We start from the raw sequence: 66,277 nt of genomic DNA, 5'->3' as shown, positions 1-66,277 counted from the left end.
AGTGTTTAGAAGAAAACAGTGAGTCTGTGAAAAACAAAATTGTGCAGTTTTTTTTTTTTTTTTCGCCTTTCGATCTATTGTTCACGATATATTACAAATAATGTGTTAGATTTCTAGGGTTTTGAATCATTATAGTCTTGTTTATAATCAGATGTATTCAATTTGATCTGATTTATTCATGATGAGCTTCATTTTTTAGATTCAATGACTGTTGTCTATGAAAAACTGCGTTTTATTTTTTTTTTACTCAATTTAATCGATTTGATTTGATTTATTGATGATAATGTGTTCATAATTTAGGGTTTTGATTCCTTATAGCGTTGTTTATCAAAACATGTACTCAATTGGATATAATTTATTAGTTTGGAGGTGGATTTTTTAGTTGAAATGGCTGATGTAAGCTGGCTCTGTGAAGAACAGATTTTTTTATTATTATTATTTATTTTTTTCGTAATCCATGATCGAATGTTTTGAAAATTTGTGATTTTCCGAATAGATGTGAAAATCGGGACAACGTTTTGATTATCATGAGGTATTAAACCATATTTTTAATTTTTATTGTTTGAGTTGGCTGTACTTTTTTTTTTTTTTTTTTAATCCATGATCGAATTTTTTGGAAAATGACGATTTTCCTAAAGGATGTGACAATCGCGACCAGGTTTTGATTATCATGAGGTATTAAACCATATTTTTTTTTTTTTATTGTTAAAGTTTTTGTTGAAAAATTGTATGTTGATGGATTATTTATGCAAAAAAATACATGTTATTATATTTTTAATGCAAAACTGTATTTTTAAATTTTTTTGTTAATGCATTTTTGAGTTGGAATGACTGACGTTAGGTGGCTCTGTGAAGAATTGTTTTTATTTGTTTTTTTTTTAATACATGATCGATTTTTTTTTGAAAAATCGTGATTTTCCAAAAAGATGTGAAAGTAGTGACCAGGTTTTGATTATCATGAGGTATTAAACCATATTTTTAATTTTTATTGTTAAAGTTTTTGTTGAAAAAATTGTATGTTGATAGATTATTTATGCAAAAAAACGCATGTTATTATATTTTAATGCAAAACCGTATTTTTTAAATTTTTTGTTAATGCATTTTTGAGTTGAAATGACTGATGTTAGGTGGCTCTATGAAGAATTGTTTTTATTTTATTTTTTTTTTAGTACATGATCGATTTTTTTTGAAAAATCATGATTTTTCAAAAAGATGTGAAAATAGTGACCAGGTTTTGATTATCATGAGGTATTAAACCATATTTTTAATTTTTATTGTTAAATTTTTTGTTGAAAAAATTACATGTTGATAGAACTTATTCCATGATAATTCTATGTTTATCCTTTTGTGTGATATAAATTAAATGGTAAGTAGTAGTTCACGCAGGGAAAGAAACATATCAATATTTACATATTCATGCCAAGAAATGAAAATTCTTAATGGAGTACCCTTATTTCTTATTGAATCCCTAAAAGACAATATTTATGATGAATTTTTATAATTTTTTCGGATTTTTTTGAAGCTTTACTCTGACCGATTCAGCTGATTCTCGATCCAGATCGTCGATTCGCCGATCCGAATCGGTTTTTGAGGTGCCTGATCCGGGTCACCGATCCGCTTTCTAAACCATTGGATCTACTTGATTTTAACAAGTTTTGAAATTTAAAATTTTATAATTAGATACAAAAATAGATTTTGAGATAATCCTAAAAACATTTTACATCAAAATTATATACCATGATAAAATTTGAAGGTGAACCTTACCTACGGATGCCAATTGCACCCTTTATCAAAAAAAAAAAAAATGAGTGAGGGCATGGAAGCATAGAAGTCGTTTGAAGTTGTGTTCCACGAGTGCAAGTAATGTTTATTAGCTGAAATGAATAATGCCTGCAAGAGGATTCTTCTTTGATAAAAAAGCGAATCATAAGAGTTAAAACTCAACCATGACATTCACAAACAATATGCTAAAAAATAACCAATTAAGAAACATTTTCCTCATCCCGAAAGCACTCTCGGCAACAATCTCTATGATAACTCTAAAATCATTTTTCAGCAAGACTATGAAATTTGAAGCTAAAAAAATGTACAGATCTTGCAGATCTATGAACACTTATGTTTAGGGAAAAATAGACGGTCTAGATAATGTGTCAATTCACTATTTTTAGGGCTTGTAATTCGTTTTTTTTTAGTGAAAACTATAATGGACAAGGATGTTATTATTGATTTGAAGGTTTTATGATACCAGTTCTTCAATTTTTGGAGAGCTTTGAGGTGAGGCTTTGTTTACTTTGATAGGGTCCTATCCAATGGTCTAAAAAGCGGATCGGTGACCTTGATCGGGCACCTCAAAAACCAATCCGTATCGGCAAATCGACGATCCGGATCAGGAATCATCTGAATCGGTCAGAGTAAAGCTTCAAAAAAATCCGAAAAAATTATTAAAATTTATTATAAATATTGTTTTTTAGGAATTCAATAAGAAATGAGGGTACTCCATTAAGAATTTCATTTCTTTGCATGAATATGCGAATATTGAAATGTTCTTTCCCTGCATGAACTACTATATACCATCACACAAAAGGATAAACATAGAATTATCATGGAATAAGCTCTATCAACATGCAAGTTTTTCAACTAAAACTTTAACAATAAAAATTAAAATTATGGTTTAATACCTCATGATAGTCAAAACCTTATCACTATTTTCACATTTTTTTGGAAAATATCGATTTTTCGAAAACAAAATCGATCATGTACAAAAAAAAAAAACAAATAAAAACAATTCCTCATAGAGCTACCTAACATCAGTCATTCCAACTCAAAAATGCATTAACAACAAATTAAAAAAATATAGTTTTGCATTAAAAATATAATAACATGCATTTTTTGTATAAATAATCTATCAACATACAATTTTTTTCAACAATAAAAATTAAAAATATGGTTTAATACCTCATGATAATCAAAACTTGGTCACTATTTTCACATCTTTTCAGAAAATCACGATTTTTCAAAAAAAATCAATCGTGTATTAAAAAAAAAAACAAATAAAAACAATTCTTCACGGAGCCACCTAACGTCAGTCATTCCAACTCAAAAATGCATTACCAACAAATTTAAAAAATACAGTTTTGCATTAAAAATATAATAACATGCATTTTTTTGCATAAACAATCTATCAACATACAATTTTTTCAACAAAAAATTTAACAATAAAAATTAAAAATATGGTTTAATACCTCATGATAATCAAAACCTGGTCACGATTTTCACATCTTTTCGGAAAATCATCATTTTTCAAAAAATTCAATCATGGATAAAAAAAAAAAAAAAAAATGCACAACAAACTCAAATAATAAAAATTAAAAATATGGTTTAATACCTCATGATAATCAAAACCTTATCACGATTTTTACATCTTTTCAAAAAATCACAAATTTTCAAAAAATTCGATCATGGATTACAAAAAGAAAAAGTTTTGTTCTTCACAGTGCCACCTTACATCAACCATTTCAACTCAAAAATCCACCTCCAAACGAATAAATTACATCCAATTGAATACATGTTTTGATAAACAACACTATAAGGAATCAAAACCCTAAATTATGAATACATTATCATCAATAAATCAAATCAAATCGGTTAAATTGAGCAAAAAAAAAAAAAAGCGCAGTTCTTCACAGACAACGGTCATTGAATCTAAAAAATGATGCTCAAATTGAATAAATCAGATAAAATTGAATACATCTAATTATAAACAAGACTATAACAATTCAAAACCCTACAAATCTAACACATTATTTGTAATATATCGTGAACAATAGATCGAAAGGCAGAAAAAAAAAAAAAAAAAAAAGCAAAATTTTTTTTTTCACCGACATCACTGTGTTCTTCTAAAAACTCAGGCTGTAATTGAGTAAATTAAATAAAATTGAATATGGTAAATGATAAAAGACATGATAAAGATTTAAAACCCTACAAATTTAACTGATTATTTTCAAAATATGGACTGAAATTGATCAAATGGCGGAAAAAAAAAAATACGCCGAGTTCCTACCTGGTTTCTTGAACCCGTGGCTTCAATCTCCAAATTAATCTGTTTTTCTCAAAGAATCACAAATTCGTAACAGAAATTTCTAATGAACACATTTACAATCAATATGCCTCAAACTTTTCACATATTCATACCCTATTTAGCATGAAACAAAACGAAAAGCGGAAGCCCTAAAACCCGCAATTTTTATGATCCAAAATATTGAAATTTTTCCACCATTTAATGCATGAAAACGCTGAAAAAAGCTGCTTAAAGCCTGAATATTAGATCACATGGCAAAAAAAAGAAGAAAAATGATAAAAAAAAAAGACAAAATTTGAATAAACCCGTGAAGAACACTGTGCAGCCCCGTGTTCTTCACGAGACTCGCCGATTCGGTACAGTGAATCGGCGATTCACTATACAGAATCGCCCGGTTCTCTCTGGAATCGGGCAATTCCGTGTAAAATACTAGAACCGGCACGAACTGTGCCGATTCTCGAGTCGAACCGGGCGAGTCCGGTTCGACTCGGCGTATTTTAAAACACTGGTCCTATCAAAACATTTTCCATTAAGAAAGGAACACAAAGAAATAAGATCAAATACCTTGCTACTTATTTCAAGATACAATCTTTGACAAATAGCAAATTAGGGAAAAACATAACTGCCTAAGAAAACAAAAGCAAGGGAAAAATATAGGGTAGTGATCTAATGCAAAGGGTACTTTCTTGGAATGTGAGGGAATTTTACAATCCATTATTGGGTTCATTGGAAGCAGTGATGAGAGGGTGAGACTTAAACTCCGATTGGCCAAGGGCTAGGGCCTGAATCGTTCCAGTCCGACTCGGTCGAGTTTGAAGACCAAGGAGTTTCTAATAACAAAATTTAAAAAACTATGAAACCTTGGGACATTCAGTGATTTCAGAGTACTTCCATCATGTAATCACATGGCTCCTAGTCCCATCCAGCTCGAACGAGTCATGAGTCGCGCCGGTGATTTTTTAAATACTAATAAAAAAGCAATCATTTCCTTGACTTTCATTGGCTGCATTTTAGCGCACGGTTCATCAAGAAAGGAAAAACCTGACTAATTGTTGATTTTGATGGATTTGGTGATTGATGAAGATTACAAAGGATTTGGTTTTTCTTATAGCACTGAAGGAACCGGATTTGTGATCCCTTTCTCTTGAATCGGAATTTCAGTCGCATGTTGTGTCCTTACATTTTGATGGTCTCAATTTGTGTATAAATTGTTGCATTCCTATTTCTCAGTCTGTTGATTTTTTGGCCCTTGATGATTCCACACAAACATAGCTGAACTGAAATGCAAGCTCTTCTATCATCATTAGCTAGGATTTAGCTGCATACTGGTTACAGCGAGTCCGCCCTCTCGAAATCTCCATTTGCAGCCATGAACCTCGAGAAGATAAAACGGAGAATTGAGCCTTAGAAATAAAGCACAAGGAGCGTTTTTAAATTTAACAATAATAACAATAATAATAATGTTGTTGTTGTTGTCATCGTTGTTGTTTGTAGATAATTGTTGTTGTCACTATTATTAGGACCTGGTTTCCATGCAGCCAAGCCCACATATGCAGTAATGCAGGCCTTTTGGATTTTAAGATTTAATTTTTAAGGACACGTATTCTCTAACATTGAGATCATGAATATGAAAAAATAAATACATTTTAAAAACTAAAAATAATAATTCTAGTTAAAAACATTTGAACTGATAGTTTCCATTTTTTTTAAATGGAACACCTACTTCCATCCTTTTAAGATGGATGATTTACACTTTTTGGACCGCATAGGTAGTCATGCGATCCAGCCCACATGAAACAATTTTCCTAATAATAATGATGTTTGTTTTTTGTAGTAGTTGTTTGTAGATACTTGTCATTATTATCATTTTGCATTGGAGCCCAAATGCTAGTCGGGCTTGACCTTTGAACCCTCTGACTTTCAACGTCGCAATATGGAGTTGCTTCTACTTAAGCAACAAGGACTGAAACATTCGTGTTTTAAAACGCTCTCTACGGGGAGTGATGATTTGCAGCAGACGATCTATATTACCATCAAGTCTGCAAATATATTGCTTTACAAAAACCATCAATGTAAATTTCATACAAAATGAACAATAAAAAATAAATAAAACGAAGAATTAAATGAATAAATAACTACAACATGAGAGTTACAGAGGCGGAAATATCTCTCGAAAGTGAAATCCTAATATACTTCTAAGGCGTACATTCACATCTATCCTTGTATAAAAACGAGATAAAACTTCCATTACATCTGAACTATTTTGTTGTCGAATATGCACATATTCACCAGTTGAACCGACTGGTTTACCGGTTAGTCCGGTTGAACCACTTCTGAGCCCATGTCCGGTTAATCACATTCCGATTCTGAGCTCATGTCCGGTTAATCACATTCCGGTTTGATTTTTCGTGGTCCATCACATTAACACATGCAAAATCTATCCAGTTTTCCCATTCCCGACCTCTCCAAATACTCGACAATCTAAAGGATGCGGTTAGCATGCGGCCAGCCTGCATACTGTAGAAATGCGGGCTTGGCAATAAATATGTTTTTTAAATATAATTTGATCTTAATTTGTAGATAATATATAATCTTTAACAAGGAGGCTATGAATATGAAAAAATAAATAAATTTTAAAACCTAAAAATAATAATTATATTTTCAAAACATTTAGACCGTTAGTTACGATTGTTTCTAGATGAACCACCTATTTGCATCTACTCTGGACCACATATTTAGAAATGCGGTCCAGCCCGCATGAAACAATTGTTCCAACCCTCATAAAGAGACTGATATTCAAAACTTCTGCAAAATAACAAAACTTTCCCTGAGTGTTCAAGCCTTACATTTTCATTTGTCCAAAACATGCAATACAGGGCACATGGCACACTGAAACACGAGTGCTTTGATGAATATGGCTTATTCGCCAATATTCCACTTGTGCATTTCCTTTTTGCAGCTGGCAGCATTTCTATTTCACTGTAAATTTTAGAAGAAATAAATCTGAAAAACTTAGACATCAGAATACCCATAAAGTTTCACAAGGAGACAAACCCAGCTGCACAAATTAAAAGAATGTATATTGTCAAACTGGAAACTTGAAACTTGAAATTTCATTGGAAGGGGAATTGCAGATGACAAGAAGAATTAAATTTAAGGCAACCTCTCACCCATTATCATCATCCTTCAAAAGTCCAGTCAGTCAGAATTATCATGTAGAAGGAAAAAAAATCTAAAAACTAAAAAAGCAAGGCTCCACAGATGTATTGAAATAAAAGACATGACATAACTGAAATAAAAGACGATATTGCTCAAGTACTATTTGAGAAGTGATCTAGCCAAATGCTCCCTAGCTGTCGCAATTGCTTGGGATATGGTCTGTGCAAAGAGGAAGAAATTCAGTGTCCAATTGGGTGTAAAGTAGCAACCATTCCAAATGAAACAACAGAGACAGACAGAGGACATGGAAGACTTCACCTGCTCAGACAGAGGTGCCCCTCCATCAAGACCTTGGCTCGCCACTTTTTCAGCTATTACACTTGCTTCTGTTTCTAGAATAATCCTGTAAAACGTGAAAACAAAACATAAAATGCAGCACTCAATCGTCTGATCCATTTCAAACTCCTCATTTGCAAACAGTAACAAGTATGAATATCTATCATGCTATTCGCAAGAGGGGGGAAATAAACACATCCACATACGAAAATCAAACAAAATCCATATTAAAATGCATGTTTTAAGGGGGGAAATAAAAACAAGGAAGTGCATCTTATTTATACCCCCCATCCACAATCTCATCGAGGCAGAGAAGAATTAGATCCAAATTCTCTAGAGCAGACCTTTTATCAACATTGTTCCTGAAATAATGACAAGGAAATCAAACATGTGCTTGGGAGACAACGGATGCATGAAGATTATTATGCTTTAAATTGGATATCGAAATGGAACACTGGACAATCATTCATAATATATGGGCAGTGCAAGAAGAGTTTTGGAGAACCTTAATAGAATGCCAACTGCATCGAAGAATCCTTGAAGAACTGTTGCTAAAATGAGTTCATTCTCATCATCGCCAGCCGTGACGAAAAAGTGTAGGTCGGAGACAAACTTATATGAAACAATATAATTTTCAATCATGGCTATTTCCGCTGCAACAATGACAAAAATTGCTATTAGAAGGATCATGGAAAAACAATAGAATTTCCCATTAATGCTTCTTTACCACTAAATTTAATGATGAACCATGGCTTAACAACGAACAAAATGACTTCCCAAATTATCATATAAATAATAAGGATTGGAACAAGTTTTTTATGTTTTTCTCCAAACAGATTCTTAATTTAACCAGAAAAATTAACAGAAGAAATATTTAAGATGATGGCATCCACATGTCAAAAATAAATAAATGGCATGAACATATTTATTTTCAAATGGGATTGTATGCCATAAGACGGGTTTGGCCCAAGACAGTCACAATCACCCCTAGTTGTCAGATGTGAAATCCAACAGTTTGCTTTTCGACCCCAATGTCCGAGAAAAATTTTGTTGAACTTTGAACCCGATAAATGGAAGGGTGACTGTAAACTCCTTGTGCCAAACGTAAATGGTCTTTATTGTAGGCTTACCCTTTCAAATAGTTATCATTTGCAGATATCTTCAATCACAAATAAGAGTGGATATTAACAACTATCGAATCAATAACAGGGCTTGTCAGCTATTAATGATGAAGATGTGGGTGAAAACTTCAATGACAAGGTAAAGTATTTTCTCAAAAGAAAAATATCATTGGCAAGGCTTGTCAGCTACATAGTAAGGGGCAGCATAGAGCCTCTAGGCTCTAGCAAAAAGGACCATGTCAAAATGTACCTTTAATTGAGGTGAGGGGCATTGCTGGGGTGGGTCAAGCGTTACTCCAAAGTAGGACAAATCTCTCTAATTATTCCAGTTCATGTTGTTTCATTTCAAGGTGGTTTTACTGCTGAACTGATAGGAACAACAAGTTGTTTCACAAATCCTCCAAATTGGATACAAGTGCACCACCTACCCAAATTGCTCATCTTAGTGCAAAGAGTCTAACCTGCATCCAAATGCCTCTAATAGCCCAAAGCATGAAACCGACCAAATGCAACTCCCCAATGGAGTCTCAAGCAAAAAACACACTATGGTCTACAAAGTTATAGGAGGCAACTCAAGAAAATTAAAATACATATTCCACATGTAAATGACCTCACTGCATGATAAGAGTATCCCCTTCAACATTTAACTATTACATAAAGATAAAAATTAACAATTACAAACAAATTAATAAATACATAAGAGGATCACCTTCAGCACGAGCATTAGTTTTTTGGGTTTTTGAGAACACAGATTTCTCAAAATTTTGCTTGGCAGTAAGTGTTGGCCAGTCATCAGAGTAATACTTGACAGCCACACGCTTCCCTTCTGAATCCAGAAGGAGAATGTTCTTAACCGACGGGCAGGACTCCTGCATCAGCAGAAGAACTATTCAGGATAAATTTACAAAAAGGACAATTACATTGTTTGGATTTTGAAATACTCCGAAATTTTTATCAGAACGAAAAAACTACACAATGCATAGCATGTAATTTAGAAGCAAGTACATGTACTACAGCGAGGTCAAGGTTGTAATGGGCCTCAAACTGGAAAAGCAGGTAGTCCAATCGAATGCCAATCCAACCACTACAACCAGGTTAAAGATGACCGACATCATCCTCCTCGGAGACTCCAAAAATTAACTTACAAGAAGCTCTAAATAAATTGAAAGGGTACTCAACATGAGGGTAATATCATGGAATGTTATGTTAGGCATTGTGGTGCTCAATTCAAATGGGCCGAAGTACAAGCAAATATCTATCAAGAATCATCAGTGAGTCACTAAGATTAAGATGCAATTGGGTGCTTTAAGGGTCAACATGACAATCCTCAAAGAGACATCACTTTATGCTCACAAATTTGAGATTATTGATAAAAGATATGGTCATTGATATCATACAAATGAAACTAATAGCATTACGAGTAATCATGACAATAACAGCAGCAGCAACAGTGACAAAAATGATCACAATGGCAAGGCGACCATGGCATAATGAGATGTCTGAAACATTAAAAAATGTGGGAGTATCACTAGGAAAGGGTTACACCTGGCGACCCTCTTATCAGAAACGATCAGATCAATCGCGGTAACAACACCGGGAAGAACTTAACTTTCTTTTGGAATGCTTTCTCTGATCCTCAAGTTTGTAGTACCATCCTCTTCTTCCCATACGACTATAACAACAGCAGTTTAGTTGAATACAACAGGCTGTTGACTATAAGATAAGCAACAGGTTGTTTGTGGTCATAGGGAATTCTATAATGGTTTTTTGTGATACAGAAGAATCTTGGTTCGGAAAGGAATGATCATACTCTCTCCTTGTAGAGCCAACCCAACCACCTATAGAATGATCGTACAGGTCGTTGGCCAAGAATGAATAAAAGGAGTTGGTCGTTTCATGCAATCGTGGCTGCCACACGTCTGATGAGCGTGGAGCCTGTGAAGGCAGTGTAGGCTACGAGCAAAGCCAGTGGTAGCAAGGTCCAAGCAAATAAGAGAGCCTTCTTTTTGCTGTTGCGAAGCCAGTGGTAGCAACAAGCAAACAAAGCCCTCTAAAAAATTGGAAGTTGAAGCCTTTGCTACGCAATGTAGTAGCAAGGTAAAAGCACAAGTTGAAGAGGGCTTTCTTTTTGCTCTTGCGAAGCACTCTCAAACTTGTGCTTTGCAGGTAAAGCTAAGCTCTTGTTTGAGAGTGCTTCGCAAGAGCAAACTCATCAACGAGGGCTTTGACAAGACTTGGCTACCACTGGCTTATGTAGCATAGGCTAGACATAAAATTGCTCCTTGCGGGGGCTGCTACCACTTGCTTTGCAAGCCACTGGCTTCGCAAGAGCAAACTCTTACACAAGGGACAAGACTTGGCTTGCCCTCCTAGCTTTTTGGCGCGTTGCGCTAACGACTAAACTTGCTGGGGCTCGTTGGCTACAAAGCAAATCGCGGATGAGGGCTTTGCAAAAAGCAAAGCTCTTGTTTGAGTGTGCCCAGCAAAGCACTCGTAAACGATTTGCTTCTTGACAGACTCAATGATTTTTTTTTAAGAAGGGGGGGCTAACCTCTTTCTTCGCGTGTATGGCTCGATGGTGGGGGTGTGCAATAGACATGGCGAAGTTCGCGTAGAACACTCGGCTCGCTATCACTCGCTACTTGTTACCACTGGCTGCTCGCTGGCTCGTAATCACTCGTTGCTCGCTAACGCTCCGCTCCTCGAATCATCCTCCCTGGTGCTATAACCTCAAATATGATCGGGAGGACAGGGAGAAAGGGGCAAAGGATCCTAAAACGGTAACGGCGAGGACCTGGTGGAAAGACAGACAAATGAAGGTTGCGAAGCTTCTCTCGAAACAGAAGCATTTCCTACTGCTTGCTACAACAAACGAGTGGAACAGGGGGAAAGCCTTCACAGAGCAAATCAATGAAAGACTGCACTCAACTCGGACAGAACGGAATAGAGGTGATTCGCCTAAGAGTCCGTGGTTGGTTCGAAGGCTGGCCCTAAAAAACCAGTGATCTATCCTGCTCTATACGAACCGACTGTCTTATTTCGAAACAAAGCAGGCTGATGGTGTGTGCAAAGAAGCAAGCAGGGCTCCGCGTTCATTATATCATATCCTAATGCTCCCTGATCCGGGAGGGACATCAACTCTTGTCCAAAAGAGTTCGCAGCAGATCAAGGCAAGGCAATAATCCCTAGGCTACGCCTTGGCTAGCCTAAGGTGGAAGGGACGGGCGGGTTAGGCCATTTACACCGCGGGAAGCCAGCCCACTCTAGTATTGCACTTTACTAACTCAAGTCAGGAGAGAGTTAAGTCAACTGAAGTAGTGGCAAAGCCAATAGAGAGCCTTGCCTTGAATGAAGAAGAGGCGGGCTTTCTTTTACTGCTTTTTCTTTTCAGCTTCCAATCGGCTATCCATGACTATTTTCATACAATACCTCTGGGCTTTAGTGCTATATCAATACAGTACCTTTCTATTTTATTAGTAGTGCTATCTAGATGAGTACCCATAAACCTATCAATACACCAGTGCTATAGAAGAGAGATTGGCTATATACCAAATCGGGCGGGGGGCTCTATTGGCTGGCTAACCTTTGATCTGATTACCCTAGTAGCTATCAATGTAATCTCTCATATAGAAAGAGAGCTAGCAAAGAAAATCAATCTTAATAGACTAGCAATTGGTATTGCTATAGGTAACACTAGGCCAGCCAGTGCCAAGAAGCACAGAAAACACAATTACGTGCCTTACCTCGTATTAGAGTTTCTCCTTTGATACTCCACCCCCTATTGAATCAAAAGACTTTCTTCTCTTCTTAAATGAGACAGGTATAACGAACCGAACTTGTCTCCACATTGGATCAAGAACATGATAAAACCACCACTGCTACGAGCTTGGTCTTTCCTCTCCTCCGAAAGAAAGAGGAAGGAGAGCACGATCAAGGAGAGGCCAAGAAGCACAGAAAACACAAATATGTGCCCTACCTCGTATTAGAGTTTCTCCTTTGATACTCCACCCCCTATTGAATCAAAAGAGTTTCTGCTCTTCTTAAACGAGTCAGGTATAACGAACAGAACTTGTCTCCACATTGGATCAAGAACAGGATAAAACGACCACTGCTACGAGCTTGGTCTTTCCTCTCCTCGACGAAAGAAAGAGGAAGGAGAGCGCAATCAGGGAGAGGGAGATTGGCGTATTGCCAAAAGGCTTGACTTTTTATCCTCGTTTTTGAAACATGGTCTCAACCAACTAGATGAATGCTCACACCGCCATTCTACTTAGTTTAATGGAGTTGTGCTGCCATCCTTTTCAATTTCAATTTTTCGATCTGTTCGGCAAGGATGTTCTCTTGCACTGGCCCTATCTGTTATTGCTACCAACGGACGTTGTGGGCTGTATCTTTTCCCATTAAGAAAAAAAAGCCTAACCTAAGAAAAGGGCTTCGATTGTCAAATCATCGCCAACTTCTTCTCTCTCAATTTGCTGATGACACCAATTTGGATTTGAAAGCGGATCCTACCTCCATCTCCGCTACTCAAGAAGCCCTTGAACTTCACTCTATTGTGCCCAACAACAACACGTGGAGCCAGCAAGTGTAGAGGTAGCGAAACGGGCCCCAGAGTGCGTTCTAGGCAAAGATGCTTTTTGCCACATGTGTTACCACAAATCAGAGGCTTTTTTGCTCTCCTCTAAGGACTTCGTTACCTGCTTAATGTTCAATGGATGGCAAACTTGTGCCGGGTATCCCATTTGGACAACAACTGACTTTTTGCCAAATGTGGGTGGCTTGAATAGAGTGAAACAAGAATTGTGCTCTTGGAAAGAGTTGCGCCCTCAAGATTTTTTGTGTGCTCTCGAACCTTAGAAGCTATGCTTCTTATGTGTCAGCTTGGAGCCCTTCCAAGATGGCACTCCTGCAGTTGGAAAAGCTCAGTAGTCCTGTGGGGAGGCCCTTCTGGGCATGGCTTTCATCGAATGAATTGGTCAGTATGCACTTCAACTAAGGACTAAGGAGGGTTGGGTCTTCTTTCTATAGAACGCCAGGTGATTGCTTTAGTTGGTCAATGGTTTACTAAGGCTATTACGGGACAGGCCCGGCCCATGGAAAGTCTCGTTTAGGCAAGCAATTTCCTCTGTGGTTCCATATGGGCGTCAAATATGGACCGATCTTACAGGATGTGCGTGCTAACTAACTCACGGACCCTCTTCAAGCCATGTGGAAGAAGAGGGCGACTAAGACAACACACATGGTGTAGCTTGGTTTGGCCATGAGTAAGGGCTGATCCTTCCCTACCATGTCACTCTGGTGGAAGCCACATATCCAGATAATCACTCAATGGGAACTACTTTCACTCGAATTGGACCAATCTTGTATCATCATTCCATGATGACTCCGCCAGAAAAGTTTGGTTCTATTGCCAAAGAGTGGTACTCGAAGACTGATATTCAACATGTTGATTCCCTTACTCCATCTCAAGCTCGTTTAGCTGCGCATACCTTTCTTCCATAAGAGTCTGATCTGAAACATCATCTATCTTCCACTTCTTCTTGGAGGTGTGATTGAAACTGGCATTCTCGAAAACATCTTTGAACTCTGTTTCTCACATGTATCAATTACTACATTCCCCCCTCCTCCTGTAGCCAAACTTAATCGCTTATGGAAGTGAAGATGGTTTTTTGGTTTCATAACCTTTTCTTTTATCGTGCACCCATACATTTTCAACTCAAGTTTGTTTTATGGTTACTTGTGCACAACGACTGAGCAACTAGGTAGAGACTAAGACATTTCGAATCACACGAGACCCTTGCAACTATTGTGGACACAACTCAACTCTTCGACAAACATTTTTGTACTGCCCTAGAGCAAAATCAATATGGAACTAGGTTTTCGACAGGGTCTTCTTCAATATGGATGTTGTTCGACGTGATCATGTAATCCTTTCCACCAAAACGGGAATTTCCCCTCCTCAATGGAATCTTTTTCGAGTACAAGTTCTTCTCACTATGTGGAGAACCAAAAATCAAGCTCATTTCGATCAGGATATCTCGACAATGTGACTCACCAAAGCCTTTGTTGTGCTCTGCTAGTGACACTTGTTCGACAACTCGGGGAGATGTTTGGGACAACTTTGACACTGCTTTTCAGAGAAAGGGTAGCCGCGGAAACTCTTCTCAGAGCCCCTACCTCAAGCTATGCTATTCACCTTGGGGGTTGGCAAAGACTTGGTGCATACCCATTTATGAAGTAGTTCGCGAATCTCATGTTGTGGTTTGGAATGGTCCATGGAGGGGCAGGACAACTTACTGAATCTTTAGTCCCTCACCTGATACCCCTTTGATTGACCTTACAAACACTGGACAAGATTGAAAAGAGAAATGGCTTGAAGATGCACGTTGTATGGCTTTAGGGGCTAATCGTGCATCTCGTTCACTTTTTTTTTAGATCTAGATGATGGACACCCTATTGCACTACTAAGTGTTAAACAAGACCGCGTAACCTTTTAGTTCATTCCGAACTGATGAAATAGGAATACCGCAAGGTTCATCGCTTTCCCTTATGGCGAACATTTCTCTTCGTTCAGTTGATTAAGCGACTAGAAGGTGGACAACGGACAAGCTCGACCTCCAACTAAAGTTCGAAGTGACGAGCCGGTCACGATCGATAGGGATGGATCCTAGTCCCCCTCTTCGATTTGAGGTTCCGATACGCCTGCCTCAGCATTTGGCATGACTTTGGTTGCCAAAGCCACCAAGCGCTAATAGAGCTAGTGCTGCTTGGAGGAAGAAGGGAAGCCTTTTTTTTAACAAAGAACTTCTTCTTGAACTCACCGCCCAGGTGGATGAGGACAGCGAGCGCTGTGGAGGCAAATATGCCAAAGCCATATCTTTTTTATAGATCATGCATCAAGTTCTGACAAATTGTATGAAGAAGGAGCTTGGATGAAAAAGCGGTTGAGGGGAAGATCAACTTCTTCCTGTGGCTGCCTTGACCTTCGTTACTGCTTGCGGGCGACGGCCGATAGTTCAGTGGGGAGTGGAGTGGCTCTATCAATGATGGAGGGGCTCACGAAGCTATCAATGAATGAAGGGCAGCCCTGGGTGAAGGTCTTTGCTCATGGCAGAGGGAGGGTAGTGGGCGCATGAGCGAAGGAAGAGGCTGGACACATGGCAAAGGGAGGGTGGGCGCATCGGCAAAGGAAGAGGCTGGAACCACTGATGAGCTTACGCCCACCGCCAAACCGACGAAGCTGTTGGGTGCTGCTTTGCTATTCGATATATGAACCAACCCAGCAGTTCTCAAGGCTCTGCTGCTAGTAGATAATGAAGTAGCCGGCTTTGCTATCAGACAGATAGCTCATTCGGTGGAGCAAGAGCTCATTGAGTGAAGGAAAGATGCATGAGTGAAGCTCTCGGTAGAGAGCCTCGCTATCCGCCGGGGCTTCGCGCCTATGAAAGTTCGGGTGAGAGCGGTTCGGCTATAGAGGCTCAATTCGGGTGAGAGCGATAGCAACTTAGCTCATTGAGTGAAGGAGAGCTATAGAAGGTGGTGAGAGCGTAAGCAGCTCTCTTTGCTCATAGAATGGGTGGGCCCGAAGGGAAAGTGGCTCGGTGGATGAAGGGGAACAAACCTTGTGGGTGGCTCGCAGACAGAGTGAAGTTGTTGGGCTAGCCGCCTATTGATTATGTTCTTCTATTCTATAAGGAAAGCCAGTAGCGCGTAATCAGGAAAAGCCATAGGGCATAGATGTTGAAGGTTTGTGCCTACTTGTCTGCGAAGACCGAATAAGCCCCCACTCACTCTCAGTAGAACTCTCCTTAGATGCTGAATTTTTAGTCAGTTAAGCCCTTCGAATTCTACCTCTTCCTGGTCGGGCGGGCCTATCGTGCTGAATCTATGATTGCTCTTTCGGCTTGCCTGATTGTGAGTCAGAGTCCGTTTGGGCCTAGCCCCGAAAACTTGACCGACCCTTCGTCAATTCTAGAGAGGTCTTGACGATTCTTCCGAACTGCCTAGGCCCAGCCCAGTCACAGGATCATATGAGAACGTCGTGCAGTTGCTCAGGTGTCGTAGGCCGGCAGGTCAAAGAACCAAGCCAAGTCTTGTCAAAGCCCTCGTTTTAGAAACGAAGAAAACTACAGGGAAAAAAAACAAACCAACGAATGCAAGCAAGAAAACGGATGCGCTAACGCTAATGCTAGCGCTAGGCTAGCTCTAGCTTCTTGAAAGAAAACGAATGCGATAACGGCAACACTAGGCTAGCTCTAGCTTCTTGCAAGAAAACGGATGCGCTAACGCTAACGCTAGGTTAGCCCTTGCTTCTTGCAAGAAAACAGATGAGCTAAAGCTAGCGCTAGGCTAGCCCTTGCTACTTGGCTTTTGAGCGAAGACAAGCAAGAAAATGGATGCACGTTAGTGTCGCGCTAGCCCTTGCTTCTTGTGAGAAAATGGATGCGCTAACGCTAGCCCTTGCTTCTTGCTTTCGAGCTGTAGTTTGCTGGCTTTGACAAGACTTGGCTTGCCCTCCTAGCTTTTGCTTCGCAAGAGCAAACTCTTCAATGAGGGCTTCGACAAGACTTGGCAACCACAGGCTCTGCGTACCGTTTTCTAGTTGCAACCACGTACCATTTATTAGTCTTTCGTTCAAAATCTTTTTGGCTTATTTCGTCGTATTACTACTGAAATACGCAAGCCCTACTTCCCGAAGCATACGCAAGCCAATTAGTAACCGGGTAGAGTGCACCTTTGGTACTTCAGTAGGGCTCGCGTACTTCAGTAGGGCGAACAGCCCTACTGAACTATAGTTACTTACTTTCTTTCTTTATAGTACCAAAGGCGAACATGCATTCACTGAAAACCCTTGGTCTTCTATTCACCGGCCTGTAGCTACACCTTCCAATAGCTCAGGTGGCCCTTGCAAGCACGAAGAGCTTTAATGAAGTTAGTTGTTTGCTGTCCAGAAGGCTTATACGAAGCAGCAAAGCTGAGCTTTTCAATTCGCTAGCCCCTGAGCTATCGCTTTCAGCCGGCTATTGATAGCTAAGCTCCCCCGCTTCGTGCGTGCTAGTTCGAATTCGGGGTTTATTTCCCCCTTTGCTTTCTTTACAGAGAAAAGCGCTTAGTAACCGGTTAGCCTTTGCTGCAGCTTTGGCTCGGTTGCCCATCGCTACCCCGGTTCCCAATCAAGCCCTTGACAACAAGGACCTTGCCGTTATACAAGAGACCTCGCCATTATGCAAGAGACCTACCCAGCTCATCGTTTATATCACCAATATAGAGGTTTGCGTCAAACTCGAGCAGGTTTGTTCCCGCGCACAGAATATCATATGTAGGAGAAGCCTATCCTGCCTCCTGGACCCGGACGGACCGTAAACCGGTCGAGTGGTGATCGAAAAGACTACCGATCAAGAGTAAGTCGGGCAAGCGTCCGCAGGGAAAAACTATGTACAAACCCTTTCCTCCTTATTCGAATACCTTCTTTCTTCTTTACAATGTAATCGTTTGTTTCTCATTTTTGAACATGTCTATAAACCGGACTTCGATTTCTCAATCTTTCCTATCCTTATTGGCCGGAATACGTGTGGGGTCTTCAAGGAGGACGGCACCACGTCACTCAATGACAGCAGTTCCAGGGAAGCAATTGCGAAGCGATCGTTACGATTTGGCTCGACGGAGAACAACTCCTCATGCAACGAAATCTATGTTATCAGAGGACTACAAAAAGAGCGCACGACGGCTGGATGACGCGCCAGCCTTCTACTTCCCTTCCCTATATATAACCCTGGAGGCCGAGAGATGGAGGAGAACTACGATCACTTTCTGGAGGAATGAGAAAGGGGGAGGGGAACCAGAGAGATCAACCTGCGTTTAGAACGCCAGCAGTGCGGAACGAACTAATCCGCGATAGGCAAGTTTTTCCAAGGGACTGAATTGTTACTTTCCAAAGATGCTTGCTGAAAATCAAAGAAAGAAGGTCTATTTTCCCACGTAGTTCGTCGGTCAAACCAACGATTCTAATAGAGAGTTTCTAGTGAGACTTTATGCAATGAAAGAAGAACCATCCCTTTCTATTTGTCCTGACCGATAGAAAGAAAATTAGGCCCCAAAGAGCCTTTCCTTACCACTTTAAGGGTGGTGGTGAAGGGGGTTTTACATACAACCAGGGCAAAGTGGTTGATGATTGAATCTCAAAGGCATTCTTATCATTTGATATAACCAAGTCCATGGCCTATTTCGGGTTCACTCAGAGCTTTGGCAACCACCGTAGGAGGTGTGATGTAAATGAACCCATTTCAAGGGGGTGCAACACTTCTCAGATTTGGCCTTCTCTTTATCCTATATACCATGTTCGTATGGTGGCGCGATGTTCTACATGAATCCACGTTGGAAGGACATCATACCAAAGTCGTAATTAGGACCTCGATATGGTTCTATTTCGTTCGTCGTATCGGAGGTCATGTTCCTTTTTGCTCTTTTTCGAGCTTCTTCTCATTCTTTTTTAGCACCAACGGTAGAGATCGGAGGTATTTGGTTTTAGATCCTCGGGAAATCCCTTTTCTTAATACCCCAATTCTCCCTTCATCAGGAGCTGTCATAACTTGGGCTCATCATGCAATACTCGTAGGGAAGGAAAAACGAGCAATTTACGCTTTAGTAGCTACCGTTTCACTAGCTTTAATATCCACAGGGTTTCGAGGAATGGAATATTACCAAGCACCTCCCACTATTTCGAATACTATTTATGGTTCTACCTTTTCTTCAGCAACTGGCTTTCATGGTTTCCATGTGATTATTGGCACTCTTTTCTCGATCATATGTGGTATTCACCAATATCTTGGTCATCTGACCAAGGAGCATCACATTGGCTTTGTAGCAGCTGCATAATACTGGCATTTCGTAAATGTGGTTCGGTTATTCCCATTTGTCTCTATCTATTGGAAGGGAGGTATATGAAGGAATGAAGAAGTGGATTGAGGAATGAAAGCTCGAAGACAAAGAGAACCGGGATTTTTCAAAGAATTACTGCTGCTTTCTCAACCCCTTTGATTATCATATCAAAAGTCTCTTTCACTTCCCTACCAAATCTCTCTTTATTCTAGCACATAAATGTATGGATCGAAGAGATTATGGCAGATCATATTCACCAAGAAATTACCCGAAATTTGATCTTGGTTTATTTGAGATTGTTCTTTTTAATCGTAATCAAAGATGTTTTCTTGTCTCTTGTTTCTTTCCAAACAAATCGAAGAACTTAATGGATCAAACTAATCCTTGTTGGCTGCTTACAAAACATATTGGCCTTGCATTGCGGAAGGAACGTTATGATAAGGAAGCTGAGACTGAGAGCAAGCAACCTCGTTTTGCCGTTCCCTTCACGGCACGGCCCTGCTCGCCTGGAGCAATCTTTGATTCATGGCCGGCGACCAAGGCACAGATCGGTCCGAGCGAGCCTTGTCAGTCAGGCGACTTCTTCTTGTTCTGACAAACCACCGAATATTATCATGACTTATCCATCCGGGACGAGGACAATTCTCTTTTTGAGCTGTGAGAATCAACACCTTGCTTCTACATTACATGGTATAAACCATTAACATTCCCGTTTGAAAGAAGTGTCAATTAAGCTTATCCTTCTAGTCGAAGAGCCATTTGCTTGTTGCCAAACCAACCCTGTTCGCCTTTTGATTGAATCAAAGTAGGGCGAGCAGAGCCCCCCCCTATAAAAGAAAAAAGGGGGGCTTTGATTGAAATGCTATTTCACAGTTCACCGCCAGAAAGCACTCGTGGGGGCGGCTTCAATCTTTTTTCGCATCCCGGGTGTAAGAAAAAGTGCTTTCTTAGAATGCTGCCCCGCGCTTTCGACCCGACATGCCTATTGCTTACATTCGTTCGGTCGAACCAGCCTTCTATCTTTCGTGGCTGCACCTTGTTTCAACAAAGTTCGCATAGGGATGAACTTCTACCGCATTAGAATGTCCCTGATATAGGAGCTTATCAAGGAGCGCCGCCCTGCCAGGACCTACGTACTTGGTACATACAGCAGACCAGATTGTGCTCGCTTTCCAGTGTTGCTCCATGGCTCTGGAAATGATAACACGCTGCCCACCCTCAGTGACCAAAACGAATCGCAAGCCAAGCAAGAAGAAGATTCTACTAACACACTAACCTTAAAGCACTCTAGCAACAAGCAACCTCCGCCATAGGAGCGAGTGCTTTGATGCGTAGCCAAGCTACACAAGCCAGTGGCAAGGCAAGCAATGTTTAAGCTAAGTTGAAGAGGGCTTTGACCAGACTTGGCCACTTGCTTTGCTAGGACAAGCTAAGCTACCACTGGAGCTACACTTACAATTGTTTAAGGGACTTGATTTGTAAAAAGCAAAGCACAAGTTTGAGAGTGCTTTGCTTTTTGACCAGCACCCTGCCATGCCAATAGTTAGACCTTGCTACCTAGCGTAGCGATAAGATGCATAGCACTCAAAGCACTCGCTCGGTGCTCGTTGGCTACACAAGCTCGGACCGATGACTCAGTTGTTAAGTACTGCACACTATTTATTATAGTCTAGGAGGATGCCGTCCCCCCGGGACTACCAATAGCTTCGGTTGTTGAATATCATGCAAGTTAGGTTGTGGTTGTATTGGCTGCAAGCAGAACGTAGGCGCTGCTGTGTGTTGACCATGCACTCTCGCGTCGTATAATGTCGTATGTATGTATGATAGAGGTGGTGTGGCAATCGATCTCAATGCAAATGGTTATCCCCAAGATTCAACGAATGAATGAAGCTATGATCGTACCCTGTGGTGAATCGTTCCGTAGGCAGCGAGTAGAGTGCATAAGCACGAAGTGAGGCCTTACAACACTCGTTGGTATAGATGATGGTCTTCCTTTAATGTCTCCAAGCCGGCCATAATATAATAGATAGGTGAAGCAGCCGATAGCATGTAGCTTTGTTCTCGCCTATCGATATATAGCAGGTTGCTTCCAAGCTAAAATTGAAACTAAATTGCTACTTGTTTTTCTTGTTATTGATAGAGTGGTATTCTCTGCCCCTATCAAAAAAGTAGAGGCGGAAGAGAGAAGGAAAGCAAAGAATTGACAAATAATTGCTGACACGTTGACTGCCTTTGAGACTAGAAAAGATAACCCAAGCGGTCTAACCCCGGGGGCAGACCCCAACCGAAAGACGCTAGATGAACTAATGGCAAGCGAGAGAAAGAAAGCAGCAGGACTGCCTTGCCAGGGGAGATCTCCAATGAGAATAAAGACTCTTTTTGGGCAAGACAAGAAAGGAACTCGCCCTTTGACACCAAGGGATAAGAGCAGATTGTTGGCGATTACTTGGTGAAGGGAATCTATGAGAGAGAGTTCTCAAACCAGGTTCCGACCGAATAGAGTGCAGAGCTGTGAAGACAGTGTAGGCAACGAGCAACCTCTACCATAGTTGCGAGTGTTTTGATGGCTACAAATCTTCTCGCATGGCAGAGGTTGCTCGTTGCCAGAGTGCTCGCTTGGATTTGCATCGCACTGTTGCAGAAACAACCGCGTTGGACTGGATGAGCAAGCATCTCAGGAAAGGAAGAGTTCAAAGCCATGTAACTTGGAACTGAACTGTAAGCTTACTAGTAAGACAAACCTTGGCTTTGGTAAGCTTTAATATTATTATATAGGTATGGTTGCTTACAAGACAAGAGCTAGCTTCTAGATGTTCATCGATTGAACATATAGAAGAAGCAACCTACTATCTGGCCTCTGTACCAGTAGTGGAGTGGCTTGCTACTCTCAATCTTCCTTTGAAGATTGAGCAAGGCAAGGGATAAAGAAGTTGACAGGTAACCCACTACCGGTCATATAGAGCACTTCGCCCGCCACCGCATATGTAGAAAAAGAGGGACCGGGGAAGGAAGAACAACCGTTTGACTTTGGCACATGAGGTGGTGGGAGTAACATAATGGAAATGTATCGGACTGCAAATCTTGGAATGACGGTTCGGTCCTTGGCCTCAGGGAGTGGCGTGCAACACAGAACTTTAATCAATCAAATGGCATAGTATAGGGGGCTTTCCTTTGTTAAAGATCCAAAGAACAAATTTTGTCACTTTCAAAGAAATGCAACATGAGTTGCAAGGAGCTTTTTACGCTTCAATAGAAAAAAAAGATTCGAGAGTAGAATACGCCCCATGGTCGATCGAAGGTCCTGTGCCACTGGAATGAAAATCTTACCATACCAATTCAGCCTAAGGGCTTTTTTCTCTTGCTTTGCCAGTGGTAGCCAGGTCTTGTCAAAGCCCAAAAGAGGGCTTTTTGCAACTTCCAATTGTTTAGGGTGCTTTATTTGCAACACAACACATAAAAGCACAAGTTTGAGAGGCATGCGATGCGATGCGAGAAAACTACAGGGTAAAAAAGCAAACCAACGAATGCAAGCAAGAAAAGGGATGCGCATTAGCGCCCCTGCTTCTTGCTTTCGAGCCAGGGAAGACAAGCAAGAAAAGGGATGCGTGTTAGCGCCCTTGCGTCTTGGCTTTCAAGCCTACGCTTGCTGGCTTTTTGCTCTTGCAAAGCCCTCTAAAGCGAGTGCTTTGATGTTGCAAGCCCCAATTTGATGGGTAGCCTATGCAAAGCAAGCCAGTGGTAGCAAGGTCAAAGCAATTGTTGAAGAGGGTTTTTTGCTCTTGCGAAGCACTCTCAAACAAGAGCTTTGCTTCACCTGCTAAGCACTCTCAAACAAGAGCTTTGCTCGTTGCAAAAAAAGCCCCCTAAACAATTGTAAGCCTCTGCTACGCGTCAAAGCACTAGCTTCGCCCCAGCCGCAAAGCGATTGGATGTGTAGCCTATGCGTCAAAGCACTCGCTCCTTAGGGGGTGCTACCACTGGCTTGCTCATCACTTGCCTTGCTATGCACACAAGCAATTCGCTCCTTAGGGGGCTGCTACCACGGGCTTTGCTCGTTGCTACATGGAGTAGAATGAACGAGCTAGGGATGATCGAACCTCGGAGCTCTTTTCGCCGAGCATTTCACCCTCTTTACTTCGCTACGCTCAGCGGCTCATAAATAACCAATTTCTTCTTTGTTGGGAGAATAGTTCCAATGGTAGAACAATGGTCTCCAAAACTATAGGTTAAGGGTTCGAATCCCTCTTATTCTGATCCAACTTCGTGGAGGCCCCTCTTCTTCATTCCTTTGGGGGGGGGAGTTCGCAACCAAAGAAGTGCTTGGACCCGACCCCTTTTTCTGTTATGGCCGAAGCCCAACCCTACAGCTAGAGCTAGAGAGTTATAAAACACCCCGCCTGTCATGGCAGCATGCGTCTCTTCTTTTGTATATACAACTCAGAGGTAGTAAGCCTGTTATGCGGGCTACAATCTGGATTCCTCCCATAACCTAAGGTTTTTATGCCCCAGCAGGTGTTCTTTAAAGTAGATAGCTTAATCCACCACACCACGGATTTTGGGGGTCCACACAGATCTGCCTATTCAATTCATGAGTAGGCTGCCTACTGAACCAAACCAAGGTACAGTGTCGAAATTAGGCAGTTTCGTAGACCCTTGAACGCCATGGAGCAATTAGCAGCCTGCTAGTCACTTGAGCTAGTAGGAGCCTGCTAGTAGCTTAGCTAGTCTTAGGCGTAAGTCAGGTAGGAGCCCACTAGTAGCTTTAGCTAGTCTTAGGCGCAAGTTCAAAGGTCTACAACTATTCTAACTGAATGGGTTTGTACGAAAAGAAATTTCAAACTCCAACAAGAGTGGAATGACTCAGAGGTAGTAGCATGTTATGCGGGCTACAATCTGAATTCCTCCCATAACCTAAGGTTTTTATGCCCCAGCAGGTGTTCTAAAAAATAGATAGCTTAATCCACCACACCACGGATGTTGGGGGTCCGGACAAATCTGCCTGTTCAATTCATGAGTAGGCTGCCTACTGAACCAAACCAAGGTACAATGTCGAAATTGGGCGGTTTCGTAGACCCTTGAACCCCATGGAGCAGTTAGCAGCCTGCTAGTCACTTGAGCTAGTAGGAGCCTGCTAGTAGCTTAGCTAGTCTTAAGCATAAGTCAGGTAGGAGCCCACTAGTAGCTTTAGCTAGTCTTAGGTGTAAGTTCAAAGGTCTACAACTATTCTAACAGAATGGGTTTGTACGAGAAGAAATTTCCAACTCCAACAAGAGCGGAATGGGCCGGCTCGACCCTAAGCTCCTCCAGCGAGATTTCCCCCTTGCTCCTCAAACGAGGTTTGACTCTCGTTCTAGAACTTGTCCCGTCTGGGATATCACACATCTAGTTTTCATACTAATCTTAGGCGGTTTCCGATTAGTTACTCGGGTGCTTTCTTTATTATACCCATCGGACAGCAGCCCTTTCGAGGGTTCCTTAGGCAGTTTTTTCTTTCTTCACTTAGCTTGGAGACTTAGAACTGGTATGTTCACTACAACCAAAACAATTTGCGGATTCAATGACTCACTTAGAATATGGTACCCGAACTATTTCGCGGAACGGTTTGGGCTTGCCACAGCGACGCAAGCCTGGACTTGAATCTGATTGGGGATTAAGGAATCATTGTTTTGCCACGCTAACTGGTAATCTTCATCCTTAAACCGCATCTACGATGTGGCGGTACTGTTCGTTAAGTAGAGAACGAGTCCACACCCTTCCTTTGGTGCGGTGTGCAGGTTCAAGTTATGGGAGTCGAACCCAACTCTTCCACTACCCTCACACAATCGATCAACTACGACTGAGCAAGCACTATGCTATGAGCTCGTCGTCTTCATCAACGCTTCGACCTCACATCTTTCTTTGTTTAGCTTTCCTATTACCATGAGAAGTATAGTATAGGGTGGTTCTGTAGACAAGCAATGCGTCCGCTTGCTCCACTAAACTAGCTTCACTGCACTCACTGCAGATTTAGGAATCCCCTCATGGCGTGGCTCCAAGAATGAAAGAGCGACTCAACTCCTTGCCTTGACTAGTTGTCTCTTCACTTAAGTGTAGAAACATGATCCGATGTTTGTGAAGTCTACATTCGGTCCTTCCAAAGCTTCGTCATTCCGTAGACTCAATGTAGTAGTTTTCGGGCAAGTTCTGCACTCCACCCACTTGAGGAGCAGTAGTGCGCACCAAAAACGCCACTCGCCGAACGCGAGTTCTTCAGTAGCAGGGTATGAGCTCGTCGTCTTGATCATCGCTTCGACCTCACATCTTTCCTTGTTTAGCTTTCCAATTACTATGAGAGGTATAATATAGGGTGGTTCTGTAGACAAGCAATGCTTCTGCTTGCTCCACTGAACTGACTTCACTGCACTCACTGCAGATTTAGGAATCCCCTCATGGCGTGGCTCCAAGAATGAAAGAGCGACTTGACTCCTTGCCTTGACTAGTTGTCTCTTCACTTAAGTGTAGGAACGTGATCCGATGTTCGTGAAGTCTACGTTCGGTCCTTCCAAAGCTTCGTCGTTCCGTAGATTTGAGGAGCAGTGTAGTAGTTTTCGGGGCAAGTTCTACACTCCACCCACATGAGGAGCAGTAGTGTGCACCAAAAGCGCCACTCGTCGAACGTGAGTTCTTCAGTAGCAGGGCCTTCGTAAATTGGGCTCTGCTTCTTCAGTGCAGTGTACGGAACTGCTCGGAGTGCTAGACGATGGACTACTTCTTCAGTGCAGTGTACAGCAGCAGATAAGTTGAACCTCGTTCCTCAATTCACGCGCTGCCAGTGCTTATAGATAGAGGGGAGTAGAGTCAGTGAAGTGCAGTGAAGCATTTTTAGCTAATCAATCAACCAGCCCTACTACCTGAACTTGCCCAACCCTCTTTCCTCCCTTTGCTTGAATTGGACCATACCATGTAAAGGCCTTAACACAGGCGCAGTTAGCCCTAGCGTGAGAGATCCTCAGGTCGGTCCGTGGGTCAGATGCTATGGTGAATCGTTGGGCCTTTGTGATAAAGATGCGAAGGTCCAGTTCGTAAGGAAAGAGGCTCGTATGTGGATAGAAGAACAATCAATCCCCATGACAAGAAGCAAGAATAGAGGCTGGGAAGCATTTTTGAAAGCAACGAATTTGATGTTTTCGAGGTCAACCATTTAAGCATTTCTTTTGTTATATCGCATTCTAGCTGCCAATAAGGAAAATCAAATTATGCTTTCTTTCTGTCGCTTTCGAGGCTATGGGTTTTTTCTAGTTCTCCATAGCACTTGTAGGGAATTTCTTTTTTCTCCATGGACAACTGTAGAAACAAGCTATGCTTTCTCTATTTGACTTTTGAACTACGAACTACCGCGTCTTCATTTTACTCCAACTTTGTCGTTTCTTCTATTTGTATTAGAAGCTACGAATTTAGTTACTTGTAGCACCCATAGCTACCGCGTCTATCGGCGCTACGATTTGGTGCCCTAAGTCCATTAAGGAGTTGCCTTTCATCGTGTATCTTTTGCGAGAGCTGAAATGAATGGGTCGGTTGGACAAGTGGCAAGAAATCCTTGTTGAACAAGTTGTTTGTTAACCAATGAGATCAGGAATCAAGTAGGAAAAGGGAGACGAAGGAAGATTCTATGGAATCGCCCGAGTCCCAAGCAGAAGGCTAAGTTGACCAAGTCCAATTGTTAGATAGGAAAAGTGTGGATCCTTGTTAGAAAAGAGACCAAGTCGAAGCTAGCAAGCAAAGCAAGCCCCTAAGTCGAGCAAGTTTTGGCCAGCCAATCACGCACCAAGGTGGAGAGCAAGTCAGTGCGGCCAGTTAAGTCAAGGAAGGAATGAACCAACAAATATGGATTTTATTCATAAACAAGCTCCTGTCTCCGAAGAAAGTGGATAAGGGAATTGAATGCGAAGGAAAGAAGCTTGCAGTGGTAGTCATTGTTAAGTAGGGTTCCTAGAAAGCGTTAATCTCAAGTCTGTCGGAGAAAAACGAAGGGAGATGAAGGAGAATGGCCCGAGTCAGCACGTTCGAAACAACTACTCTTGATCTAGGTAGTTGTTGTTCCTACAAGTGACAGTCCCTGTAGCCAAACAAACCACGCAGAACCAATAAACCAAACTTGAAAGCAAAACCCCTAATGGAGCCGTACCCTTGTCGTCGCCTCGATTTGGTCGATCCTCACACTACGCTGTCAGTCAACAAAGGCAGAGAAAGCTGGTCAGTCAAGCAAACAAGATAGCTTTGAGCAAATCAAACAATCGGATCAGGAATAAGTAAGCAAATGGAGCCAGTTTAAGGAGGAGAGTCAGCCCTAGCTAACGATATGCTAGGCTTGGGAAGAGTCCTGACTTTGCTGTCACTTTTCCACAGACCTCGAGTTCGCCTTAGCTTGAGAGATGAGATTTGGTGCTCCGAGATGCTGGGCTTGGTTCCTTGCTTGCTGACTTTCACATGACACTTGCTTTCCGCGCTTAATAAGGACAGAGCTGAATCGCCTTCATTTCATGTAACACAAAGGAAAGCAGTGCAGTGGCTTCTATTGCTTCTTCTCTCACTTCCCCCCACGCCTGTTATCCAAAGTTGACCAACCCCAAACTCTAATGAGATGGTTTGGTCAGCGAGGAAAGGAAAGGAATAGGTAAGAAAAGCGACCTGCCAAAAGCGAAAGGAAAGGTCCTAAAAAGGGAAAGGCAAAAGGCAAGTTGGTTGACAGGTAAGATTGGAGTGAGAGCTTGACTGGAGTGAGAGCTGAAAGTAAAGGTGACAGGTTGGTTCGAGTCGAAAGTGGGATCATTGTTCGAGGGAGGTAGGAGAGAGTTAATTGTTCAAGAAGCGCTAAAGGTGCAAGAAGGAGCTCCACTTGCACCAAGTCGAACGACGAAAGGGTAAACTCTAACACTCCCAAAGTAACGACGAGGAGCTGGTCGCTTAGAAAGGATGGTCGGCTAACAGGGAAAGGGTGACAGGAAAAGTTAGGTGCCGTGTTAGGTCGATAGTCAGAGAACTCAGAGGCGAGTGATGCTTTTGTGCATGCTGCCATCGTCGGACCTAGGGTATGATTCCTTTGATTGAAGTGGAACCGGACCTAACTTACGGCTTGGCTTGGCTGACTTCGTTTCAAGCTTGGATTGGTCCTTTCTTTTATGCTATGTTCATCTCTCCAGCTAAGGCGAACACAAAAGCGAAGTGAAGGGAAGGGACACCAATCAGGAGTTGAGAAAGCTGCTCGACTCTATCTAGATGGTCATGATTCAGTTCTCGCAAAAGATACACACCTGAAAGAAACTTCCTCCACTGACTTCTTTAGAGCACCAAGTCGTAGCTCAACTTTGACAGGCACAAAAAGGCCTTCGGAACCTACCTTACTGAAAAACAACTAATACAATCAGGCCGCAGTGTTAGAAATTTATGGCACGCTTCTTACTATGCACTTGTCAACCCTGATGCTCAATGCTCAATGCGAATCTGGTCCTCCAACCGAGGAAAGATGCAAGCGGTTCAAGCTCCAGCTAAAAAGAATCCTCTGAGGCGAAGTCGAAGTTTATATAGGAAAGGAGACTTTTCCTGCGACGACAGGCAGGACGAGAAAAGCGTTGAGTGAGCTTTAGAGGCCGGACCAAATCAAAGCCCTCAAACCCTTTTTTTAAGCTTGTAAGTCAGTTTCAAGTAGCTGCATAGACAATTAGAAAGCCTCTGACACACCTGATTGACTTTGTAGTAGCTTGGACAAGCTACAAAGCTACCGCACCTTCGCTCCCTACGTCGCTTCGGCTTGGTGCTAACAACCTTGGTTCCGACCCGAACAAGGTGGAGTGGCTGGAAAGGGACTAGTTGGAGTGGCAGAGCACCTTTTCAAAGCGGCAGGCCATAAGAACGAGATGCTGCTTGAACTTGAAAGGAAGGGAAGGGAAGGGTTGGGCCAGGGTTGGTTTCTAGGGTTACGCAGAGCTTGTTTGGCATTTATACCATTCATTGGACAGTGTAAGTCAGCTTCAAGGGATGGGACTTTCACTCTACATCGCACCTTCGGCTATTGTTCGATAAACATCAAACTCTTTGTGCCAATACAAAGAAAGCAAGAAAAGCCCACTAAAAAAAAAGACCTTATAGGCCCCGCAAACCACGCAGAGGCCTTTCTGCGGTCCCCCTAAGAATGGTTAATTCTAAGCTATTTTCCTTTATTCCGAGACCGATGGTTGTACGCCACTTATCTCGGAGAAAGACTTGCTTCTACGCTTATAGGGTTGGTCCCCTAAAAAGAAAGGCAAAGGCAAAAAGACAAATTGGAATACAGGCATGGAGTGGATTGCTTCTGAAAGGCACGGGTGGCTGGAGTTTGAGATTGTAGCTTCAAGTTAAGTTATTCGCCTAATTGGTGTGAGTCAGAGCTGACTGACCTGTCTTCCTTCCCTCCGTCGGTGCCAATGACACTAAAGGAGCTAAAAGAAAAGTGAGGACGGAGCGGCGATGAAGCTCTCGCTCCGGTAGACTTGATATTAACGCTTGTAAAAAAGGGACGAACGACGGTGCCAGACTTTGCCTCTGAGGCCTAGCAAAAAGGCATTGAACTGGCCTGCCTCTCGATGATTTGGAAGACCTCGTTTACGTTTGTAAGTCAGTTTCAAGTAGCTCCATAGACAGCTAGAAAGTGTATTACATGCATGATTGACTTGTACGTAGCTTGGCTTGGACATGCTACTACGAAAATTCAAAGCGAGAGGTAGATTTTTCTGTTCTTACCTAGCTGTATTTGAACTATACTAGCTATAGTAGAGGCAGTTCAGTAGTAGTGGTAGGGCATAGCTTTTGTCTCTCAGGTAGGGCACAGCACAGCAGTTGTTGTTCTCTTCTCCGTTGCATAGGCATAGATGGGGTAGGCAACTCAAGCAAAACAGAACTACAGAGCTAACTCAATACAGAGCAACAGATTCGTACACACATGACACATTGAGTAGCGCATCTCAATAGCTAACCGAACTCAAGAGTAGCGCATCTCAGTATCTACAAGAAGAGATAGCTGCAAGACTAGAGAGCTTTATAAGCGGTACGTACACACATGACACATTGAGTAGCTAAGCCTCGCAGGCGTAGGGCCTTGGTCCTTCAAGCCCATAGATCGATGAGTGCCGCGTCTTTAGGTTCGTTGCTACAAGAAAAAAGAGGTAGCTACAAGAATAGCTTCAAGAAGAGCGGCCAACTCAAGACATAACCTACCTAACCCAACAACAGAGCGAGCAAAGCAGTAAACTAAAAGCAGTGCACAGAGAGCAGTTCCATACTAGTGGTAGGGCTATAGTTGTTCTCTCTTCCTTTCCCTAGCAGTAGTAGAGCTAGAAAGAGACAGAGCTACAAAGAGAAGTGCTTTTAAGGAGCTAAGCAAAAGAAAAGTGATGAAAAGCAGTACAGTAGATCAAGCAGTAGCGGCAGTTCCGTAGCTTTGGTAGTCGCACTCTTCTCTTCTCACTTGCCTGGAGGGATTAGCTATAAGCAACAAGAGTTAGACAAGAGCTAACTCAATACAGAGCTAACTAAGCAGTAGCCACCTTCGGACAGAAGAGCACCTAAATAAAGAGCCAACCATCTTACGAGTAAAGAGCTAACTATTTAACGAGTAGCATCTCTTTAGTGTCTAACCCTCTCAAAGTTGTATACAATGACCTCAAGCTACAATGAGAAAAGGTTTTTAAAGGCCTCTAAACGCTCTTATACCGAGACTTTTCCTTCTTTTTTTATGCTTAGCTCAACAATCGTAAAACAGCAGAAATGGTAGCTTACTAACATTGCAAGTAGTTTCCTTTGATAGGATCGCTTTATTGTCTGAAGTAGGTCCCTAGCAGGTATGTCTGAAGTAGGTCTCCTCTCTTAGTAGGTCTAGTATAGTGGGTGTCTGGTAGGTCTCTTCTTTGTCTGATAGATAGTAGGTATGTCTCTTCTCTTACTAGGTCTCATATCTTTAGTAGGTTTCTTTTCTCTTTTGTAGGTCTGTAGCTAGAGTAGCTCTAACCCTTTCTAAAGTAGGTCTACTAGTAGGTCTGTAGAGTTGCTCACCCTTCAAGAAGTAGTTCTTCTTAGGGCTTTGTCTTTTCTCCTTGCGAGTTCGTTCTTCTCGACAATGGAGCAAGTCACGACTTTTTATTCTCAACAATACAGCAGGTCAGCTGTATCACTTTAGCAAGTGTATCATTTTTCTAGCTATATAGATGTTGTATCACTTGAACTGCAAGTGTATCGCTTTTCTAGCAGCTGTGTAACTTTTCTACAGTTGTTGAACTTTGATACAGGGGTATCCCTTTCATAGCATAGCAGGTGTGTTACTTGAATAGTTGTTGTATCACTTTGTATCGTCTCTTACCAACACCTTATCAAGTAGTTGTTCTGAGAAGGTTTCCCTTGATCCATGTTTCTTCTCTACAAATGGTAGAGCACAAGTCAGCAGAGCAGGTGTATCGCTTTCGTAGTAGGCCTAGCAAGTAAGTGTATCATTTTCATAGCAGGCCTAGCTTCATAGCAGGCACAGCTGTAGTAGTAGCTGTAGCAGGTCATAAGCAGTTGTATGGCTTTGTATAGCTGTTTTATGGCCATTGTATGGCTTTTCTAGTTGCTTTATAGGAGAAGAATGCTTTCTAGCTATAGAGTCGTTGTATGGCTTTCCTCGTATGCTATGGGAGTTGTCTGACTTTCATAGCACAAGTAGTAGTAGGGATAGGTAGCTACAAGTAGTGCTTGAATGGAAAGAGTTGCTTTAGTTGTTCTTTCAAGAAGGAGTGCTTGAAACAAAGCTACCCCTTATTAAGGCAAGAGTGCTTGAAGAGAGAGCTACCCAAAGGAGGAGCTGTATATGCAAGGTCTAAGCCTTACATATAAGTCTTTGTCTTCTAGGTACCTCCTCCCCTATTATTCTTCCGCTGTAACAGCTGCCTCGCTAGTGAAGGGTCTTCCAAGCCCTGAGCAAGTTGAGTGCTTAGCACTGCATTAGTAGCACCACTTGTACCACTTGCATAGCATATCGGTAGTAGCTACAGGACAAAGAGCTAACTCAAGAACGAACTAGACAAGAAAAGTCCTTTAAAAAGGTAGAGCTACAAGAAAACATGTACCGAGCTAACCATCTAATCTAAGCAATAGCATCTCAACTCAAGGAATAGCTTTCCCAACAGAGGAAAGAGTATCTATCTACTCAAAAGGTAGTAGACAAAAAGAGTACATCTACTAACGAGGAGCTACAAAGAACATCTTAAGAGGTAGCCAACTAATTCATGGAGTAGCAACTAAGTAGCTACAAGAAGCAAGAGGTACAAAAGGAGTGCACTGCTTTCTTTCTGTGCAGTAGCATTAGAAGTGGTAGGGCTGGTTTCTCCCTTCCTTTCATAGCGGTAGTTCTACAAAACGAGATAGCTACAAAAGAGTATACCTAAAGGTAGAGTTACTCCATCTCAGGAGTAGACATCACAAGACAAAGCTGTCTAAAGAGCAGCACATTTAGACAGAGCTAGACAAGACTACACCTAAAGCAAGAGCTAACTAAGCCAAGAAGAAAACCTCAAGAAAGAGGAGCAAACTATCTAACATCTAACTAAAGAGTTGCATAGAAGGAGAGAGCGGACCACAAGATAGAGCGCTATAAGCTTCTTCCAGGCCTCGCAATGATCTTTTTTTGAGAGTTTCCCTATTTGCATGATAGACAGGCAACCAATCCCAGAACAGCAGAAATAGTAGCCCACTAAGGCAAGGGGTGTCTTTGATAGGAACGCTTTGGTGTCGATTATCAACACCTTATTTCGAGTATCAACCACTAGCAAATAGTTGTTTTGAGAAGGTTACCTTGTGAGTTCTTGCTTCTTGAAAGTAGCTACCTCCTCTCAAATGCGATAGGTAGTAGCAGTAGTTGTTCTCTTCTCTCTGGCATAGGCAACTCACTCAATACAGAACTACAGAGCCAACTCAACATATAGAGCTACAAGTACACCTGAAGAACGAGCTAACTAAGCAAGGAGTAGCATCGTAACTATCCCCATCTCAATCAAGAGTAGCACCTTTCCCATCTAAAGAGTCTCATCTAATATCTAATGGTAGAGTCAGACCACAAGATAGAGCAATAAGAGCAGTGAGTGCGTAATAAGTAAAAACAGTGGCGAGCGCGTTTTATAGGGGTAGCGAGTCAGTCTCAAAAGAAAGCTATCACTAGTTCCATTGCCTATACTTTATAAGTATCTAAGAGTCTAGGATTTGCTAGTATCATCTATACTATCAGACCGAAAAAAGTACAAGTATACTATAATAGATGATACTCTACTTATTATCTATACTACTTTACACTTAAAAAAGACAATTAGACTAATAAAAAACAGAGGCTTCAACTGCCCGCAGAGGCAGGCCCTTAAAGCCTTGAAGATGGAGGAGGAGCAAGCAGAGCCACAGATGGGGGCCTTGCAACAGCTCAATGCCATTAGGGCAAAGGACAAGCCCACAGCAAGGAAGCTGATGTACGTCGTCTCGATGGCCAACAACAGACGGGATGTGGTGGCCTTGGTTGACACAAGGGCCACCCACAACTTTGTAGCTGAAAGGATGGTAAAGAGGCTGGGCCTCAAGCTCGGAACGGCGAGATTCAGGCCCGAGGCTAAGCCCATTGCTGGGATAGCAAAGGCGGCAAGTGTCAAGTTGGTTCGGGAAGACTCCATTGTAGTGTCCGATTGGATACTGGTACTTCCATTCAAATCAGAGTAATCGAAATTGATGGGGTCCTTGGATCCTTTATTTTTCTTTGAATCTTTTCCATTTTGATTTCTACACGTCTTTTTTTAAGGGGGTCTACATCCATTATGTAGCATGGGAGTTATGTCACATACAAAACTTAATAGTACACCACTTCTGCAAATGGCTTGTAATGTTGCATCTCTTCCGAGACCAAGGCCCTTTATCATAACTTCTGCTCGTTGCATACCCTGATCCACTACCGTACGAATAGCATTTGTTGTTGCGGTTTGAGCAGCAAACGGTGTTCGTCTTCTTGTGCCTCTGAATCCACAGGTACCCGTAGAGCACCAAGAAACCACCTGCCCACGTACATTTATAACAGTCACAATGGTATTATTGAAACCCGCTTGAACATGAAGAACTCCTTTAGGTATTCTACGTCTATTCTACGTGAACCAATACGTCCATTCCTACACGAACTAATTCTTGGTATAGGTTTTTTCCTCTTTCATTATCTAATAAAGATGAGTCAAAGATATACAGATAAATCCATTTCATGTCAAAAATAGATCCTTTATTTGTTGGGCACCCTGTGAAGTCCTCTTTTAGAGATAGAAAAATTACCCCTGTCTCTGTTTATGTCTCTGATTGGAACAAATTACTATAATTCGTCCTCGCCTACGAATCAGTCGACATTTTTACAAATCTTACGAACAGAGGCCCTTATTTTCATATTTGTCGCTCCTACTTAATTGAATTCTGAATTTCTTCCAAGGAAGAAAATAAGAAGTTTCTTGAACTTTTGAGCCTCGATATCCTTATGGAATAAATGAAAGGAATTTTTCAGAAGCCGTGTATTCATTCGATCTTTGTTGTTTGCGAAGCCTATAAATAATACGTCCCTTGGTTGAATCATAACGACTTACTTCAATTTTCACTCTATCGCCTGGTAATATCCGTATAAAACTACGTCGGATCCTTCTTGAAACATAACCTATAACCAGGTCTCCATTATCTAAGCGAACTTGGAACATGCCATTGGGAAGTGATTCAATAATTAAACCTTTCATGAATTAATTTTTGTTCTTTCATTCTCGGTAACCCCCTTCCTTGAAGTATCAACTAATAGAGGATAAGTGGTATTAGCCAACTTGTCTCTCCTCTCTTTTTCATAAAAGAAATAGGAAGTTAAGGATAAAATTCATATACCATAAGGGTTCACCATATATAACATAAAATCTCTCCTCCAATTCCTTCTCGCCGAGCATCTCAAACTGTCATTATACCTCGAGAAGTAGAAAGAATTACAACCCCCATTCCACCTGAAATCCTAGGAATTCGTTGATAGTTGGAATAGATTCGTAGATCGGATCTGCTTATAAGTTTAAAAGTCTTTCTATATGTCCCTTTCCTATTCCTTCTATGTCGCAGGGTTAAAACCAGGAAAGATTTGTTGTTTTCCCAATGTTTCCTAACGTTTTCAATAAAACCTTCTCGTAGAATTATTTTAACTATGTTTTCAGTTATATTGGTAGAGATGCTATTTGAACCCTTCTTGTTTTTTCCATGTCGGCATTTCTTATACAAGTTATTTTATTGCCATTTACTGCATCAAAAGGTCCTCATAACATACATAAATGATTCCTAAAAGGTAAACTACATGACGCCACAATATTTAAACATGTTAAGCTTTAGTTTCTTGGTTAAGATGTAATCATTAACCACAGAAATATTGACTCCTCAAACAAGCTCTTGAGTTAATTCAAATCATCCCCCAATGATGAAATGGAATTGAAGCTATGATCTTTATTCCACAGCTTCATACTCTATTGCTTTTAGCAATGTTAGATATTCACATGCACCCTAGTTACAAGCTGCTTCCAAACTTCATTTGAACATCAACCATTATTAAAGATGAACTTAAATAACCACGAAAGTTGACCATTACCTCAAAAAAACATAAATAACCACACACAATAAAATACTCTATCAATATCAAGCTCTTTACATAAGCTAAAACTCAACTAAGATCAAATCTATGCAGAAAACCACTCCTTGAATTAAAATCTTTCGCCCATATCAAATTTAAAAATGATAATTGAGAGATGTGAATGCAAGTTATCAGAGAGAGAGAGAGAGAGAGAGATGACCATACATTTATACATTTGCATATCTTTTTTCAATTTTCCTGTAGCTGGAACCCAGAAACCTAATGCATAGGGATCCACAGATGCCTATGCTCGATGTGTGAAAACTACCTTTCCACTTATGAAAACCCAGTAGTATACATTTGAATTTTCAATATGCAAGGCGATTGCAGACACAAGGATCATATATCATGTGGACAAACTGCATTAGAAGTTGATGAGATTCATAATCCTCAATTAAGAATACTGAAAAGCTACTTTGATGAACTAATATCAATACAAGCTTCTCGTCTAAGTGGAATAGACAGAGATCACTAGGTCATAAATCAAACAGATGAGTCAACCATCCTGCTGATTGATATAATGAGCTCCCCGTGCAAATTTTTGAAGAATTAGTTTGTTTGCTATGCACGAATAACTGTCTTTAATCAAGCATTTGTTCCACTACCGCTTTAAAAATACAGTTTTCACCTCCACATATTGGACCATAAATCTAGACAGACATATATGAATAAGATCTAGAACAAAAAAGTGGAAAAGGAAAGACCAGGAGAAACAAATCACTGATCAAAAACAAAAACACTCTGAGCAATCAGCATATAAACAAGAATAATTTCCCTTAAACTGGAGGTTAAACAAAATCCAGCGAACTCACCAAAGCCATTTCTTATAATCGGCGATGAAGCCACAAATTGATCAACTGAAAATACAAAGAACGTACACGATATTAGTTTAACCAAACCAGATAAATGTAATTTGTGGATATTACAAATTCATCACAAAGGCTCAAGGAGAGAGAGAGACAACGCATCAGATCCAGAGAGCATAAATTTTTTGGTAACAAATTTAAAATTTATCTTAGAGAGAAAGGAAAAGGAGGAAGAGAAATATGCATACTTGAGGATTGTGAGATTGACGAAGCCCGAGAGACAGATCCACGACAGAGAGGTGATATTAAACCGCTGAAACGAGGTGAAACCTTCAAAATGCCCGCCTTTCTTTGGAAATAGCGAGTTTATTCTCCACCTATAATAGGCATAGGGAGGAACAGGAATGACGAGGGATTGAAGGAGGAGAAAGGGATTTGTTTAGCTTAATGGAAAAAAAACTTCCTTCCTAAATTTTGTTTACACCTTTTTTTTTCAATTTCAGCTTTTTTTTTGGCCAAAATTACTTTGATGGTAGTCGTACTACCATACTACATGTCATATTTTATACGGTATTTAAAATATCATAATAATTTGAAGTAATATTACGGTACTTTAAGACCGTAAAAATCTAACCATGTTATATGGTATTTTTATTTCCGTAAGAAGTTGAATTTGTATTACGGCACTCAAAATGCCGTAATACTATTGATTCTTTTATACCCTAACCCGAGAGCATCTTCTCCTTTACAACTCTATTTCTACTGTTTTAGGGCTCTATTCTTCCTCTCCACTTCAACATTTCTGGCGCTCAATCTCTCACAGGGTCTCTCTCTCCCTCATTTCCGTCACCTCGTCAGATCTTTGAGGTAAGTAATCTTTCCCCAATTTTATGTTTTTGAGTATTTTACAGTATTTCAACCAATTTAGGATAAATACATCATGTATTGCTAATTTTAGATTTATTTATCTCCCTTTCCTGGTTTATTATGGGATTTGGCGCTCTGTCTCTATACAATGTTCACATGAAATGGTAAATTGACATGAATCTTCATGATTGATTTTTTTTTATTATTATCTTGTTCGCAAAATTAATGATATCTAAAGAAATATGGCTGACAATAGCCGCAATAGTATTATGTACAATAGTCACGATAGTTCTTCTATTTTGATATTTAAGAGAGTAAAATCCCTTCTTTTTTTTTTAGTAAAATCATAATTATTTCAAGATGCTCTCAGTTTGTGATTGTGTGTCAGAGAGAGAGAGAGATATATAGAGAGAATTATCTATTGTTTTTTAGCTTGTTTTGAAATGGGATTTTGGTATTGGCATTGTTGAAATAAATGCTCTTTACTATTTTGGGTTGATATGGCTTTGATTACGAGTTAAAAATAAGCATGAAATTACTCCACTTTGAAATTTCTTGTTTATTCAATTATTCTTAAGTAGTAATCATGCTCATAAAATCAGGATGCTCTTATATCAATAACATTTTTGCAGCAAATCTACGATTTCTTTATCATGACAAATCTTCATAATTATCCATGAAAATACATATAAAAGTGATTTCTTGTTTGCCTTGTTAGTTAAACTTTGTTCCCCAATTATGATTGAATGTAGTTAAACGATGTGTTCCAATTATGATTGAATAGGCTTCTGTAGTTTCTTTTACTGATTGTTCTTTTACTTTGTCAAGTGTCTGATAGACCAGTCGTAATTTACTTACTATGAGTTTGTTGTTTATGATGGTCTTTTGAACATGGATCATGGCAGAAGACACACCCTGCCATAGAGGTCATGAGATTCCTACATTGCTCAATAGACAAAGAGAGCATAAATCACAAAAGATATGGGAAGGAGATGTATGTACAATTGTTTCAAATTATATTTTTTATCTATCATGTTGGTTAATCAATTTATTTATTTTAATATTTGAAATCACAAATTTCATTTCAATATCGGGAAAATCCCCTCAGGTTAATGAGAAGGCCAATGCAACTTCTTTATGGCTTTTAACAAATATTGATCAAATCGATTTGGTCTGGAGATCGGGATTGTATCATCTAACCATAGTACAGATGACTCACCACGACCGTGGCACATTGTCTACTATATTCAAGAGGTGGCATGTAGAGACGAATACCGAGCACTTCAATGTCAACGTCGAAGAGATGACGCCTACTCTTGAAGACGTATGGAAAATTCTCCGGTTAAGGGTGACCGGTGTAGTTGTAAATCTTAGGAGAATGGAGAAATATGATGATTGTATAAGCCGCATGCTAGGACAAGTGCCACCTGGTGGTAACCATTTTATTGTCCAACTAACATGGTTGAGGAACACTTTTAAACAGCTACCACAAAACTATAACTGCATCACCCTTTTACAACACACCCGTGCCTACCTCCTATATCTAGTCAGCCGCACAATCTTTGCGAATTCTGTAGATGGTATATTTACAGCTTTTGAGAATACGGAAGTAGCTGGTCAGTATGCATGGGGTGCAATTGCCTTAGCCTTTTTGTTTTGAGGCTTGTTAAAAGTTGTTCATCTTGGTTATCAACACCTAAGGGAATCAACCACTCTTTTATTGGTAATGTTAGTATATTTAAAGTGGTGATAGTTTTTTTAAAATTTGACAGATATTTTTTGTTGTAATTCTCATTTTTTATACATGTATTTCAGTGCTGGGCGTACGAGCATTTCAAATTATTGCACCAAATTCCCAAAGAAATATGGGCATGCAACCTAGATCCCTTAGGTGGGCCCCTCCTAAAAAATAGGATAACTCTCATAACTTCTGTCTCGTGAGGCGACAGAAGACCAATAACACGTGGATAAATGATGTTAGTATATAATAGGTATTATTGATTTTGTTTATTTATATTTTAACTAGTTTTTTGTGCAAATTATTTAATTTCAAATTTGTATTTTTTTTATCATAGGTCATGTGGACCTCATACGATGATTATTCTGACCTAGGAGAGGAAACTAAAGAGGACAGAGATTACGGCATTGCTGTTCATCAGACTGTTTTGTGTCGCACATACCTCATATGTGGACACATTTGTGAGGGGTACATGCCAGATCGTGTACTCCAGTAGTTTGAACAATATTTGAAAAGGCAGATGTAACAATCCTAAAATTTCAAAAAAAAAAAAAAAGGAGAAAAGATGCTTTTAAATAGGTGATGGTCTGATTGAGTATGATGGTCCTTGGGGACCATCACTATTTTCAAAACTTTTTACTTGGTTTAAACTTTTGCTGCTGCTTTTGTTTGCAGCCTTTGCAGTTGCTGCTTGCAGCTGGCAACGTCCTTTAGCGGACGTGGTTTTCGTATGTTAAAAGCAGACGCTTAACGTGACACCTCAGGTATGAGGTAGAGCGTAATAAAATATTATAATAATACGTTATAAGAATTTAAATAGGGGAGGTGAGTACTCCCACCCTGAAAAATTTTGAGATCTCTCTCTCTCTCTGGTCGAAACACAGTGAACTCCTCTCTCGAACCGAATTTTTATCGAAAGCTCCCTCTCAAATATTTATGTGTAAGTGACATCGTCTTCCTGAAAAATAGTCTGTTTTTAATAAATAGTGATATTTCCGTCCAGGATCTTTATTATATAAGTTTTGTGTGTAAGTGACCCCATTGTCTCGAAAAATAATCCATTCTTTTTAAAAATGAAATGAAATAATTATTTCTGCTTATTATCATGAATTTTAGGTGCGATAAATTTTATGCGCACACGACCTCATTATCTTGAAAAATAATCTTTTTAATAAAAATTGTGATATTTTATCTATGTTAGAAATTTTAAATGCTGTAAATTCTTAGAAAAATAAATTTATTTATTTTTCTTGGCTATTGTTGGAAAATTTTAGATACTATCAAATTATTAGAAATAAATGTGATATTTCTGCTTTTAGTAAAATTGTGATATTTCTTTCTACTGTTTTGAATATTTAGACATTGTAAAATTCATGTGCAAATGCCTGCCTTATTATTTAAAAATTGACATTGTTGCAATTGATTATAGTATTGTTGTGAAATGTTTATTTGTGGATTGATATCCCATAAATTGTGATAATTCTGTATTCTTGAATTTCTATAAGAGTTTTTCTATAAGAGTTTTTCTATACATATTAAATTGGCAATTATACTAGAATGCCTTTACAAACTGCTACCTTTCTAAATTTGAGCCTAAAATATTTGATTGGTTAGTTTTGAAATGTTATAGAGAGTGACTGTTATTAATGGTTTAAGTGAAATTCATATTAATGATTTCAGTGATATGTTGAGTACATGATATTGCTGCTTTCGAATGTTTAAAGAGATTTAGAAATAATTTAAGTATGCAAGTGGACTCATCCGGTTAGCCCGTGAGGTATAAGTGGACCTATCTGGGACGCCGGTAGGAATTAAGTGGACTCATCCGGTACGCCTGTGAGGTATAAGTGGACCTGCAGGGATTAAGTGGACCTATTTGGGACGCCGATAGGGATTAAGTGGACCCATCAGGACACTGATGGGGTATATAGGTGACCTACTTGGGACGCCAGTAGGGTATTTTGCGAAATCCTTTGAATTATGTACTGCCGTTAAAAGTGTTATAAGCATTTCAATTACTCGGATTATACTTAATTATGCATTTATTGAAAGTGAAACTGTTGATGCATTTCTGTTAATAGATCTCATTTTGGAAAATATTGATATCTTTCAATCATGATTATTTTTAGGATTATGATGATCACTTACTGAGTAGCCAAACTCATCAAACTATGGTAAACATTTTTCAGAATAACTGCGGATTCATTTTGAGTGCTAGTCAAGATCAACCTTGGAAGATACTGTTGTTGTGCTAGCTTTCTTTATTTACTTTGTAAGACCTCGCCATTGTAAATTTGTCCTATCAATAGATGTATATATGTTTTGTCTGTCACATCTCAGGAATAACAGTATTGTAAATTCTTGGGGTGTGACAGCAGAGATTACGACATTATTGCTCTTGCGTTGCTTCTTTGGCCAACCCGTGGTTCACCTTGCAGCTGACGGCCATAGACAATATCTTGCAACTCTAGTGTATCAGGCATTGGGTTGAAGGGAAGGGAATTTGCTCTATGGTATATTTGAATTGTGAAATAAACGCCACAAAACTCTGTAACATCTTGGTGCCTATGATCTACAGCCGCGATCGCATGACTGCACGACAACCCACTAACCTGCCACACCCAACAACTGCATGTATGTGTCACCAGATTAACAGCATATTTCTTATCCGCGTTGATCTCATACATACCATCATGTATGAGATCAATCCCCATGCCACCAAAGAAACTCTTGAACAACAAATGCGAGAAATATTTGATGAAGCAGGCCGCAACCCAGTTTCTTTAAATGAAACAGTTCAATCATCTCCCAACCGTGCCAATCGATATTTTCCATTGGAAGAAACAGACCCGGATGAAGAAGATGAAGAAGAAGACCCCAATGAGTTCAGCCAAAAACCATAAAGAAACCTGACCCGATAAAGCATGACCCGATAAAGCAGATTCTCAGCCATGCCACCTCATGCATCGACATAAAGATTCCCAGCCGTACCATGTCACCTCATGTCACCATCAAGATACTAGTCCAGGATACTCGTCGTACCAGACCACTGTGCTGTCGACATAAAAGACAAACAAGACACTGTGCTGCGGACATAAAAGACAAACAACTATTATTACAGATGCTTCATCTCAATCCCACAAGTGGAGTTAAAACCCGAGAATATTATGAAGCCATATTAATGGAAACAGGGTCTGTCTCTGTGGTCCATTATTATCAACAAAATATAAGAGTTATTGCATACTCTAAAATGCAAATAAAAAAGATTTTATCCTATGAGGAGTGGGGTTGCAACCCCACCCAAGGGAAAAAATTAAATAATCCAGACTTTTCCTATAAATATTATAAGTATGCAGAGTATATTGAGGCATAGCATAAAACATTTTCCTATCAAAATCCAAATAATACTCATAGTTGGTACATTCAATTCCGGATGCTTCTATTTGAACGTTTTTCTAGTTGGTTCAAAAACTGGTTTCTTATATGGGGCTCTAAAAGTGATATTTTACCTCCTGCTTTTAAGAAAGCATAGGAGCAATTTGAATTATTCAATAAGATTGATAGCAATATTGATCCACATTTATATTTTGTCACCTTATATCAACTCCCATGGATTATGAAATGGGAATACTCTGTGACTTCTAATAATACAGCCGATTATACCTATATCCCTCGCTTGGGAAAAACCATCTTTGTAAAGTGGTGGGATATTTTCAACATGAATCCCAATACTATTGTACCCAAAAGAATACCACCAGATAAACCTATTTATAATCTCAATCCTACTACTTATAATACTACCTATGTGCCTATAAGACTATATAAAATGTAAGCATGTCGCTCCATTCTATGGACATGGCCATCTTTTTTGAAAAATTTCCCATGAGTTTAACATTTAGGCATTCAAAGAGTTTAATAAGAGGCTCCTCCCAAGCCTTAAATATCCACCAGTTATATGATTTGAAGATGTTCGATGTCAAATGATTGTATCTACATCCCCGAAAATATGTAATTGCCTAATATTTTGGATGTTGTAACATGATCTGATCATAGGCCCCAGCATTTGCATTCTTAATCTTTGTCATGTACTCATCGAAGTCTAGTATAGACAATGTACGTGTAGCTTTCTAATAAAGCTTTGTGAGCGTCGAATTTTTATAGCCTTTTTTGAAGTTATTAGCAAGGTGATTCGTACAATAACCTTGTTCACTGGTTGGGAATACATTGTCAATTACAGCTTGTAACTCTTTCTAATGATTTGAGACAATAGTCAATGCTGCCAAATCAGGCCTCTCGTCAAACCACTCATTTAGAAACTCTAGAAACCAAGTCCAACTTGGTGTATTTCCACTTTCAACCATTGCATTTGCTATATGAAATATATTTTTATTCACATCTACCTCAATTGCAGCAATAGTATCCCTTTGTATATTCCCTTAAAAAATCTCTCATCTAGTCCTATCAATAGCCTGCAACCATACATACAACCATACAAATATGGATGATTGCCTATAAACACACGTTCAAACCTATCATGATCATCTGTTTGAATAACTGTTACGGTCCCAAGGTTAGTGATTCGGATCTTCTGAAGGTACTTAGCGAGATTCTCGTATGCCTTTATATGGGAGTCCTCATTAATCTCTTATGCGACCTCTTTGCCTCAACATACTTGTTGGTAAGATAGTATGACACTGTGATCATGTCGACCACATCTCCAGGTGTCAAATTGGGCATATCATTCAAACAATATTTGATCATGTTTGCCACCCAGTGGCTTCAGGCAAGCGGTTGATGTACCCTACCTATTCCGTCGACACATGAGTGCATGTTTAACAACTTCTTCACCCTAAAGAAGTTTGTTGTATTAACCCTCCAACAGTGCACTTGTCATGAACAACCGTCTGCAGCACACCCTGCCCATACACGTCTTTCCTCGCTTTTTATAAACTTCATATTGAGGTTTTATGATATAACATAATCAATAAAGTGATTATGGCATGCCGATACATCGTCAAAATCCTGACTCTGTCAAAGAACAACTTTGTAACGGTTAATCTTGATGAGGCTTTCTATGGGATCGATGTCGTCAATATGTTGCTTGATTTTTAAATCATACTCATCTTCTACATCTATGTCAGCAGCACGTTCACTGTGAACTACTTGCTCTGGTCGGGAACTGTTGTCAAAAAAAAAATTGAAGAACAAGTGAGAATTATCCTAACCCATAACAAAATATTGATAAATAAAAATAATAATGAATTTTATTGCAAACTTCTTACATGGCTAATCTTGACGCATCATTATCGGGCCCTGTTGGTGGTCAATATTCAATGAAGTCAGGCTCAATAGGTATGTTTGATACATAGCGATGAGAGAGGACCCTTCCATCATATTTGCAATGTCGTCATCTTCATCAACACGTATCATATTATTGTTACTAGGTAGCCCTATATCTAAAAGTCGTAGTACTTGGGGCACAATTTTGTACTTTTGACAAGTGATCTTTTATTTGGTCAAATGATGGGATCCCCATAAAAAATATAACCTTCATATCCCCACCGTCATAGAAAATATGTCCATCATTAGATTTCCTCTTGAAAAAACCACTAAAATGTAAAACGATTTTCACTATGTTGTCACCCATTATTGTTGCTTACAAGATCAATAATGAGAGAGAAAGAGAGAGGAGGCTAAGGAAGATGAGAAAGGAGCAGTTTATGAGGCTAAGGAAGATGAGAAAAGAGTAGCTTGTGATAAAGAAATCATGAAAATAGGGTTTTAAGATAAATAACTTGTCCAAAAAGGGCGGGCAATAATTCCAGTAGTTTGAGTACCGTAACAAATATTCGAGATATTACAGTATTAAAAGTGCCGTATAAAATGCTTATAAAATTATGGTACTTAAACTACTATATAAAATGCCTAAGTATTATGGTACTTAAAGTACCGTATAAAATGCACTAAATATTATGGTACTTAAAGTACCTCAATGTTCTTCATGGTAATATGACTACCATGAAGGTTATTTTGGTCCAAAAAAAGCCGAAAATGAGAAAAAAGGATGTATACAAGGTTTACAAAAATTTAAGTTTTTTTTCCAATTAAGATATATTTGCGATAATTTCCCCCTTTTTTTTGTCTACATTTTGATTAAATTTCTTTTCCTTTTTTTTTGACAAGTGTTGCTTAATTTTATTGAAATAAAAAATCAAATAATAGGAATTGAATCACCAGAAACAAGAAATGAAGGCAACGATGAACCAATCTTAGCGAGAGAGAGTCAGCTACTTAATTAGCCTCTCTGTAGGCATGCTGGAAGAAAATAGTACTACACTCTGCCATTTCAAGAACTTGAAGCCACACTGATCTGAGTTCCCAAGGCACCTTCTGCTTTTTTTTGCACCATTGAATGATATTCATAGAATCAATCTCGGCCACACAAAAAGTCTCCACTGATCTACTTTTGAAAAGCATAAGACCAAGAAAAAGTGAGAGAATTTCAGCATGATTAGTAATAATCACCTCAATTGGACCAGTATAGCTAAAGGTCAGCGTCCCACTCCAATCCTTAATGATCCCACCAACACTTGAGGACTCCCACCAAAGTTTAATTTAAAAGCTTCATGAACAGGTGGAACCCGAATACTCCTTAGCCCACATTTGACAATCCCATCTGAAATAAATTAAGAAGATTACGCAATATATCCACCTCTGTAATACATCAACCTTTTTTTGTGACTAATAAACAACACCATAGCGAATGCTTGATATGGTTGAGGATTATATCAAAAGATAAACTATCTTTATTGAAGGTTGTTCTATTCCATTCCTTCCAAACTTCCTATAAAATCTTTCCTCTGGCAATTTTATTGTAAAATGATTGCACTCTAACATAACCCATTTTAAAATAATCGATAAAAAAATATAATCTTGTATTAGAATAGTTGCAAATCAATAAAAGGAGAAAGATAGAGAAAAGGGAAAGAGAGGACGGGTGGAGAGAAGTACAGAGAGAGTAAAAGCGAGGGTCATGTGACTAAAAAGAGAAAGAGAGAGAAAAGGAGAAGAGATACATAGGGCAATTTTGTCACAAAATGCATTGACAAAAGTGTGGGGGTTAGGATACGTGGAAAATTGATGTTGGGGGTATCTATAATTTTCCCTAATTTTTATGAGGCTTAAGCTTTTTGAAAACAAAATAAAGCCTCACACAAATCCGTGTTTAGAGATGGCTCTAAAATAAATTTCCAACACCAACAATAAAATTCGAAATGCAAAAAATGCTACAGATATTGCGAATATATGAACATTTATTTTTAGGGTTGAATGGACAATCTAGATAATTTGTTACCATATGTACGTGGCTTAAAATCCTAATGCTTTTTCACAACCATAATGTTCAAGCCAAGATGATCAAAGTAAAAGTTTTCCAATACTTGACTTGTAACTTTAGACGAATTATAAGGTGAGGCTTTACTTATATCAATAGGCCTGCAGCCCTATCAAACCATTTTTCTTTAAAAAAGAAGAGAAAAAATTAAAATATGCATACAGGTCTACTTGGAATAATTTCTAAAAAAAACAAATGTTCCTAACATACCTACAACTGCTCTCCACACTCCCAGCTCCCTCTCTCTCGGCCCTATTATCCCTCATGAACTCGGCTGCTTCATTAACTAAAACACTTTAATCCAACACACCATTGACTCATACTGAACAAATAAGACTCCAATGTCTCCTTAAGGCTTAAATACAAACACACAAAAGGAACTTACAGACAAGAACAACAAAACGGCACAAAAAAGATGTATACAAATTATAGAGTGAGAAGAGGAGAAAAAGAAACAAGAGACATTTACGGCACGTTTGGTTCGTGTGAAATATTTTCACATGAAAAAATTATCTCATGCTGTTAAGCGTGGGAATATTTTCAAATAAATTGGTTTTAGTGCATTTTTCCACATCACTTGGTAATTAATTAATCGGAAAATCCACGGCCTGATGGGCTCAGTATCCCAACCACAACCTTGAGTGTCTCGAGTCTCAGCCAGTCGACGCTATATAGAACCTGCCTCAATCCTTCTTCCTGCACCACCAGCGCCGCCTCCACCCCTGCCTCTGCCTATTTCCCTTCAGCCACAATCTGAGCAAACTCCACCAAAGATCTGTCAGCCACTGCTTGTTGTAACTTGGTCATCTTCCTCATGATTTCTTCTTCTTTTTCAATTGTTTTCATCCAGAGCAGTTTGATGGCCGTGAGTTGAGCAGGTGTGAGGCCAACAAGGTTTCCGTCACTCAGACCTTTGAGGAGCACGGCAAGCTCGGAGTCGGACTGCAGGCCAGCCTTCGCATAGAGGAGGCGAAAGACCATGGTGGGTCGCCATCCCGCGATCCAGAGGAAGGCATGGTGGGTCACCATCCCGCAATCCAGAGGAAGGCGTTCTCGAACTTGTCGGTCCAGGTAGGGGAGAACTGTTGGTACGTATGGGTGGCCATGGGGCCCTCAAACATGTCATATTTCTCTATCTTTATCTTTATCATATATTTTAATATTTATCACTAAAAAAAGGCTTCATAGAGAGATGATGACTTTATCCAACGGGTAGAAGATAACTACCACCTCCCAATAAAAGAGGGTCACGTTGTCAGAGATTCTAAGAAGAAAGCCGAATGTTGGAGAACGGTCTCCTCCCATCCCTTTTTAAGAAGGTTTCATGGCTATGGAGAGGAACATAAAAAAAACATAGAGTTCTCATTGTTCTGATACAACTTGATCTCTACAATCCACAGTCTTATGACACTGCCTTTGATTCCTAGGACTTTGGCGGTTTCATCTATTCCCCTCAAAATTTCAACATTGGTATCAGAGCAAAGTTGGAGAAGCGTGGGGGGGCCATAACCCACAGGTCTCAGGTTCTATCTTTTGTTTTTGTTGGTGTTTATATATTATTTTTCCTAAGTTTAATTTATGGTAACTTTGATAATGAGTTTTGTCATTCTCGTATATCTTGCTATAAATTTTTCTAACCTTAAATTTAATAGTCTGAAATTTTTAAATCATTTTCCTTTTTATCTTTCATGATCCTTTTATATGTTGACTTTTTAAACCCAAATTAAGTGAACTCATAACCCTCCTAGCAAATTTAAGGCTTTTCAAAGAAACCCTATTCTCTCTTTAAGATATTTTGTGCTTATCTTTTCTTTTTTTGTAGTTTCTTTATTATGCATTGGATTTATACATAATTTCCTTTCATCGAAATCATCAGTATTGAAAGGAGAAAGAAAAACTTTGAACCAATCCAAAACTCTATTATCTTCTCTCTAAATAAAAATAAAATATCTTCTCTCTAAATAAAAAAAACTTTTAAAAAAATTCATATTTCCCCATTTTTTTGGGTTCAGTTGTTGAAACTATATTTTATACTGCTTTTTTTTTTGTCTTGGCTTCATTAGGTACTCTTTCTCTCCAATTCATTGAATATCAGTGAAATTCACTGAAATTTCAGTGAACTTCGTTGTTTGATTTTGAATAACCACGCTCTAGTTTTTTTACCAATACCTCCATCTGAAAACCAAAGTTCAACGAGATACGTTATTATGAAACCCCGAGATATTTACACTCTTTTTATTTTGGTTTTGTAGTTCTGGTTTTTTCTCCAGCTCACAAGATTATCAAAGTGAAGTGGTAATTCTCTCTCTAATTTTTTACTGTTATAATTAAAATAATAATAATAGGGTTTTGTTAGTTTACACCACTTGTGGTGTAGATCCTTAAAGTGCTTAATATTTTTTGACACTAAAATACTCTTGAATTGTAATACAAAATTTTTCAAGTAGGTGTTTTTTTGGTCATTTAGAAGGGTAAAATGGATATTTTATAAGAAAATAGTGACATTATATTAATAGTTAAAAACAATTAATATATATGATGTCACACACCATATCAGTGATAGCATTGTCAACTATTGTTAATAAATGTTTTTGTTTTTATTAAGAATTTCTAGTTTATACTTGACTAATTACTTAAAATACCCCTAAACAAAAAGTTATTATATTATACCATAAGGGTATCTAAATGTCTAAAAGTATTTAGCACTTTAAGGGTCTACACCACAAGTGGTGTAGCTTAACAATAATAATAAAAAATTTGTTGTTGTAAGTCTAGAGAGAGAAAGATGGCGCTTAAATTTTAGAGAGAGAAATAAAGAGACACATAACTGTTGTCGGAAAAAAAAAAAACTATGTAAAGACTGCCCAAAATTCTTCTACTCTGTCTGCGGTAGTTGACTAACCATGCTTGTTTTTTTTTAATAGTGAGAATATAAATTTCCTTATTGTTATATACTCTTTATTGACCATGGACTGTTAAAAATCAGTCGGCTTGCATCTTCTTTCTTCCATCTTTTGTTGCTAAAAATTAGTGCATATTTTTATTGGATTATTGAAATTTGTTATGCACACAACAACTATTTGAGTAAAAGACGACATATCAATCGCATACATTTTTTGTGGCTTATAATTTAGGGATTTTCTATATATTTTATTTGCATCGTAATTGTCATTGCCTTACATAATTATCTTATGCTTTGATCTCTTTAAGTGAGAAAATTTCATGATCTTGATTTAGTGAACTCAATTTTTGTGATTATGTTATGCCATATTTTTTGTTGAGAATATCAAATATCATTGTAGATTCTCTCTCTTGTGGTAAAACATATTCACATATTTATGAAAATTATTCTTATGCAAGAATTGCATAAAATAGTTTTGTTGCCTTACTTTTTTAGTTTACTGCATCATAGCAATGCAAACATCAACTGTTCAAGAAAATTCTTCTTTGAAGTTGCAGCCTACTGAGAGTCGGCAACCTATTGATTTGACTATCAGACAACCCTATTCTTAAACACAATTGAATTGTTTGAACCTTTATGTATTATCTAAAACTTAAAATGGCATCTAGGCTAGTTATGTCAAAACTATCAAAACTTGAAAACTCAATGGAACCAATTTTTCTATGAGGAAAAGAAAAATTTGATATATTTTGTTCCAAGATAGGGTGGACTATGTTTTAAATACAGAACCACCAATTTTAGAGCCTAATGCCATTGGTCAAGCTAGAAGGCGAGTTGAAAAATGGTTAGAAGATGACAAAGTAGTTAGGACTACTACGTTGAATTTTATGGTAGATGATTTAATTAAAGTCTTTAAGGATCACACCACAGCTCAAAGTATGAAGGGTGCCCCATCTGAAAAGCATGAGACCACTTCTTAGACCCATGTACAGTTGTTATTAAAAAAATATAATTATTGCAGAATGAAATAATCGGACTCAGTGACCAAGCATGTCAATAAAATGACAGTGCTCGCAAAGGACCTTGCTGCAACCGGAAATCCAGTCCTTGACCACATGTAAGTGTCTATTTTCCTTAACAGTCTTCCTCCATCTTGAGATCCTGTTGTAATTGTATTGAACCACTCTGCATAATGGATAAATCTTCCCATGCACCTCAATTTTCAAGCTGAGAGAAGAATGAGAAAGAAGTCAAATAAGTTCCACTTTGCCCAAAGTTCACCTTCTCAGATTCCCAATAAACCTTATAATAATTAGAACAATAATAGGAATAAGGGCAATGGGAGAATTTTTAAAAACCAAAAGAATAAGGTTGAGAAGACCTGTTTTTATTGTAAGAAAATTAGACACATCAAGTTCAACTGTCCCAAGCTGAAAACAAAAATAAGAACTAGAATAACAACAATACCTAAAATAATCAAAATAAAATAAAATACTTGATCTGTGTAGTCCTAGAATCAATAGTTGCCGGCCATGACTTGAGAAATTGGTGGGTCGACTCAGCCTCCACTCGATATGTCTCGAGGACCAAAGACGAATTCATAGAGTTGAATGAGATTGCAGTCAGTAACCAGTGGATTTATATGGGAAATGATACCTATTATGATGTACTTGGTGTCGGTACTTTCAATTTGTGTTTACCAGGAGAAACGAATCTACTGGACTTATACTTTATATGGGCCCAATATGAGGCACAATTTGATTTTTGTTCCTAGGCTAGATGATAAGGGTTACAAAATAAGATTTAGTTCTGATCGGGTCACCATTGGGAAGCATTATAGAGCTTTGACGTATGGTACTGAAGTTGGCAATTTGTACCGATTGAATATTAATGAAAATTCATCTCTTTCTAGTTATTTTGATTCTTTTGTGCTGCTTTTGTGTGTGTAGATGATTCATATTTATGACACTTAAGATTATGACATATCAATAAAGATAAAATGAATCATATGGTCAAAAAAGGTCTGCTCCCTAATTTAGGAGAAATTGTGTTCAAAACATGCAAGCCATGTGTTTCTGGTAAATTAACTAAAAAGCATTTTTCTAAAGGGAAAAGATCTAGTGAACTACTTAGTACTGTTCACTCTGATATACGTGGCCCATTAAATGTAAAAACACAAAAAAGTATGGAATATTTCATAACAGTTATAGATGATTATTCACGTTATGGATATGTATACCTAATTAATAAAAAATTATATACATTAAAAACATTTAAAGATATGAAGCTCAGATAGAAAATCAGCTCTGTAGACATATTAAAATTCTTCAAACAGATAGGAGAGGTGAATATTGTTCCACCTTATTTACAGACCCTAACATATAACCGAACAGACTTCTAATACACTTATTTCACACCTTAGTTGTTGCTCAACTACTCTTTTCCACGGCTTCATAATACAGTTCATAAGTTTAACCCATCAATAGTTCGTACAATTCTGTCTCATTTGTACTTATAAATAAAATCACAGTAATTTTTCTCCATTTATCTGGTATTTTCTTTGTTCTCGACAACTTGTTGAACAGCTTGATAAGTCAGCATATACCAATCTCTTCCGTACACTTCCAAACTTCTATCTGGATAACATATGGTCTTAAAGTCTTTTTTATCTTTAGCTTTTTCAAAGCTTATTTCAGATATCCTAATCCTATAAATGTAACTATAACCTCTACCTTATTTATGTCAAACCATCAAATATATTACTCTACCAAATTATTGAAACGAACCTTCTAAAACTGTAATCTAAATATAAACTTTCAAATAGTGACTTCCATAGGTAGTCCAGCTTCACCAAAAACCCGAGCCCATTCAGCCTGCAACTAAGGAAATTTTCTATTCGTTGGCGGTTTCCGTTTTGATCCCAAGAGATTGACAGGGAGGGCTAAAGATCTCAATATACAAACCTAAGCAATGCCATCCCTTCCTCTATAGTTTGAGCTTAAACTTCCTTCCAAAATGAATCCTCAGACAAAAATGAGAAGGGAAGGGTCAAAAAAGAAGATCATCATCGTCATGCTTTATCCCAACAGGTAAAAAAGAATCTCAAAAAACCCAAATACCAAAGGGAAGAGAATGAGGGAGAGAGACGAGAAATGGAGACTGCGAAACAAGAAGTTGAACAAAACTTTCAAAGGGGTCAACAAAATCATACAATGGTAATTGTGATGTTAAGGCAGATAGCCCATGCAAAGACAACCAGGAGTTAAGAAGTGCTGCAAATCCAAATCTGATAGAATCCTTCTTGTACTTTTGCCATAATGGACTTGTGTCCAACTTCAAGTTTAGTATGCAAGCTGACATATGGTTTTGGTTAACTAAGTCTGCGACACTTCAAAATCCGAGTTCTCCCCTCCCTTTTTTTGCCTTCATTTCTGTTGATGTGAGCTGCAAAGGTATTTTTAAGAAAGCAAACAAGGATTCTCAGCTTAACAAGAAAATCTTAAAGTTCCACTTGGGCAACAAACCGGTGGAGCAGTATCTCATGCTGTGCCTTCTGATGCAACAAAGGAGCAACCACTAAAATAAAGTAAACAAGGTGAAAGCCTGCAATGTTTCGTCGGCAATGCAGGCCACCACATATGAAGGGATTCCTTAAATCTTTTCTTCATGGTCTACATGGCAATATATCAAAAGGAAAGAGAAACGGGTTCCAACCCACGGTTGATTTGAATCAAGGAAAAGAAATGCAATAACTCAAAAGGATCCAAAATAATTTACACTTTGCAACAGCCTAAGGAAAAAGTATCTAGTATTTTGCATATTGCACAAACTTGTACGTTAATACACAAAAGACTGAAACCAATTTCGCCATCTTACGTTACAGTATGTAGATACACATGTATTAGTTGACAACATAGGTCACACTTTATTGGGATATATTGGGGGCAAAAAAATAGAAAGAAATAGGGAAAGAATGAAAAGAATTGTGGATGGTGGTTACAAGAGAGAAAGCTCGGGCCATTGTAAAACATAACAGCAGGTTGAAAATATCACAAGGGAAAAGGAAAAGCAAAGAAAGACTATACAGCATGGTCATATAAAAGATACAGAGGCACTTACAAAGGGGGGAGAAATAGAGAGAGAGAGAGAGAGAGAGGGAGAGAGAGGAACACAATGCTAGATGTGGCTAGCTGGCTTCCACTGAGAGGATCTCAAGTTCGGCCCACCAAAGAGGGGAGAGTCTCGGGGTAGCCGCATCAGGTGAGATCGGAATGGCCTCTCTCAATTTTGCAGTTATTTCCTTTATTGTAGGTCTTTGCTTAATGTCAGGTTGTATGCACTCTTGTATAACCTCACAGATAACATCGAGCTCCTTGTTCTTGAACGACTTCAAAGTGGGATCTATCATGTAGCTGATGCTCCTTTTGTCGTTCATGTAATCAATAGCCTGTCATGATGGTAACAGATTCAGAAATGGTCCTCAAAACAAGAATTGAGAACCGGCATATACATAACAGCAGCAGCTCATGGAGATTGGCATTAACTTAGAATTGCATCATGAGCCCTCTCTCTCTCTCTCTCTCTCTCTCTCATATTAACAATCTGGTTAGGCAGAGGAAGTAGTAATTCCTACCTGAGTGTTTAATATCTGGGATATAGCAGACAATGTACACACATAGGAGCATATAAGAACTTGTATCAGACTTCTTTTTTTAAAAATATCAACATATTTGTTTTAATAGAACATCCTAATCCCAAAAAATCCAACACGCAAATCATCAAAGAGACACTGATTGTCCATGAACTTCATAGAAGAACAGGTAGAAGTAAGGGAAAAACTGAAAATAAGATACATTACCAAGTTGACAAGCAGTCCCTGTTCCTTGGAATAAGGAAGCTTCCCAGAGATGATTTCAAGTAAAAGTATGCCAAAGCTATAGACATTGCTATCAGGGTCAGCAAAAGGAAAATCAGAATTGTCGCTGTCATCATCGCCAGTGGACTTCCCCCTTGACACAAAGTCTTTCCAGAAGCTAAAATCTGCCAACTGGATAATACCATCCCAAATAATGTCTCAGAGAAAGATCACAAGTATACAGCATGCAAGGAAATCGAAGAAAAACTTTCGGGCCTGAAATCATTGACTAAAAGGAAAACACATTCATATACCTTGGCAGCAAAGTCGTCCGTTAAATAGATTGCATTAGAGTTCAAGTTAGGATGTGCCACAGGAGGGTTTAGCTCATGGTGCATATACTGAAGGCAGTACGCCATGCCCATGATAATCCGCACTCTTGCAGTCCAGTCCAAATGTTCAACTTCTTTAACTGAAATGAAATGTCATATAAAATTCGTAAAAAAATTTAGGCTCCAAGCTTTCTACATCTTCATTGTTATAGAATGAGAGGAGAGGAATTTTGACAACGAATGTTTTCTCACCATGCAGATGCTCATAAAGGGTTCCATTGGGCGCATACTCAAAAACCATCATTCTCACAAAAGGATCATCCTCCTCACAGTAGCCAATGAGATTCACATAGTTCTTGTGGTTCAGTCGTGACAGTGTGTCAATCTATAGATAAGGAAGTGGACAAAGTGTCAAAGAAAGTATTCACAGAATCATTTCTCCCACAAAAGAAATTGCTGAGAGAGAGAGAGAGCGAGAGAGAGAGAAGGGAATAATGACCTTTTTCCTGAAATGGATCTCAGCACGATTTGACCATTCTTTGGCAGATGGTACAGTAGTAGAAGCAACTGCTATCTCAACTCCACTCGACAATGTCCCCTTAAACACCGTACAATCTGGCAATGAACCAATAATATTGCTGAAATCCTCACAAGCTGCTTCAAGTTCTGAACGATTGAGCTCAGGCACCCCTGCAAATAAATAGTACACCGAGAAACACAAAAGTTAATCTCAGTACAGTCACCCCAACTCAAACCAATCACAAATTATTCTTTCACAGCTCACAAAAACATAATTCATATCATACCTGTTACAAATGCTTTCTGCAACTGCCCACTGAGACCAGTTTTCCAAGGCCCAATGGTCGATGCCCCACGATTACGGCACACACAAAGAATGGCTACACAGGCGATTGCAATGACTGAAACAACAGGGAGAACAACAACATAAACCCACATTTTGGAGGAGTTTTTAGTTGAAGAAGTTGAATGATTGTCCGATGAATTAGATGGCTTCTCAGCAAACACAGGAGATTTTGGAGAAGAGGGATTCTTGGCCAATGGATCACTAGAAGGGACATTTGCAGGAGAAGGAGATGGAGATGGAGAATGTACAGGAGATACTCCACTAGTCTCACTGTTGCTAGGGACTGCAGGAAATGAACCGCTACCTGTAGAGGGGACGCTTGTGGGTTCAGGTACACCACCAATAGGGACAGCAGGAAGATTACTAGATTCCTGGAGTAGTTTGCGGCGAACAGATTCCACAACTAGCTTTATCCCTTGTGTTAAGTATGGCACAGCTGAACCTGCTGGAGATGGAAGAGTTTCATAAGACTTTTTTCCCTTCTTTTTTCTTTTCTTGTTTTTGATAATGGTAATATTTAAACTTAGTGAAAACTTCATAGGAGTCAATCTGAAGAACTGTAGAACACGTAAATGGCATATACTCTCACCAGATAAGTTGCCATCACTCTTCTCATCATTATAAATTGAACCACCCCTGCTAAAAAACAATGTTATGTAAAATATCAGGAAGTCAAAGACTTCATTTGATGAATAACTCAGCTCAGGTATTGTAAAAAAGAAAAAGTAACAGAAGAACAAGTGCACAACCATTTTACGAAGATTGAAATAGAACTAAAAGATCTAGGATTTGCTTTGAACAGTAGAGGCATCTCAAAAATTTTAAAAGTTTCCTTCTTGAATCTCTAATAGGTGAAAAAAATAACATCCTTCTTTTGTCGAGAGAAACATATTTCCCACATAATAATGCAAGTAGAGTGAATCGTGCATATTGTAAGAATGATATCAAGAGAAATGCCCAAGCAGTAAGATAGATCCTCGTATTTCCAACACCAGGATTACATTATTTACTTCAGTTTTTTCACTTGGATACATGACCATTAAATTATAGATTGATATTAGGAAATTCATGTTCCAAGTCTGCACATATTGGACATCTAGAAGTACTCCATCTTATAGTTGCATGTTAACCATCTAAAGGGAAAAAAACATCATATCTAATATAAACGCATGAACATACAGCATTCATTCCTTACGAGTACAACCACATAATATCCATCTTGCATAAAGTTTTTAATGAGTGCATAATTAAATCAAATGACCAGATAAGCCATTACCTCAGACCGAGTTTTCTGCTCCAGGCGAATGTTTCTGGAGAAGCACCCGATGCAAGATTTTGGTCAACCAGCAGCACAGACAGTAACTTGAGCTTTCCAATCTCTTGAGGTAGGCCACCCTGGAACCTGTTGTGGCTAAGACGTCTATCATGCCAAAAAGGTAAACAAAAAGAAATCCAGATTAAGAACATGAAAATATTCAGGAAATTGGGAATTTAGAACTTGTGCATTAACCACTTTGAAAATCTACAGTAACATAGCATCTACTCACAGCATCTTAAGTGGTGATATATTGCCGACTTCTTTTGGTATCCATCCACTCAAGCAATTATCGCTCAGGTCCAATATCTCCAGCTTTGTCAATTCCCCGATCTCCATGGGGATGGCACCAAAGAAATGGTTTTTCGATAACACACTGGACATAACCAACCAAAAAAAAAATAAGCCTCTAAACTTTGAAGGGAGAAAAAAACATTTGATGCGCGCAAGCATGAGGGCAATGACACAAACAAACACAGACCAGAACAGAGAAATGCACACAATTGCATGCATGCACAACCACATCACAACTGTTTATGTACACATTCATGCATGTGCTCATATATTTATGCATGTTCATATAATGTACTTTATGCATCCTTCCAACAGGACAAATAATGCTTACAGAGTTGTCAACTGATTGAGCTTTCCAAGCTCAGATGACAGTGTCCCTCCTAAAGAAAGGCCTTTTAGTTCCCTGCAAGAATAGTAGAGGGAAGCACATTATTACTAACAGATGATGCATTAAGAAGTTGCATAATGAGTTACTCTAAGCAAAATAATGATTAAACAATTGTAGTAGAACCAACTTTGGGAGCAAAAGCATCCAACTACTCATCAGGTATTCAATTTCTCCAAGACAAACTCTCCCGATCATCCCAAGGAAGAAACTATACAATTCTAAGTCGACAAACAAAACAACACAGACCACGATGAAGCTTCACTTGACTGAGTTCTTTGCTGGAAGTCCATAAAGCATCCTGAAGTGTCCTGAATACTTGGCTTGTTATAGAATGCACAGAGGTAGCACAGACATTACAGGCATGCTTGACATATTCAGAAATGACCTAATCAACTTTTGGAGAAGAACCATAAAATTCCTGGTGCCTAAAGGATCAGAATCTTAGAGGCAGGGAGAGGGAATAAACATGTAAGAATGCAGAAGCAACTAATCATGAACCGAGAGGGACATCGTTAAGACAGATGCACTCACAAGGAGAATCATGATTCTAAACAATAACACATCCTTCATAAATGACACCAAATATCCATCACAACACCACTTCATCCAAAATGTGCTGTAAATCACAATAATGTTTAGAAACTTGGGAAAACCAATCACCAATTTGCAAGAAAGTGATATCAAGTGACTCACATATCTTCTGCAACTCCTTAAAAATACTCAAGTTTCCATGGAGGTGGTGTTTCGCATCATGCTCACCTATTGTACTTCAAGGCATTGCCTTGCACTAAAAGGTTCCACATTATTAGGGGTAGTTTCCGAACTCCCGCTTATTACGTCCCAAGTTCAGACTCTCATATGACCTCCGCACAGAATTTTCCTCAATATACATAACTCCTTCACCTTCACGAGGAACATGCAAAGATAGGCATATTGGTTTGGTTGAGGGAGGTCAAGGGTTCAAACCCTTGAAGTTTGTTCCAAAAAGCCCAAACAAGCTAACCCAGGCTCTTTATCTTCTCTTTTTTTTTCTCTTTTTCTTTTAGATCTGCAACTAAGAATAGATATTGTTTTTTTCTAATAAGAAACTGCTACTAGTTAACAAGAGAATGCATACCCATTTGTCTAATAAGAGTAACACGCAAGACAAATGATAGGTGTAACAATAAATAGTTGAATATACAGATAGGCCAAATATCAAGAGACTCGGAGAAAAGCCCCAGCAGCAGTTGCTAAAAAATAACAGTAATGACGATGATAATAATAACATTAAAAAGTCGAATAAGAAGAAGAAATGTGCGTAAAATGCATTACTTACAGCTTCTTTACACTCCCATCCAAGCAATGAACTCCAGACCATGCACAAGGGTCATTGTCAGCCGGGTTCCAGTTAGATAAGGCACCAAAGGGATCTGTTTCCACTTTTGAACAGAAGTCCAACAACGCCAAGCCTGGAATTGCAAAAAACTGTGAGGTTCAATATCATATCCAGTCAAAAACCTTGGAAAAAACTGGAATGTTTCTAGAGGAGACTAGAGAAAAGCAGAGATAAAACTAAAAGAATATCAATATCATAAGAACCCAGTGCTTGGGAGTGGAGCTCATAAGAAACCATAAATCAAGTCAGGGAAAGGATAATAGAGTTCATACCTTCAAGATTGAGAGACCAGCACTGATCAATTTTTAGATGGAAGATTAGAACAACCCATATGACCTTCTGCAATAGGAACCTAAAGAGGTTCCATCTACCCCTCATCTCTCGAGAGGTAAAATTATATGGCCAGTGGGACTTTCTACCAGCTTCCAGATTGCCAGATTTACGCGAACAAGAATCTTTCAAAATGTCGAGTTTACAACCCAGAATAAATAACTTCTCACCATCAAGCATGGTAAAGATGCGTCTGTCCAATATGATTTGACTCCAATATTTTCAATCAAACCCATTCCTGAGCATCAGGAGGCCAGCACATAATTTACCTCAACTGTTTACTATCTTACAAATCACTTGAGGATTTCTGAAGTGCACGATCTCCCAAGAAGGCAGCCAGGAAATAGAAACTCAATATGCTATCTTGTTTGTTTACATATAACTTTAGATCAATTGTAACTGTCCTGAAAAATGAAGAAGAGAAGGGGTAATCAGGTGAAGAATTATGAATTAGAGAGCAGAACCAGATAATGACATATCAAGACAATTGCTTGTCAGGTATACAATCTAAGATTGTTGCACATGAACAAATTGATGTGCCAGTTAATAAATATTTCTGAAAAATAGATGATTCAAGAATTAGATTCCTTCAAATGTGAACAGCAACACATTATTAGGAGGTTAAACCAAGGATTCAATAGGCATCACTTAACATACATCAAAGGAGAATGACACAATCACCGAGTCCATGTAAAAATGACCAACTTTGATGGGACCTTCTTTTTATCAAAAGTAAGATAAAAGTAGATCCAGATCACAAAGGTGACCTCCTCTGCAAGCAATTCCATTAGATAAATATCAAAAATAATAACGACAGCACAAAGTGCACACCTAAAAACTCAACGGTGAGATAAAGCACCCACCTAAGAGCTCAACAAACCTACTAATGCCGTATAAAACTTTTAGCTCTATAAGTAATCTACCACCAATTCATTCAATAGAACAAACAAAAATCACGGCCGATCGTTTAAGAGAAACTATTAAGTCGGTAATCAATCCAACATCAATAAAAAAGTAAGAGAAAATTACAAAGCAAGCCATGCATGTTTAAATAACTGAACGGATCAGAGCTTCTCATTCAGCAATCAATCCCACCAGATTTTATAAAATAGACAGAATTCCGGACAAAATTCACATAACACACACAAAATAATTGAATTCATAAGAGCTCCATCGATCCCACACAATCTCACAAACAGAGATATTAACATCGACACTTGATAATAACCGAATAAATTCAAAGATACATAATTGGCCATCAATCTCGCAGAAGATCAAAGAAAATAGTTCGATAATATACACCAAAACTCAATCATTTCATCAAGACAACAACTTCAGTTTCCAAAAGAAATCAAATGATGACGAAATTCAATTTTCAAAAAGAAAATGACCCGAAAACGAGATAAGAGTTGGCAAGAGGGAGAGAAGAAGAACCTCAAGAAACGAGATAAGAGTTTGCCAAGAGGGTGAAATTAGGGTTTTTTTTAGCAGGGCGGAGAGAAGCTGAGAAGAGACGGTAGCAGCCGAAGCAAAGAGCTTGTTGTTCTTCTTTCTTTCTTCGTCTGTTCTTCTCTCGCCCCAATGAAAAAAAAAAAAGGAAAAAAAATCAGACTTTTCTCAAAGCCCCTCCGCCATGGTCCGAACTGCCGCTTCCCATACGCATCTCCGACCCCATCCCATTCTTACCCTTTTTTCTTTTTTTCCTATTTCCCCGTATCTTTTTCTTCTCCTTTTTTGCCCTTTTTTTCTCAATATTTTTTCTTCTTTATTTTTTTTTTTGGTGTTTTTCTGGGGAGCCCAAACACCCGGCGCTTACACGCCGGCAGCCGGCCACGAGTAAGTGGTGGGGAATGGGTGGACCCGCCCGCCAAAATCGGACGCGTAAACTCTCTTCTTCTTTTTTTTTTCTTCTCTCTTCTCTCTCTACATTTCTTCATTCTCAATCCCCCTTTTTTTCTCCATTGAAAACTCTCTCTTGGTTTGGAGTTTTGACTGGTTCTCTCCTCTCTCTCTCTCTCTCTCTCTCTCCTTCTCTCCTCTCTCTCTCTCCTTCTCTCCTCTCTCTCTCCTCCTCTCTCTCTCTCCTGAATCGGTCGTGCCCTCCTCCCTACCAAAATTTATTCTACTCCCTTGGGAGTATACTATCTGTTTACTCCCTCAAAACAAATCTCACCTAGGTCTAGTTTTAAGACGTCAAATTTTGCTGATATTACGTCTTTACCACATCGATTAAACTCAATAAAAAAGTTATAATTATACCCTCTAAGCAAAAAAATAAGAAAAAAGTTTATATAAGGTTGCAACTTTAAAATGTAGAATCAGATATGCACGTCAAAAATCTATTGAAAATATTGTTTTAATGTTGAAAAAACACTCTAATCAGGATATATGAATATGAAAAAAAAAAAGCTTTTGAGTCCCAAAAATTGTGCATCCTGCAACACATTATTTAGCCCGTCCATTTTCAAGATTTTCATATATTTATAGACCTAATTAATTTTAACTATTTTTTAAATTTAAAATTTTCTAATTTGGTATGAAAATAGATTTTAAGATAATACTAAGAATTCTTTACAACAATATTAAATGTTATGATAAAATTTTAAGGTACGCCTTAATTGGATTGCTTAAGGTTGCAACCTTGTAGAAATCGCATCGCACCCAAAAAATAATGTCTAAAGGTTGAATAGAAACCGTTCAATTTGCAAAAGGCTAAGACCTAAGTGTTTGAAACCTCAAATTTCATTTTCTTTTTAGAATAAGTGATTCTAAGGTGATTTTCAAACTTTCGTAGTACAAAAATCCTCCCATGTAGGTCACCTCAAAAATCTACCCCAAAATGTTATTTAGACATAAAAAAAAACCTAAAATTATTCATTTGGACTTCGAGATTTATGTTTATGGCTATAAAAAAAAATGTATTCTAGGTCTTAAAAATAGAGTATATTATAACACATTATCTGAACCATCTATTTTTTAAATTTCAAAGTGTTTGTAGATCTGCTCAATGTACACTATTTTTGGAGCTTCAATTTGTATCTCTAAAGGTAAAAATCGATGAATCCAAAGTTTTTAGATACCACAACTACATCTTTTACCAAGATTTAGAGGAGCTCCTTACTTTGATTGTTTAAGATTGATAGCTTTATACAAACAACACTCTCGTAAAAATAATTTAGATGTACTATATGACAATTTGATACAATGAGATGTTCAATTTTATGGCCATGTTTAGAAAATAAAAAGAACTTCTAAAACTTTTATTCGGTTAAAGAATTCAGATTCAAAGTTCCTAAACTACTCCCCAAAATGGGATTAATGAAGGGGGAAAAGGCCCTGAGAGCATAAGCCCTTTTTTAACTTTTGTTTTTTTGGTCTCTTAAGCCACCATGCTAGTCGTCAAATGAAAGACCCCAGGGACATTCTGGGAAGCACCCTTTATCGCTTTCATTGTATTTTATATAAATAATAATAATACCCCTGAGTTGAGTATTCGTCATAAATGCATTACTCTTGGACCTACTTGCGTCAACCCTATTTTAGTTTGTAATGGTTTCTCCTTTTTTTGAACGGTTGTGATTCTCCTCTGTCCCTTAGGAGAATTTTTTTAATATAAAATTTTGGGAATTATTTAAGAATTATTAGATAATTATTATAAAAAAATATAAATTTGAGTTTTATAATAATACATCTCAACATCTAAAATTTGGATGGTTTCCATTTAATCTCAATACTGTTTTTTTCAAGTACATCGAGGGTACAATTAGGGAAAAAAATTATTGAAGTTAATTTATGGGTTGAAGAAGTTGCATTTCCAAAATTTGAAGTCCTAAAATTTATTTTAGGTGGAGATGTTATTAGAGGGAGTAAATAGACATTCTACTCCCACAGGAGTAGAATCTCTTTTTGCTTTAGGTAAATTTATTACAGCCACAAGAGATGCATTATTTAATATTTTGTGCACATAGTTTGATTTAATTTTAAAATAATCATAAGAGGACACATGATCATCGGTTGAAATTGTTACAAATGTGTAAAATGTTAATAGTGCATCCCACGTAAATATTTTGACAATTTTTCCTTTTATTTATTCTTCTCTCCTTCTATTAATCGTAGCAGTTGATTCTTCTTTTTCTATCCGCAAGCAAGGTCTAACAAATGTCTATTATAAATAAAGGCCATTATAAAGGAAAAGGAAATAGGACATGAGTTAAAATACACTCACGTTAATAGCTTATTAATAGGCAATTAACACCTAACAGTAGAAAATATGGTCCCTACACTAAATGATAGCCTCTATTTCTTGTATAAAAGCATTTGTATAGCAGCTTAATACTCGTTAAAATGGACTTTAATTTTTAAGTGAAATTTTAAGAAATTAAAAAATGCGCCATTGGACAAGGCAAAAACATAAATAGCGTCATTCATAAAGAAAAAACAATATATCAATTTCCACAAAAACTATGCATAGATCTATTTTCAATATTACCTCGTTTCATTCTCATTTTTCCTATATTTTTCTTTGGGGAAATTTTGTAAATTTTTTTTTCTCAGTATTTAGAAAATGGTGCAATATATATTTGGCATCCACCTTATACAGTCGAAGTAAGGGGCACCTCCAACCCCTCCAACCCCTGCTGGAAGCTGAAGTTCTAGTGTCGAAAACTTACTGTGGCTTGAAATTGTGTCTCTACCCCCTATTATAAGATTTAAAGCTTTTTTATTGGGTATGGATCGTGTAGGTCTATAAAGACTTCAAAATCTTGAAAATGAATAGTTCAGATAATGTGTTATAAGATGCACTATTTTTAGGACTAAAAAATATCTTCTTTTTTTTTTATACGTATTGATATATCTTAAGGTCGAGTTGATCAGTAAGAGTGTTTTCCGATGTCATAACAACCTTTTCTAAAGGTTTTTGAGGTGCACCTTACTTCTTTAGTATAAGATTGACACCTTATATAAATCTTTTCCTTTAAAAAATGGTTGAAGCCCTATACCCCCTCTCTTACCTTTCAAATCAAATGAACCTTTAGGTCCACAAAAAACCCATGGTGTAGACACTCTACTATAGCTAAGGTGATTCTCTAACGCTCACAATTCTAAACCATTGAGTCTAGATCTATAAGGTTTTTTTACTGTCTCTGACCCAAAAATCAATTTTTGCCCTTTTCAAATGCCCTATTTCTAGCTTAAATTGTACTCAAGAACGTACTAGCATAGTACATCCTACTATACCTCCGTCCCATACTCCACGCACCATAGGAACATTTTAGAAATGTCATACATATTCCTGTAATTAGGAAATCCTAATTGTTTAGCCCTTAACACAAGGGAGTCTAAACATACTTCATTATTATCATCAGAGCCTTTTCCCAACTATTCAGAGTTGGCTACATAAATCCTAGTCCATCAAACTACTCTATCAAAGGTCATACCCTCAACGAGGTCATACTTTCCCATATATTTCTCATTGCTTCCAACTATGTCTTTTTGGATCTACCCCTTGCTCTTTTGAACAATCTACTTGATCCAACTTGTATCTCCAATAGTTATTGTACTGGGTCTGCACTACACACGCCTAGCCCACCTAAGTCTATTTCCTCTTATCTTATCATCTATTAGAGCCACACTTACGTTCTCCCAAATATATTCATTTTGAATTTCAATCTTGCCACTCATACATCTCAACATCTCCATCTCAGCTACACTCATCCTATAGGTATATTGTTTCTTGACAGCTCAACATACCTCATAAAGCAACGCTGGTCTCACAATTGTCTTAGAGAATATCCCCTTCAGCTTCATTAGTATGAAACAATCACATAAAACTCTGGTTACACATCTCCACTTCGCCTACCCAACTCTAATTCTATATACAACATCTTTATCAATATCTTAATTTTCCTGGATTATAAATCCAATATATTAAAAGTGTGTTATTTTTTTGTATTTCTTGGCTATCAGTCTTAACTACTTCATCATCTCTACTCCTATTATTACGAAACTTGTATTCTATATACTTTGTCTTTATCATTCTAATTTTAGATTCTAGAGCATCCATCAAAAGATCTAACTTTATGTTGATGCCGCTTTGGGTCTTGTCTATCAAAACTGTCATATGCGAACAACATACACCACCGGTACCTTATCTCGTAGGTGCCTAATTAAGTTGTCCGTAACTAAGACAAAGACATATGGACTGAATGTTGACCCCTGATATAGGTCTATTATTAGTGTAAACTCATTCATCTCTCAACTAGTTGATTGCACACTAGTTGGTATTCTCTTATACATATCTCTTCCCAAGTTAATATAGTATCTAGAGACTCCTTTTGTTTTCTACATCCTCCAAATTAAATCTTGAGGTATTCTATCATAAGCTTTCTCTTAATCTTTTTCTTTCGTCTAAAACTTCTCAATCAGTTGCCTAAATAGGAAAATAGCCTCAATTGTTGACTTCCCTAACATAAAATTGAATTGGTTTTCTGATATACTTGTTTCATGCATTAGTCATTGCTCAGTCACTCTCTTCCACAA

The 66,277-nt window shown here is 38.7% G+C and overlaps 2 protein-coding genes, 1 long non-coding RNA gene and 1 pseudogene across 6 annotated transcripts; all 4 read right to left on the bottom strand.

Annotated features, from left to right (window-relative positions):
* Positions 1-7,160: 7,160 nt before the first annotated feature.
* LOC18425678 (coatomer subunit zeta-1) lies at positions 7,161-37,433 on the bottom strand. The gene is made up of 7 exons (XM_011631077.3): positions 37,329-37,433; positions 37,087-37,131; positions 9,404-9,563; positions 8,079-8,226; positions 7,858-7,935; positions 7,556-7,640; positions 7,161-7,456 (listed from the first exon to the last, which is right to left on the bottom strand). The coding sequence occupies exons 2-7, from the start codon at positions 37,093-37,095 to the stop codon at positions 7,397-7,399; spliced, it is 540 nt and encodes a 179-aa protein (XP_011629379.1). The 5' UTR covers positions 37,096-37,131; positions 37,329-37,433; the 3' UTR covers positions 7,161-7,396.
* A 10,140-nt stretch (positions 37,434-47,573) lies between these two features.
* On the bottom strand, positions 47,574-48,183 carry LOC148783846 (protein DELAY OF GERMINATION 1-like; annotated as a pseudogene).
* Positions 48,184-50,863: 2,680 nt separating this feature from the next.
* Positions 50,864-51,207, bottom strand: LOC148783845 (uncharacterized). Its single transcript, XR_016055106.1, has 2 exons — positions 51,063-51,207; positions 50,864-50,934 (listed from the first exon to the last, which is right to left on the bottom strand). It is a non-coding gene; the product is annotated as an uncharacterized LOC148783845 (long non-coding RNA).
* Positions 51,208-53,771: 2,564 nt separating this feature from the next.
* On the bottom strand, positions 53,772-61,397 carry LOC18425666 (protein MALE DISCOVERER 2). Of its 4 annotated transcripts, none has more exons than XM_020662122.2 (13): positions 61,172-61,397; positions 59,680-60,141; positions 59,348-59,480; positions 57,973-58,044; positions 57,580-57,723; positions 57,309-57,452; positions 56,622-56,671; positions 55,974-56,477; positions 55,667-55,857; positions 55,420-55,552; positions 55,150-55,307; positions 54,839-55,027; positions 53,772-54,427 (listed from the first exon to the last, which is right to left on the bottom strand). In XM_020662122.2, exons 2-13 carry the CDS (start codon positions 59,915-59,917, stop codon positions 54,167-54,169), a joined length of 2,217 nt encoding a protein of 738 aa, XP_020517781.1. In that variant the 5' UTR covers positions 59,918-60,141; positions 61,172-61,397; the 3' UTR covers positions 53,772-54,166. The 4 variants fall into 4 exon arrangements, with proteins under 4 accessions (XP_020517781.1, XP_020517785.1, XP_020517783.1 ...); XM_020662126.2 differs by having other exon boundaries at positions 55,974-56,474; XM_020662124.2 differs by having other exon boundaries at positions 56,622-56,668.
* Positions 61,398-66,277: the final 4,880 nt, after the last annotated feature.

Source organism: Amborella trichopoda, chromosome 1 (assembly GCF_054954075.1).
Source record: "Amborella trichopoda isolate Santa Cruz 75 chromosome 1, AtrichopodaSantaCruz75HAP2 v2.0, whole genome shotgun sequence".
Lineage (NCBI taxonomy): Eukaryota > Viridiplantae > Streptophyta > Magnoliopsida > Amborellales > Amborellaceae > Amborella > Amborella trichopoda.
The sequence above is the reverse complement of the archived record's forward strand: the minus strand, read 5'-3'. Positions and strand labels throughout refer to the sequence as shown.

Excerpts from the sequence above, each read along its gene's own strand:
- LOC18425678 (XM_011631077.3), bottom strand. Across the intron at positions 8,227-9,403 it reads AACTAATGCTCGTGCTGAAG|CGGAAATAGCCATGATTGAA; the intron begins GTGATCCTCTTA and ends TCATTGTTGCAG. Across the intron at positions 7,936-8,078 it reads GCAGTTGGCATTCTATTAAG|GAACAATGTTGATAAAAGGT; the intron begins GTTCTCCAAAAC and ends TCATTATTTCAG.
- LOC18425666 (XM_020662122.2), bottom strand. The coding sequence starts at position 59,917 with ATGCTTGATGGTGAGAAGTTATTTATTCTGGGTTGTAAACTCGACATT. Across the intron at positions 59,481-59,679 it reads CTGGTCTCTCAATCTTGAAG|GCTTGGCGTTGTTGGACTTC; the intron begins GTATGAACTCTA and ends TTGCAATTCCAG. Across the intron at positions 55,028-55,149 it reads CGGACGACTTTGCTGCCAAG|TTGGCAGATTTTAGCTTCTG; the intron begins GTATATGAATGT and ends GGTATTATCCAG.